This window comes from Osmerus eperlanus, chromosome 5, assembly GCF_963692335.1.
Source record: "Osmerus eperlanus chromosome 5, fOsmEpe2.1, whole genome shotgun sequence".
In the NCBI taxonomy this organism is placed as follows: domain Eukaryota; kingdom Metazoa; phylum Chordata; class Actinopteri; order Osmeriformes; family Osmeridae; genus Osmerus; species Osmerus eperlanus.
The window spans coordinates 19,623,084-19,694,213 of NC_085022.1; the positions used below are offsets into that span (position 1 = coordinate 19,623,084).

The following is a 71,130-nucleotide window of genomic DNA, read 5'->3' on the forward strand; positions in this document are numbered from 1 at the left end:
CCTGGCTATTATTAGCTAAAGCTCACATGCATAACTCATCCCAGTTTCCTCCTAATCTCTCATTCCTTCAACCTAAATCTCCCCTATTCCCTTTTTTTTAGGTCAGCAAAACACACATTCTTAGGAGTAGCAATGGCTATCTGAATGTATGTTTATGAACGCAGGTAACCAGTGAATATCTTTCTGGTCCTGTCTGGTGTAGAATACTATTGAACAAATGCAAAAACTTTCTGACATTCCTTAATCTTCTAAACTACTGTCTCGTGTTTGTGGATTGTTTTTACCGCCACACACACACACACCGGTCCCTGGTGTTGACAAGCCTGTAGTCTATCCTCTTACTTGCAAGTGGGCTTGATGGAAATCTCTGGTCATCTGTTCACGAGCACAACCACGGCTATTTGCACTTCCAGGCTTTGAAAGCTGTTATCAGAGTAGCACTGTGCAGTTTAAGGACCTTGGACAGCACCTCCACAGAGACCACGATGTGGTCGCTGGAGGCTCTTATTGGAGGATAGAGTGAACACTGTGACTTGCCGTGAGGCCATGGCCACGCGTCTCTGTTCAGACGGTCCATGATGTCACCCAGCCCCTCCCCCTGGCCTGCATACATATTATCCACCCAGAGCCATTCTATCTGTATGGAAATTCAGGCTCCACAGCTGGAATCCCACAAAGCGCTGTCATCTATTAATAGTTATTATCTTTTTGGCCTGTTCCCCTAGCATAGCCTGAAAAACAAGCACATTGCATCTTTATGATAATGCCCTCCAATACCGCCCCAAGGCTAGAGAACACAGCCTAGACCTTGGTTATCATTACGATAATTCCCATTTTCACTTCGATAGGCTACTCTTGTTCTGCTATTAGAGCTGACGGCTGGTTGGATGCGGGGAACCTCTGTGAACCAGCCGTATCTCCCACCATACCCCTCGGTGCAGACTCCACTGACTTCATCTGAATACAGTGACAGCGTCTGAGAGCGCCTCACAGACAGGAGAAGAAGAGGGTTGGGAAGAGGGCTCTTTCCTGAGCTACGTCGTCATGATAAATGATCATTAAGCAGGACCTGGTCCTGGGGAATCCAGGTGCCTAATTGAGCATGGCCGTGTTAATGTTTCCTGTCATGTGTGTACAAGTAATGATGTAATACATTGTGCTCATTTACAGAGAATGACAGAGATGTACAGTATCATTGTACAACTGTTGGCAGTGGAAACAACTGAACGCTGCTCCATCCCTTTCCATTTCCATTTCCATTTCCATTTAGTCATTTAGCAGATGCTCTTATCCAGAGCGACTTACAGTAAGTACAGGGACATTCCCCCGAGGCAAGTAGGGTGAAGTGCCTTGCCCAAGGACACAATGTCAGTTGGCATGACCGGGAATTGAACTGGCAACCTTCAGATTACTAGCTCGACTCCCTCACCGCTCAGCCATCTGACTCCCACTGACTTTCCATCACTCTTGTTTTGACCAGACTGTCTCAGAGAAGCGAAACTCTGCAGCTGTTCTTGTGTCGATGTGAGTGTGCCTAAGCGAGGCCTCAGATGTGTGTGTGTGTGTGTGTGTGTCATGGTAATTGTGGAGTGATTGACACGGCATGGCCTGTGCACGGTGCATCCCTCTTCTAGGGTCTCTCCTCAGAGCACCTCATTGTCACACAGCCTTTTAGCACCTTTGTTTGGCTCGTCCCTCTGGACCTTACTGCTCAGTGCTGGCAGATGAGTCCCTGTCTGTGACAAAAGGGTCCCAGTGCCCTTCTTCATTTCAAGCAGTAACGACCCCCACCCCCTCCCACACGCGTGCAAACACGCGCGTGCACGACAACGCACTGCATTTGACACAAACTCACATATCCCTGTGAATTTCTCCGCGCTTCTACCTATAGACCCGGCGCACAGTCGCAGCCGCACACACCTCCTCCTGTGAGGTGAAATGTTCCGTTTAGCGGTGGAGGATCTGGACGGGGGGTCAGTACCCAGGGGAGAGCTTTTAGGAGACAAATAAACATCAGGGCAAGAGAGGAGTGATGTCTTGTTTACACATTAGCAAGCTGGAGTATTTCATGGTGAGTGAGTCTCTGTGCTTTTACTGTAGAGCTCAAGAGATCACCTAAAGAAATTGACTTCTTCTGTGGTTTGGTTTACAGCTCGGTCCTGGCACAGAACAACCGACTTTCATTCTAATCCTAAATCATATCCTGTTTGGAAATGGTGGAGTGGTTGGGAGGAGTCACATTTATGTTTATCTTTGAATTAAACTTGTTTGTCTATATTCATACACACATCCAGGCAGACATCATCACACACACATACAAGTACACTCAGACTGCATCTTTCCAAAAACCCTCTAATGAGGTGATGACCAACCACTTGTTATAATTGCTTTAGTCTCCTTTTAATTTTCAAGCTTATTAATCATATGTAGAGTTATTTAAGAATGCATAAATTAATCTTAGATTAAAAAAGCCTATCAAAGCCTCAAAACAATTAAAGAGTAGGTAAGATTTCCCCTGGGCTGACACTTTTATTTTAATAGAGTGTTCAGGTGATTATCATACTTTGATGCAGTGCTGTGATTAATGCAGACACACTTTTAAATGAGCTTTCCTTTCTTCTACCAAAAGGAAGCACAATCAGGAACCAAGTAATGACCTCATGTATTTCCCTGACTCCTCTTACAATACCCTGTAATATCCATGGCTTCTGGTGGGTGAAATCTTACCATGCTGGAGTTTGTCACGATAACTGAATGGTAAAAATGAGCACTAATTGACCAACTTGTGTGTATATTTGACCTGTGCGTGTCTTCTTGCTGTTGTAGGGCACATGGGTGGAGCTAATGGCAGGCTGGGCACAAATTGAGAGTGTTTGATCCTATCACACAGATTACACTGACTCTGGCAGGTCTCAGCTCTGTGGACAGGGTGTGCCAAGTCCACAGCAGTTTGTACACTGTGCAAGAATCTACTGTTCAAGGACAAGCACTAATTATCCGGTGATATTTTGATCTGCCTATTGAGAAGGTTACTAAGTGAATTTGTATTTTGTCTGCAAATGATCTAATATCACCACTATACCTTTCATTAAAAACAGTGATCCTGAAAAATAACATTGCAAGAATAGTATCTCGTGGGAGAAATAGATCATGGGCCATCACTGATATGTAAATACATTTGGATCTGAATTTAACTTTTGATTTAATTACTTAGCCTATAGGTTTAATAAAGCTGTACTTTGAACAAAATAACTCTAATGTCTTCAACATATTTGGAATAACAAATTGATGGTTATAACATTTTTATAATGTAATAACTAGGCTCTTATATGGACAGCTAGGCAAGCCCACTTGACGCTTTCATCTCCTGTGATGGGACTTTTCAATAGCCTATACACGGCGTTCTCCATTCACCCAACATGAATGACTCCTCGTGCTGACAGATGGGTCCACGAGTTCACTCTGCACCATTTCAGTAAAATGTTATCTCTTCCCCTAGGATTACAGCATTTACTTGGCTATTTTGATTCGCACCATTTTTACGTGATCCCTTTTTTAATTTTTCAAATAGTGCATAGATGCTCGATATGCAAAAATAACCCAGGCCTACATGTATTTTGGGAACAATTGTGCCCGTACAATAAAACATATTTTACTAGTAAAATCAAATGCTTATACTTATTTATTCTAGTCTATTTCATCACATTTATTTGATTATTTGAAAGTCCTACATCTGAATTCCTGAAGAATTCAAAAAAGCAACTGGAAATACATTAAAAGCCTCTTCTTCAGCAACGCTCAATGCCCTGAGAGATGGCTGGGTATTTATTCCTCGGCTCAAATTGACAGATTACTTTCTAAGATTTTAGACACCTAAAGCTCTTTCCTACTCCTAACCATGGATTCGGTGGGTCAAAAGATTTCTATATATCGAAATCATCAAAAATGCATGCAGAGAATTATAACTATTATTTAACAGGAGGACAGATCATCGCGATAGTCAAGTACCGCATGGGGACTATTGGGTTGCATTTCATCAATATTGCAAGGAGCCACAGTTTGTTTTGCATGCCAACTTTAACAGATAAAAACACGGATGCATCTTAACATAGGGCCTAATGATTAAAGGTCGGCCTATAACAAACCAACAAAAGTGTGTAATTAAAATTTAGGCATTCTGTAGGCCTAAATTCAGTGCTGTTTTTGAGCAGCTGGTCGTTGTCAAACGCTTGTGGGTTGATTGCAGGCTGCTGAATAACATAGCCTACTCCGTGGGAATCTAACATCTGATCATCCTGTCCTGCCCTTCACCCCATATTCATCTGAACTTTCATTCACTATATTTGGATCTTGGCGGCCAATATTGTTAGAAGTGCCAAATCCCACTGCACATATTTAGCCTACATTTCAATAACAATACATGTTTTATTGAGTAAATTGTATGGCATAACAGTTGTCTAATATAGCTTAAGGCAGGTTGTTTTCATTATCAGCTTTTGATTGCTGAGCGCATTGATCTTTTATTTTCGTAGTGATATTAATTACTGTTCACCGTGTAAGTTTGTGATCGTTGTTAGTATAGGCTACCGAGATAGACAAGAGAGGCAACAGTCTATTTAATATATATTGGCAATCAAATTAGGCTAACTGTTAATTAACGATTTAATTAGATTTAATCATTACGTTTTCGTTTGACTTTTGTTGTTCTATCAAATCAATACTTTGATGTTGTTAGGTTATATTCTTTTAGGCCTGTCCCGGGGTTAAATCACAGTGACTCCTATTAAATAAGGGTTTTGTTAGATAACAGCCTGCTCACAAAGTCATTCAGAACACATTCGTAGCCTAGGACTACATTAAGGTATCCTAGGCGTTCACTGATATAACAACAAAATAGAAATCTGGCCGCATAGGCCTAGTTGTCTGATTGTGTTGACTATCTGCTCTCAAATCAAAATAGACAAATGTTTATTTTTGTGAAAGATGTGGTTTTTCTTCTAAACAATTCCAACAAGCACGTAGCCTATATATGTTTGTCAACATTTCTGATACCCGAAGGCAAATAGTTAATGTAAATGATATCGGTGAGTGGGAGTGCCTTGCTGTTATTTCTACTGTCACTCGATCGGTCTCCAAAGCATCATGGGGAATGTCATGGAAGGGGCTGCGCTGCATGTGGACACACTATTTACTCACCGCACCACGCGCAGGCACACAGAGCGATACTGTCTAGCAAAGGATGCAAGTTCAATCTACTAAGAGATAGACTAGCTAAGGCAGGTTTTATTTGACAAACATTGCGGACGAATTGCATGGCAATCACAATTTTCTTCTAACCATTGGACTTCACAATTACAGCTTTGTTGTCATAGTTAATCACAGTTTTGCTGTTGGTACAACGGAGTGGTTTCCACGATCCAAAAAAGGTCAGTTTCGGCATTGTTTAATTGTCTTTCAAGGACAAACACTCTAAAATAGGAGCAGTCGTTTTGAATTGTTTTATTTCATTCCGTTCTTGAACAGAATAGTCAAGGAGATTTTGTACCGAATAATAGTTTGATAAATGCGAAATCTCGAATACAGTATGGTGATTCACCATTCAATATAGGTTTATGTAGGCTAAACGTTTTTCTGGTCTAGTTATGCCATGAAAGCCTTTATGAATAAAGGCACAATTGTACATCTTGGTAATTACAATGGAAGGGGATTAGAGGTTCTTTCCTCTCTGTTAAGCTTCTTGCATGGCTAAATTGGCATTTTCCTTCTGCTCCTTAAAGCGTTAACCTCTTTGTTTTAACTCTATGTTGGAATTCCTGAATTAAGATTTCCGATGTCAGCTTTCATCCAGTTAATTAACATATTTTGTAAATGTACCTTGCTATTTGCATTTAGGCTTAAACACTTATCGTGTATGTATCTGCAATTAGTTGGCTAAATGTTTATAGCTTAGCTTAGCTATAGTCAAAGGTGTCAGACAACATTTAACATTTCAATTGCAAATTGCATGATTTGACAGGTCTATTATGTGACTGCTTTCTCTTTGCTGAAAACAGGATTCCAGGAATGGAGTCGATTCCTACTCAAATACCTGCGGGACGAGACTCACCAAGCTCAAAACAAGAACTGCCATACTCTAGCACGAGCAACCTTAAGCCAAACCAAGTTAGTGAGACCATTTTGTATGGAATACCCATCGTGTCATTGGTGATAGATGGCCAGGAGAGACTTTGCCTCGCACAAATTTCTAATACCTTGTTGAAGAACTACAGTTACAACGAGATACACAACCGGCGAGTTGCACTTGGAATCACCTGTGTGCAGTGCACCCCTGTCCAGCTCGAGATCCTGAGGCGGGCAGGGGCCATGCCCATTTCCTCTAGGCGCTGTGGGATGATTACGAAGCGTGAGGCCGAGAGACTTTGCAAATCATTCCTAGGCGCGCACAATCCCCCAAAACTTCCAGAGAATTTTGCGTTTGACGTGTCCCATGAATGCGCTTGGGGAAGTCGAGGTAATTTTATACCGGCAAGATACAATAGCTCAAGGGCTAAATGTATCAAGTGCTCCTATTGTAGTATGTATTTTTCTCCAAATAAGTTTATCTTTCATTCTCATCGCACACCAGAGTCAAAATACACTCAGCCGGACGCTGCAAACTTTAACTCCTGGAGGCGGCACCTCAAACTAACAGATAAAAACTCACCTGATGATGTTGCTCATGCATGGGAGGATGTGAAGGCCATGTTCAATGGGGGTAGTCGCAAGAGGACGTTGCCAATGAGCGGACCAGAGCGTTCTTCTCCATTAAAATCGCATGGACCTTCCAATCTATCCCGCGGAGACTCGCCTGAGATTGCACCAAAAATCCTACGCTGCGAGGACAACCGAGGTATGAGTATGACAAGCTCTCGCAGTTACCCAGTAATTCCAGTTCCCAGCAAAGGTTTTGGAATGCTGCAAAAGATCCCACCTCCGCTCTTTCCACATCCATATGGATTTCCAGCTTTTGGGTTGTGTCAGAAGAAAGACGACATGGGAGAGCAAAATAAACCCAACCTTTCAGGCGTGTTTTGGCCAGGTACCAAGGACAGTACCTATTCCTTTCCCATGTTTTGGCCAACAGGCGGCCTTCCTATACCACCATACCCACAGTCCCATCCCAAACCTCCACCGGAGCTCCTGTGCCCTAGGAAAAATGATTTGGACCTGTCTGACAACAGTGACACCAACACTCCTAAGGACAGTATGATTGACAGTGAGCGATGCTCCAGCACACAGTCCATTCGAAACGAAGAAGTAACCGGGGACGAAGCGAGGCCAATGGAGGGGTTGGCCATTATTCCCCGGAAAATGAGCTATGTCTCTGCTTTCAGACCGGTTATCAAAGACACAGAGAGCATAGCCAAACTTTACGGCAACAGGGGAAATTACAAAGGTGCTCATCATGGCTACCTGTCACCTGATTTTTTAAGTGAAAGCTCAAGTTACCGGTCCGTATCTCCCGGCGTGGACAGTGAAGGTGAGCCAGACGTGGATGTAGAAACAAACAAATCACAAGAGGACGAGGAATGCCTTTCAGTTGCCACTGAAGGCAGTCGGAGTTCTCCTAGTCTGAACATGGCACAGGGTGTTTCATCGAATGACCCAGAATCCAGATCCGTGCCAGAGGCCACTCTTGTTGACCCACAAAGAATGAACTTACATTTAGCACAGTCGTCAGAAAGAGAGACACAAGACAAGGCACGGCCGGAGAGGGCAGCTGCATCCTTTGTTGACGTAAGTTATCCGCATAATGCCAATGATTTAAAATGGCTGTCACATTTGATAGAATACAGACATTTAAGGCCCTACTGTTTAGCATACCTATCATGGTGTATTATGTAGGCTATCTGTGATGGAATGTCATGAAAACTTCCTTCTAACTTTCTTTTCAACCGATGACTGTGGCTTCAATCTAGCAAGGACTATTGATTGTAGGTTTTTTATTTGTAGATGTACACATCGGAGAGGAGTGATCTGCAGCACAAAAGCAGTCCCTATTTTAGGTCTTCTAATTACCTGCCAGGACTGCTCAAATCGAATGGTAGGGGTCCATGCCCTATTTCTTTTCAGATATCCTCTATGGTGATATGATCGTATCTAAAATATGTTTTTGTTATTTAAGATGATAGTGCTAATAAAGAAGAACCATCCTCGACGGTAGATGAGACTGAAACGAAATCTTTAAACGAACAAAGCAATGCATCCGAAGAAAGCCAAAGGGAAACGGATGACGGTGAGTAGGCTACACTACAATAATGGATTTGTAACCGGGCAATACTTAATAATACGTAATTAAGAAGCTGTAATGTTGCTCTGTATATTCAGGCGAGGAAGCGACAGTCAACATTTCCGGAGATCCAGCAGAGAAGGACATGGAAACCCTGGCAAAAGGTGAGAATATAAGTGTAGCCTGTTTTTATTGGACCTAGTTAATAGGCTATTATTATTATTATTAGTAGCCAATTTGACCTAGTAGGCCTAGGCTAGTAGCTAGAAGTTTCTAGATCTTAGTAGGTTATTTTTCAGGTATTTTTGTCAACATTGGGCCTATTATTTTGTATTATAGGCTGTGTTATTATTTGCCTAATTTGGGCTATTATTTAATTCTGATTAGCCTATTAGGCCTAGGTTAAAATGGTAATTTCATATTAGCCTATTAGTCCATAATTGTGTTATTTTACTACGTTTTAGTTTTTTTCATTGTGTGTAATTTCATTCTATTCAGGCATAGGCCTAATATGCTACTGAATCATGTTGCCTGTAATATGCCAGTTTCAGTAGACCTTATCTTCATTGTGATAATAAATGTAAGCTAACAGCCCTTGTTGAGGTTTCAACGGCTACTCCTTAATATTCAATACGGCTAACCTTTTTTCTGTCAGTTAGGCTAGTAGCTCTACCGATAGATAGGTTTTCAATGTAAGCCTCGAAAACAACGTTGCAGAATATATGAGATCTTGTAGCATATAGGCTATATAACCTTTTCCAGTGTGGTTTCTTATGTCCGCCACGGCAGACTAACTCACCTAGCCTAATTAATTGAGACACTGAGATCATCCGACTTTCCAATATGTCACAGTGCCTAGAATAGTCACTAGTAATAGCCCAAATTAATTCTCAGTTATTGGATTAAGCGTTCCTCTGTGAGGTCATGTATCCTATGCTCAAATCGATGAAATCTAATAAATTCTTATTTCAAAAATCAGCCTACTTCAATTTTGCTGATAGAATGTCATAAAAATCATTAAGCATAGGCTACAACAAATGTAGTGTGTCTTTGATTTTTGAATTGATTTAAATGGCTAAGTTAATAAACATTGATAAACAACTTACATTTTAACAAATGTTCTTCAAATTTGTTTCGTTTTAATAGAAGAATTGCAGAAACAACTGCTGGAGCAAGTTGAGATAAGGAAGAAGTTGGAACGAGAATTCCAAAGCTTGAAAGGTATTCTATAATATTCCGGTTATGGGACTTTTATTGTAATATAGGCTACCGTAAGTTACAACCTATACTTTTATGGTGACGAAATCTAGCCTAAATCGAGGGAGAAAAGCATTTTATGAGTGCTTGACGTCGAGCCAAATGAGTTTTGCGCTCGGCCTGCACCTTTTTTTTCTTCCCTTTTAGCCCACAAACAAAGCACATTTAATATGATTAAAATGTATTTATCACCATAGTTGTTGGGTGGCTTACAATTCCTTTTCATAAGCTATTTTGTCATGGTTTTACCATAGACAATAGTCTACAAAAAATATAATATAATAACAAATACTAAAATACAGGCTAATTTCAACTATATTAATTGCTCCTCAGACAATTTTCAAGATCAAATGAAAAGAGAGCTATCGTACAGAGAGGAGATGGTTCAACAGCTTCATATTGTCAGAGGTGAGAATACGAAACACCGAGGCGAAGCAAGAGAAACTGGAGCGCATATCGAACGCCTTTCGATTCCAATGGGGTACATTTAGACGCACGTGTCCCTTTTGATTGATGATAGTCTATGCTCAAAATGTATAGAAATTAAGAAATCACTTTGAGCGACTTAAATAAAGGTGTTTTGTATTCAACACTTCTATGATTAAGAGAAACACAATGCGTTGTCTTGAAATTGGGGCAAAGATAATAATGATCATTATAAATAATGTTTAATATTAACTATAACTAAATAGCTCATGCATCTTGGTTATCCTCTCTCTCTTGCATAGACACATTATGCAGTGAGCTGGACCAAGAGAGAAAAGCTCGCTATGATATTCAACTGAAGTTGAAAGGTAATTTATATGTAGTCAGTTAGAATAGAATCCACATGCATAAATGCAGATTTATGTTCAAGGGCATTATACACAGAATGCTGTTAATCTTGAGAGGTTGACTTGCTGGATGAATAGGTTAGTTAATAGTGTATTTGTAATCCTGATTCTGTAGTTCGTTGTGCATTGTATTACATTTTAGAGCATGGCCTTGATTCAATAAACCCCAAATTATCTCTGTTCTTGGATGTGCCCTTCTGGAAAAATCTTGTTCTGAGGTGTATTGCAATAGGCAGTGTTTAAGCACATGCTTATAAAAAATGAAGTTTTCCACAAAATCCAAAAAACACACACACACACACACACACACACAGAAACACACACACACACACACACAAAGAGACACCATTTTATTTGTCTATTTATCATTTATAATAATTATCTTTCTTCCTAGAAGCTCACGACGCACTACATCATTTTTCATGCAAGATGTTGACCCCCCGTCACTGCAATGGAACCTGCTCCTTCAAATCTCCTCTCTTACCCCCTTAAAGTCCCCTACCCCCCCCCCCCCATCCCCCAACACACACACACACCACTAACCACCCCACCCCACTGAATGGCCACATTAGGAATGATACTTTGGTGCTGAAAAACATGTGCTTTTGTTGTCATCGGCCTCTGTAAGATAACTGTATGTACTTTTCAGTCAGAGCCAAAAATCTTAAGGCTCAATATATAATTTATAAAGTTCTAACATAGTCTGTGGAAACCATGCTTTTTTGTTTCAAAATGGAAATATGACCATCATCTTTAGAAATACTCAATATTTATTTAGTGGCAAAGTGCAATGACTAGATATATGTACCCTGTGATAGTTGGATGTAGTTATTTGAATATTATGTTATTATGTTCAGAATGTTACAGTACATAGTTTACAGTTTTATCAACTGTGTTGTGAATTATCGCTGTTTCGCCGTCTTCATCTGCAACGTTGTATATACTTTTGATGTTATGCACTTTAAACTAGCTCCTGGGATAACTTATATAGCTTATGTGTATTAAAATATGTGGTTTGAAATAAATTTGTTGTAATTTATGAAGGTTTCACAAAATATTTAATACAATGAATGAATGCACTGTAAAGCAAGTGACAATAAGAAAGACAAGATCAAGGGCATCGAGTGGGGTGATTTACTTCTGAGTAATAATTAGATCCAGACAATTCTCCAAACTGTATTTACTATCAGACAATAATAAGAACATCCATTCATTTGTAATTAATAGTAGTTTTATTTGATGGACATGGTGTCAGACTTTAATAGCTAAATGTACATTTGGTTTGATAATATTATTCAATAAAAAAGAAAATTATCAAAGAAATATATCTGTCTGCTGTAGCCCTATACCATCAGGCATATGCCTGTAATGATACATTGACACTCCATTTGAAGAACACATTTGATCATAATTTAACTTTTAGTTTAGTTTTGGAATATCCACCTGCATTTGGAAATTATATATTTGGGATCCACAGGGGCTGCAGTGCTTTCCCCAACGCAAACATGAGTGTCCTCTAGTGTTCAAATCAAGACCCATTTGTAAAACTACATCATATTCTTTAATAAACACTCTACCTGACTGGGTATGGATGCAGTTTCCAGTCCCTAAACTACTGTCAATTCGTCAAATGATAGTTTCACAGCATTTAAAACTGTAGCATAGTCTATAGGTTTCTTCAATTACTAGCATTGATTATGATGTGAGTTTAAAAAGGAAAACGTGGTGCCATTTTATTTGGATGCATTCCAACAATTGCTTATCAATACTTTCTTAGCCTCATTACCAATATGCTTGTCTCATACATTTACATTTAGCAGACGCTCTTATCCAGAGCGACTTACAGTAAGTACAGGGACATTCTCCCCGAGGCAAGTAAGGTGAAGTCCCTTACCCAAGGACACAACGTCATTTGGTTTTCATAGCCAGTAATCGAACCAGCAACCTTTGGATTACTAGCCCAGTTCCCTAACCGCTCAGCCACCTGAATCCTTGTAATAAAGGAATGGATTTAATGGTTGACCTTTTGGTGGGGCTGTTATCTCACAAACCGAGTGTCTAAACTTTGTGGTGTAGACTGCGATGAGACTGCCATCTACTGGATTTATTTAGTTGGGTTGATTCACCTTGCGTATCTTGTTTATGTAGCCTAGTTGTCCACTTTACAACTTCGCAACAAAGCCAACAAGGCAATGAAAAAATAGTCAAAGAATATATGGTATTATTCCTATAGAGGGGATACAATTAACAGGTTTGAGTGTACATTCTTTTCGAGTTGCAGGGTGGAACACTGGTCTGGGATCTGTTATCACTCTAAACCTCAAGTTATTTTCTCGAAATGTTCAAATTTAAGCCGATCCCAGATCCGTGTTTTTCGGAAATTGTAGTCCGAGACTTTTCCTCTCATTCACGCCTGCGCTCAAAATTACAAGATGGCGGAGAGTGCGGAACTGAAGGTAAAAGCTTCGCTAGCCCATAGCTTATTACATTTGACAAAATTTGCATTTTACGCAATAAACGAAATATGTGGATTGCTTATGTTGATATGTGGTGCCTTTTAGTACTTACACGATACAAGCTTTATATATATTTGATGTACCTCGAAACAGTGTGGTAGCTAGCTACCAATGCTATCAAGAGCTAGCATTGTTTTTGTTGCCGATGTTGGGCTTGGTTAGGGGGGCTTGCTTGTCTGCCATCGGTAAGCTATCTTGCTATTAGCTCCCTTGGCTGCTACGCTTACGTGTAATGTTGGATATCTCAAAACTGGATCATGCTTTCAGTTAGACTACTAAACTGGCTACCAGTGAGTGGACAAATTAATAGATTAGGCTCACAATCCATACTAGTACTAGTTTTTTCGATTAGCTAGTCTGCCTTAGCAGCTAACTAGCTAACCCTCGTACAACATAATGCTGTCTTTGGCCTGAAATAGCCAACCTTAGCTAGCTAGCTACCTACCCGCCATGTGAAACAGCGATGCACTGCTAACTAAAATACTGGGGTTTACTCTAATGCCCTATTTTGTTCTACCATTGATACATGTTATATTTGTACAGTTGTGTGTGACAGTACAATCATCGTACGTTTTTTGGCAATGGAAACAATCTTAGTCATAGCTGTACAGTTGCTTGATACACATTAATATGGTTAGCTGAATTGTCCAATCAGAAATGATTTTGGCCCCTACTGTGCGTAATTGCACGTATCATTAATCCATTTCTTTATCACTCAGATTGGGGGATTACAACTTGACAGCTCTTATAATGATATACCAACCTGTAATGCACCTGTTCAGTGCCAGAGCTTGTCATACATTTAAGTTGAAAATGACAAAAAGTCAACCTCATGCTTGAATTTTACTACAGCAAATGGTGATGAGCCTTCGTGTTTCGGAGCTCCAAGTATTACTGGGGTACGCTGGACGGAATAAGCACGGAAGGAAGCACGAACTCTTAACCAAAGCTCTCCATCTACTGAAGGCTGGCTGCAGCCCTGCAGTGCAAATGAAGATCAAGGAACTCTATCGGCGACGCTTCCCCACCAAAATGGTGTCGCCGGTAGACCTAGCACTGCCAAGTGTTCATTCCACCTCCAGCCTGCCTGCAGGCCTGACTCAGCTGGGCTTCGACAGTCACGGTGCCCCCTCACCCCTTCTACCTGTCTCCTTACTGGGTCCCAAGCATGAGCTGGGGCTGCCTCACCTGCCCTCTGCCCTGCATCCTGTGCACCCTGACGTCAAGCTCCAGAGACTGCCTTTCTACGACATGTTGGATGAGCTTATCAAGCCCACAAGTCTGGGTAAGAGCATGCTGCTTGGAATCTGTTTGGCCAACAACTATGCCATCGTGGAGTCACGTGACCATATATTCTAAGACCTGAATTTATGGTCTTGGTCTCCTAAAAAATGGTGCCAGTGTTTAGCGATTCCAAGTCTGAGATGACTCTAGGTTTGCCACCCCTGGGAAATGTAGTGTTCTACCTCTGAGTAGTTGGAAGTATGTGTAATTCATCACATTTGAAACCCTTATTTTGGAGTGGCTCGTAGTGCACGACTTGTGATGTTTGTGTCTTGTGCGTTTCACACAGCCTCAGACAGTAGTCAGCGGTTCCAGGAAACGTGTTATGCTTTTGCTTTGACACCACAACAAGTTCAACAAATCAGCAGCTCGATGTAAGTAGGAGAAGAATGTATTCTGTTCCTTATTGGTTAACCACGAAACCATCATCACAGTTGCTACCACAGTGGATGAGATTTTCTGAAACAGGATGTGAACAATTTCAGTATGTGTCTTTCATCTTTTCTCAGGGATATTTCGGGGACCAAGTGTGACTTTGCAGTCCAAGTTCAGCTAAGGTAATGTCACCTTATATGGTTGATCCCGTTCAGTGGGTTCAAGTTTCAAATGTATCCATCAATACAGAAGTATAATATCTTTGCCTGGTGACTGGTTCCCCCTTGGACCATTTTGAACCTAATGATCATTTTGCAGATTTTGTCTCTCTGAGACGAGCTGTCCCCAAGAGGATCATTTCCCTCCAAATCTGTGTGTGAAAGTGAACGGCAAGCCGTGTACTCTTCCAGTAAGTCTATACAACCTGCCTGCATAATGACCATGCAGCTCAAAACTCAGTGACATACACAAATACCCACACAAATTCAGTACCTTTACAGTGGGCCTCAGAGCTCATCAACAGCATGGGAATGATTGTACAATGTCTGCTGTTCTTCAATCGAAGGGGTATCTTCCTCCAACCAAAAACGGAGTTGAACCAAAAAGGCCCAGTCGTCCTATCAACATCACATCCCTGGTCAGATTGTCCACCACAGTCCCCAACACAATTGTGGTGTCATGGACCTCGGAAATCGGCAGGGTATGGAATAAACCCAACGAATTTGCTGATGATGGTCAAGCCTTTTTGAGCTGTGACCTATTTCATTTCTGCTTTTTTTGCTGCATGGGTAGCATTTGCCTAAACTTTATATTTGTGTTTTGTTTCCATCTCCTCAGAGCTTTTCCATGGCCGTGTATTTGGTGAGACAGCAGTCCTCCACGGTGTTGTTGCAGAGACTACGGGCCAAAGGCATCAGGAACCCAGACCACTCCAGAGCCCTCAGTACGTACTGATGGATTGATACAGGGTGTGATGGAGAAGGTCTGTGTGTGTTTCACCGAGCTCATTATTCTCTTTGTCTGCTTGTTCTTTTCAACAGTCAAAGAGAAGTTGACAGCTGACCCTGACAGCGAGATCGCCACCACCAGTCTAAGAGTCTCTCTGCTGTGCCCGGTACACACATTTCTCCCAATAGTCTTTTAACTGTTCACAAGATATACTTCATCAGTCGTGTGATCAATGCTCATAAATCATCGTGATCAACTTTCAAGTTGTGCAAAGCTCATTCTGTGTGTGTGTTTTCAGCTTGGGAAAATGCGTCTGATGATCCCGTGCCGAGCGTTGACGTGTTCCCACCTCCAGTGCTTTGATGCCACGCTCTACATCCAGATGAACGAGAAGAAGCCCACCTGGGTGTGTCCTGTCTGCGACAAGAAGGCCCCTTACGAGCACCTCATCATCGACGGGTCGGTACCCCCCTGCCCCTCTTCAGAAAGAATTAGGAGATTGATATATGTCTGCTACAAACATGGATTTAATAAGACAAAATATTGTTTCATATCTGGCTAACCAAACCGAGAATGCAGTGTAGTCTGTCTGGGTGAGTGTGCGTAGCTAAGTCTCTTCCCAACTCTGCAGATTGTTCATGGATATCCTGAACAGCTGTTTGGACTGTGATGAGATCCAGTTCAAGGAGGATGGAAACTGGTCCCCTATGAGATCAAAGAAGGAGGTCCAGGAGGTGTCGGCCTCATACAATGGTGTGGACGGTACGGCCCGTCCAGTCTCACCAGGCTGTCACAGCATGCCTTTCTGTCCTAGAGTACAGAGTACACTGTATATTTATTGAAACTCTGTCCTAGATTCCTGTCGAACTGTGATGCCGGAACTAAGGAACCACTCGAGCGACAACAGCAAGAAGGTGGAAGTGATCGACCTGACACTGGACAGCTCCTCAGATGACGACTTGGATGACGAGCCTCCACCAAAAAGGATGTGTCCCTCGTTGTCTCCTGCCTCTCCACCGATGAACAAGGGGTAAGGCCGTCACGGACAGGTCATGTCATTGTCACGTTCTGGGTTGGACTCCCAGCTTGTCATTGTCACTTCCTCTCCCTGACGCAGTGTTCTTCCCATACAGGGTGCTGAATCTACACAGCCAGGCGTCACCGTTAACCAGGGCTCCCAGCATGCCTCCTGTGGAGACAAGCTACATTCCCCCTCCTCCGCCCCTTATCCAGGACTACCGCCACTACTACCACACACCCAGTGACCTGCCAGGTACGGTCTGGCCTCGGCTGCGGCAGCTCTACACATGGCTACTCCAGGATGATCTTGTCTTCATTGCCCAAAGCAAACTAACAGAACCTTTTTTTTTTTCTTTCAGATTTAAATTTCTTCTCCTTCCTCCAGGGTGACAATCATCAGGTAAATGGAACTCCACCCACTACATTTACATTTAGTCATTTAGCAGACGCTCTTATCCAGAGCGACTTACAGTAAGTACAGGGACATTCCCCCGAGGCAAGTAGGGTGAAGTGCCTTGCCCAAGGACACAACGTCATTTGGCACGGCCGGGAATCGAACCAGCAACCTTCTGATTAATAGCCCGACTCCCTAACCGCTCAGCCATCTGACCCCCATTTGACACTACAAGTTAGCGGGTTTAAAAAAACCTAATGTAGGGAAATGAAAAAGCGCTTTAAATCTTTGATGTGACTGTCCCCTCTCTTCCAGCATTACAACATGATGATGGCTGCGGCGGCGGCCGCCTCCGCCTCGGCCACAGACGACCACGACCTGCTGCTCAACCGCTTCCTGCCCTACAGCTCCTCCCAGATATTCCTGGAGCAGCCGGGCACGCCGGGCAGCAGCAACCTAGCAGCCGCCAACGGAGGCAGCAACAGCGGCAGCAGCAGCAGCCTGGTGTCCTCCAGCAGCCTGCGTGACAGAGACAGGGACAGGGACCGGGACAGGGACAGCCACTCTCACTCGGGTGCTTCCAGGTCCAGGGAGGATGCCGCAGCGGCGGCGGCCATTTACGGTTCCATCTCGGACGTCATCTCGCTCGACTGAACACGGGGGACGGGGACGGGGGGGGGACGACACACACGTGGAACTGAGAGATCAGCTTGAGGAAGAACATTTAAACGGAGGTATTTGTAAATAGAAAAGAAGAGGAAGAAGAATAGAGAAAACAATGCTATGTACAGAGAGGAAAATCTATTTTCAATTTTACTTATGTATATAAACTTAGGACGCTGCCTGTCCAGTGAGTAACTTCAGTTGATATTTTTCTGTGGATACTGAAGATTTTTCCACACCTTCATGTGGTCCCTTGATTATATTGTACTTTTTGTACTTCGTTTTTACTCCATTTTGTTCAATGGCATTATTTCTGTCAAAAGATGTCACCTGCAGAGAGATCTGTCCATTTTTTATCATCACTGTTTCAAACATTCATGCTGTGGTCAATATTGTATTTAATTATTTTCAAGGTATTATTTATGATGCTTGTATGTTATGTTGTATGTATGCTGTTTAAAAGCATTCCCTGTGTCCCTAAACTGTTGCCACTAGGAATGCCCAAGGTTCTGTTTCTCTATACTGCGCTCCCATATTTTTCTGCAGAATTTCTCATTGTTCATCAAATCCAGTTTTAGTTACATCAAAGCACTTTCTATAAGATTATCTCAAATATAATCTAATAAGATTGTATTCAGTGAAATCAAATCAAGTCATTACAGTCATTGTTGTAGGACTAGGACTAATTTCAAAACAGAATTGTATTTCTTTTACAAGCTGATATCAGATTACCAATTTAGACTTTTCCTTTCATATGAAATAAAGCATTTTATTCAATTGTGTTTTTCAGAATAGTTTGATACCACTTTCCTTTTGCATTGTGGTCAATTTTTTTCCACAAACCAAATGATTTTTTGTTGGGGTGTGGATAGCCTAGATATTATTTCTTTATAGGTTTGTCATCCAGATTGTCCATTTGTCTGTAGATAAACAAGATAAATACTGCAGGACATATTTGACTTTACTAAATGGTTTATTCACCTAATCTAAATGCCACTGAAAAGTTAGTTGTTCTCAGATTGCATTTATTTCAGGCTTTAGTCCACCTATTTCTAAACAAGATGCAGTTTGATTTAGGGAGTAATATGGTGCCTTTATATTTGAGTTCAGTGCTTATTGTTTGATGCAGAGGTAACTTTAACCAAGAAGGTGTTCACAATGGAGGCATAGAATGCTTAACTTTGCATGCCTGTTCTTTGTTGCTGTTTGTCTCTTGGTGATTCACCTCATAGTTCAGTGGATCTACAACTACCCTACTGTTCCATCATAGTGTCATAAGGGTTGTTGATTTTGCTCAGTGTCTTTGCTAAAGCTCAATGATTTTCTGGTTTATAATTGTGACCGATGAGTGCATCACAATGTGCTTCGCCCCAAAGTTTGTTGCTGTTCAAGTTCTGATGGCCCCTCATATTCTTGTGCGTACAATTAGTATTATTTATTTCATCTATATATATATTTTTTGCATTTGGTTGATTCTTAATTATGCATTGCTGTCATTGTATATGATATTTCTTTTGTAATTATATGATTAATGCTATTTAAAGAGATCATTGTTGCTTGAGATGCATTGTAACAAACATTTTTGTTTCATTTTCTTTGTCTGTTTTACTATCAAATGATGTCAGTAACACAATAGAGGCTTTGAGCATTGTGACCGTCTCTAGGGTCTACTGTGCTGTTTGATAATTGTATGAATAAACAGATATAAGACAATGACCATCTTTCAAGTTTTAAGGTTATTGTGATTTGTACAGTTCAGGTACATGTTTTTTTTGGCCCTGCTTCTCTTGACAATACCTAGCACCTTATCTTAACCTCTAATAAATAGTCTAAACCTGTAATAATTATTATTTGAAACATGTTATTAAATGATGGACTGTTGGCAGAACTTTAACCGAAAACAATGGAATGTACAACGTTTAATTCAATGTAATAAGAAAAACAAAACCTTGCGTATTTGTTACAATATTTCATAAAAGTAGACAACAAATGGTTATGCTAGGGATACGTCAATAAAATACAGAAGATAAAACATACAGTAAATGTATGACAGCTTTCCTAAATGCAATTTTGCAACACTTCTTTTTCTAGATTTGAAATTGTGAACGTACACCACGGACGTGACGTAATTGTGCAGCGCCTTCACTGTTTCTGAATGGAAGGGGAACTGGCAATGCCTGCATTTGATTTTTCAGATATTTTTATTGTTTAATCTGTGAATGGCGCCAAAACAGGACCCTAAACCTAAATTTCAAGAAGGTAAGGAACACCTTCGAGTATTACTGATCATTGTGCATTGTTGGTGCTGCAAGGGTAGGACTTTGAGTCTGATGCTCGTAGCTAGCTCGCTAGCTAGCTAAGCTTTGGCGCGTTCACTGATTGCCGCTGTATAAGGAGGAGCCGCCATGAATTTACAATTAAACAATCATGATAAAACTATGTAAACCCACAACATGAAATGCATTTTGCTGACACATGCTCTGACTGTAGCCGAAGAATATGCACACACAGGCGACTGCTAACTCAGCCAGTTCCATAGCTTAGTAAGGCTCTATGAAGGTATGTTCATATTGTGATCAACCAAACTGGCTCGTCACATGAGCAAACATCCCACGTATTAAGTAGCTAGGCAAGTGTTGACTTGCTACACCGCACGGCGGCCTAGTTAAACTAAACCAATTCAGAGGTATTTGGACGCCATCCTATGTCAAAATGTAACACTGTTTTAGCTCTACATCAATGTGCAGACTCAACGGTGTTGTAAAATTATTATCTGACTTATGTTTAGTGAACTTGTCTGCCTATTCAGGTGAACGGGTGCTGTGTTTTCATGGGCCATTACTTTACGAAGCAAAGGTATGCTGTTTAGTTAATGTTACTTCTGGGTTGATATCTGTATGTTGAGTGTATTGGAAGATGATATGATTTGTTTCAGTGTGTTAGGACAAACATCAAGGAGAAGCAAATCAAGTACTTTATTCATTACAGTGGATGGAATAAGAAGTAAGTAACAAGACATAGATTGCACATTAGATTGTATTCATTGTTTATTCCCTGCACATCGATTTGAGATGGTGTTCTGGCAATTTATACTTTTGGTATTCACAAATTCAACTTGTAATTAGGTTAGTCTAACTAAATCTTTTTATTTTTTAGCTGGGATGAATGGGTTCCTGAAAGCAGAGTACTGAAGTATGTGGACAGCAACCTGCAGAAACAGAAGGAGCTTCAGAAGGCTAATCAGTGAGTACCTTGTGGTTGGTCTGACTGGTCGTCATGGTTTTGAAGAACCATCTTTATCCTGATTATCTTTTTTCATTGTGGTTTTTCTCCATTGTTCTTCAGAGACCATTATGTAGAGGGAAGGATGAGGGGAGTAGCACCAAGCAAGAAGATTCCTCCTCCTCCTCCGCCAAAAGGCATTGATGTGTGAGTTGAGAACTTTCAGCTTCAACACAGTCTCCACTCACAAGACCCTAGTTTTACAAGAGTGTAACTTAAAAAAAACTACGACATTCTGCTCGCTGTAATTATTTTTTACTTTAAAGTCTGAATTATTCCTATTTTAATAGTTACAAATTCTACCTGTCGGTGATCTCCAGTGTAATGTTTTTGTTTTTTCACTCCAGGAAAGCAAAAAAGAACAAACAGAAGAGTAAGTACAATTCAAATGGCACATTCTGTTGAGTTGCCATAGCAGCAGTTTGCGTTGCTAACACTGCAACACTATTGAAATTACTCCAGGGGGCGCATGTCTTTCAGACAACAAGTGCACCAAATCCTGCACCACAGTAATGGTCTTGATAATGATTGTGGTTCTCCTCATGTGTGTCTCTGTTCATCCCTATTGATGTAGCCCCAGGGGCAGGAGAGGGGACCAGTGCAGGTGGTGATTTACCTTATCCCCCCCGAAAGAAGAGGGCACGCGTTGACCCAACTGTGGAAAGTGTATGTCCATTTGATTTTCTGTAGTCAGGGTATTAGCAAAACGGAGTTAGGTCATTTGTATAAGTTTGTTTTGTATTATAAAAAAATAAAAATCTTATTTTGAATCGGTGCTGAATCTGCAACTGTCATGTTTCAGGATGAGACCTTTATAAACCGAGTGGAGGTAAAAGTAAAGATCCCAGAGGAGTTAAAACCATGGCTGGTAGATGACTGGGACCTGATCACCAGGCAGAAACAGGTCAGTGGGCTTCATGTGGAACACATTTAGTCTGACATGACAAGAGAGAGGGAACAAATTAAGGGTATTTCTTCAAACTTAGAAAATCGACACACTTCATAATAATTATTGATTTGTTTTCAGCTTTATCACCTGCCAGCCAAGAAGACTGTGGAGGCTGTCCTAGAAGATTATGCAAGCTACAAAAAATCAAGAGGAAACTCTGACAACAAGTAAAAACATCAGAATGATACCCAATACAAGCGATTTGTCATCTTAAGTCCCTGTGAAAGCCTATAGTAAACCCTCTTCGTATTGTGTCAAAGTCAAGATCTATGTAGATGACATTACCTGTGTCTTTTCAGGGAATATGCTGTGAACGAGGTGGTTGCCGGTGTCCGCGAGTACTTTAATGTCATGCTGGGAACACAACTTCTCTACAAGTTTGAAAGGCCGCAGTACGCAGATATCCTGGCCAACTATCCTGACTCCTCCGTGTCTCAGATCTACGGGGCGCCACACCTGCTCCGGCTCTTCGGTACTTTGTTTTTGTTTTTGTCTGTGTGCCATCTCTCCCCTGTCTGGAGATAGTGACAGTAGTGGAGGCTTGGATAAATACATTCTCCCTGTGTTTGTATTTGGCAGTGAGGATTGGAGCAATGCTGGCCTACACTCCCCTGGATGAGAAGAGCTTGGCATTGCTGCTCAGCTACCTACAAGACTTCCTCAAGTAAGCTCTCACCAACCTCACCCATCTGTAAAGGTTGTATTGTGTCATCAAATCTTGATTAATAGAAATCTGTTCCCTGGTGTTTGGCTGTCAGGTACCTTGTGAAGAATTCCACCACTCTCTTCAGCTCGACTGACTATGAAGTAGCACCACCCGAGTATCACCGCAAAGCTGTTTGATGGGGGTCATCCAACAAGACCAGGTGTTGTCTCTTTAGTCGGCATATGAAGTTCCCATTATAAGGAGGTGACCTTTGTCACTTGTGGAGGACAGATTGTTTGTGGCAACGGATCAAAATGGTGTATATTTAAGCATCAGTGAGATTTCCTTGGACAAAGTTATTTACTTTCTTTTTGAAAGCTGCGAAGGAACTTTTCCTGTATTGGTATGTTCTTGAGTACCACTTTAGTTTATATAATACTTGTTCTGTGTTTACAATGGCCTTTTTAAGGAAGTTTAATCATACAATATGCTTCCAATGCTTTTTTTTTCCGTCATTTTTAATAAAAGTTTTCTCTCGAGTTAGTAGTAATGTTTGGTTTACATTCTCATTTTATGTCCTTCGTGTTTGACTAATGCTGCAATGTTAGTTACTGACAGCTTATGTTAGAATGGGCCTGTTCCAAACAATGAGTAAGGATAGGATGGCAGGGAGATGAGAGGGTATGTGTGATGGGTTTATTAGAACAGGCACACTCTTTTCAAATCCCAGCAAGAGAAAGATGGGCTGGGTTGGGTGGAAAGCCATGTTTGTTTTGGAGTGCCATCACTCTAAAAGGTTTATTAAGAATAGTTCTCTTCAGTTATGCTTGTGTTATTTAAACACACTTGAGTTATTGCTCACACATACATGGAACATATGTTTTTAATTTAAACACTGTCGTTGGAGGAATGTGGGCCCGGTACCAGAGTTCCACCTCAAAGCGTTTATTAATGCAGGCTAATAAGATTTATTTTCAGCCAAGTACTGGATGGGGCCAGGTCCTTGGATTACATAGACACCTGTGTAATCCCCCCCCCCCCCCCCCCCCCCCATGTTTTCTATTTGATGGACTTCTGATCGCCAGGATGATTTGGGTCTGTTTTTCTTCCCATGGTTCCACCAAATAATGTGGTTGTGAAAGTGTCATCCCATTGGTGGTTCCATTTTATATATTTTACTTATGAAACCCAGTGTGCCCACAGTATTTTGGACAGGCCAGAAACTTAATAGACCGTTTACTTTGATGCCTGGCTGCCATCCATTTCGCAACTGTCATCTTTTCCACTTTCCATTTGTTTAACTTCCTAGTCTTGATCATCATTGTGACTCACTTGAAACAAGAGGAATCTTAACAGTTTCACATTCGGTTAATTTGGGGTTTGATCAATGTCAACTGTTCTCAGTGGTTACGGCAAATTCACTGTTTTGTTTAGTAGAATGTCTTTTAATCCCATTTCCAGAGCCCTAACCAGGACCATCTGTGTGTTCGAGGGGTAGTCTTGTTTTCCTCAGCGAGCTTAAAGATCACAGTGATCTGGGGCTGTTTTAATGGCACACCAGAAAGTGACGGTCAAAAGGCTACGCGTCCTCCCTGGAGAATCATTACATTTGTTACATTTAGCAGACGCTCTTATCCAGAGCAACTTACAGTTAGTACAGTGACATTCTCCCCGAGGCAAGTAGGGTGAAGTGCCTTGCCCAAAGACACAACATCATTTTGCATGGCCGGGAATCGAACCAACAACCTTCTGATTAATAGCCCGACTCCCTAACCGCTCAGCCATCTGACCAGTTACCTCACTGAGACCTCTGGCCCTGCCTCTCCCCACCGCTCTACTCAGATCCTGGTTTTACAAGGCTGACCCCACCTCCTCGAAAATTAGAAACACATTACACACAGCATTAGCAGCTGGGTCATCCAGAGGCCTCCTCTCGTGTTTTTCATCAGGGTGGCCTGCATGGACCTTAGAATGACAGAATTGGAGTTCATGTCAGAACAGTACCTATACATCAGTTATATCTCTTGCCTGGTCAGTTTTCCATGTGGATCCAGCATGGTGTGTGACTGCAAGTGAACAGAGAAGCTATGTGCTGATGATCTCATACGTGGTCTCTGCTGTGGGTATGATGACAACACTATTTCGGAAAGTCTAGTATACTTTGATATAGCTGTTTTTCATGCTGACCAGAGAATACACATACTGCTTAATAAAGTACAACCAGTACTATACCATGCTTAGCATTATGTTGTAAACTATTAGACTTACATTATTTGACAAACCGGCTTTACCAAAGCTTTTAATGACTGTTATTTCAACCTCCAGACACTTCTAGAAAGTGTATATTTTGTGCAGCAGCCGATTTCACACTTCTCCGGGGAACAAGGACGTTATTGCCAGTAAAAGAGCAGACATCCTATCCTTGTCTGTCTCCCCCCGGATTTACCAGATAATCACAGTTATCCAAACCAAACTCATGTGAGGGTCATTTGAGACACCACTATTCTTAGAAAAGAAAGATTTTACATTTGAGTCCAACTGTTGAACACGTTCGCTGATAGAGGCCGTTTGTACTTCCTCTTTATGATTCCTACGGAAGAAAGCCAGCTGTTTGGGCTCTCTGGGGTGAAAAACGTTAGGGTTTAATGTGGTTGTGAATGTTTCCCCAGAGTAGAAGTTAGTGGTGTACTAATTACATAGTGGGCTCAGAGCCCTAGCTCTGCACTGATGCCAGAGCAGTGTGTGACTGTTGATCATTAGTATTGGAAAATGCGTTCACCACAAAAGGACTGCGGTCATTCTAACCCATTAAAACATGAAAGAACATACCCCGCTCTTCTGGAGAAGGAATTCGCGAGACATAAACAGCCTGTAAAATGGAAAACTACATCTGTGTCCATTTGTTTTCCTGAAAGACGGCCACATTTGGTAATCCTTACTGAAATTCTTTCCAATAACGGAGTATCGTTGAAAAAAAGAAAAAAGGCCTGTTTCATCCATCTGTTTTCAATGTAATGCAGTAGTGGTTTGGAGCAGAGGATGTCTGCACAGTGGGAGAGTGAGAACTTGTGGAGGCTTCAGAGTATTTTGAGGTCTTGACTTAATTTACAAGTATTGGCTTATTTTCCCTGTGGACGGTTTTTCTCAAGCTCGAAACTGTGGCGCTGTATTTGTGTCCTTGTTTAGTGTTGATCTGAGCATGATGGATCAAAGCAGCATGGGGCCCCTGTCAACACACTTGTGTCCATCAGCAACACCATCAGCCTCAGGCCTCAGGGAGTCAGGTGGCTGAGCGGTGAGGGAATCGGGCTAGTTATCCGAAGGTTGCCAGTTCGATTCCCCGCCGTGCCAACTGACGTTGTGTCCTTGGGCAAGGCACTTCACCGTACTTGCCTCGGGGGAATGTCCCTGTAGTTACTGTAAGTCGCTCTGGATAAGAGCGTCTGCTAAATGACTAAATGTAAATGTACTACAACATCTCACTATGGGCATGAAGGCTCTATTAACCTACCACAATACTGTCATGCTCTCGACTCTGCGGTGTGTATATTATTTATCACTATACTCGTATTTATCAAAGCCCTGTTCAGTTGACCATGACCCAGGCTATATAAATGTAACCCTAAACTGAACACCATCGTAAAGCTTTCAACCGTTGACAAGTTGACTTACCCTGGAAGTGCTGTCTCATGCCGTGGACATAGAGGATGAAGATAACTTCAGGATTGTCAAGGTCAGTGGAACCTTTCGACGTCTAGCATGCCCCACTCTGCAGAGGCTATATGAGAATGCCGCGCCACAAGACTGCTAGCGCAAGGTGGCTCCTAAAGACGCTTCAAGGATACTCTGAAAGAACATCCTCCTTGAAGAGCTGTGGTTTTTGACCTGAAAAGCAGGGAACCTTCAGCTTAGGTCCAATCTGGACGGAAAAGAAAAGTCCAGGAAGGTGCAGTCCACTATGACACCAGAAGAAGCGCCTGTGTTCTGTTGAAGAGACAGCAGTGCAAATCTGCCAAGGAAGGACTTGAGGTTGCATCTCAGAGCTTCACTTTCTCCCTGACCTGTCCAATGTGCCATAGAGAATTCCAGGGTCAGCGTGGTCTGTTCATGCATCTGCGCACTCACCAAAAAAACGAGAGGTGCCATGGTCATCATCAAATACAATGGACGAACAAGAGCTAAATATTCGAATGATCAGCCCAGGTAATAAATAGTCAGTTCTCTGGAGATTATCTCTTTTGATGTGCAGGAGGTATGAGAGTCTGTGAACTGGTGACTGTGAGTATTTGTTGAGCTAACCCCGCTTCACTCTCCCTCCTTCATCTGTCTGAATACGGAGCTAAGAGACCTTCTAACATCGCCTTCAAAAACATCTTTCATCTCGGTCTTGTCGTGAGGTTTTTCACAGCTTTGATCCGACCAGGGAATGATTGCCCCTTTGTGTTCCAGATTTGTCTTTCAATGGAAATGTAGATAGCCCTGATAAGTATCTCGCCTGAAACTCTCACACAAATCAATGGTGGGTGGCAGTATCATGTAACCATTCACACCTCTCAACGAAGACATATATCCTTTGTTCCATGTTGAGTGCATAGGAGAATCCTTTCCTCTGCTAATTATTGCACACGGATAATAAAAAAAACTACAAACAGTATAAATAAATACAATTATTCATTTAATAATTTCATGAATAAAAAGAAACATTTGGACTTAAGTGTATCTGGCCAGACATTAATAATAGACATTGTTTGATACTGTGTTTTAAATGAAATTAACATCAGCCATTCATGTTTTAAACCAGCAGAGGGCAGACTTGACTGAGAAATGAACCAGCACTTTTGGTCTGCAGAAGGTTGAATGATTCTCCGATCCACACGACCTTGTCTTGCACCCCAGTGTTTCCTGCTTGTCCAGTGTTGTTGGGATCTATTCTGACATCCTGCTTCCCCCAGGGTTTGGTGTTGGTGAGTAACATGATGTTGACCACTTGCCAGTGGGTCCTAAGAGAGATGAGGAGTTTAGGAGTGACTTTAGGGGCACACACACACATACACACATACACACATACACAAAACAAAAGATGTTTGAGGTTTTGGGTTACCCCCACAGATTTCCACTAAGAGTCAAAGGTTACAGCTGGGATTTGATGATGACATTAATAACAATTAACATAAAACACATTCATGGTATGAAGGAAATGCCTAAATCTGTGTCATGACAACTCAAATTAATGTAACAGAAGGCCTACCGGTGATATCTAATCAATATCAAGAATAAATTATGTCTACATATATCTTGATTTTATATTTTCTAACTGATGTTTAATCTTAATTTATTGTGTCATAAGATGATACACTTACTGCTGTAAATTGTTTCTGATCTGTTATGATAACAAGGATTATAATTGCTTCTGGTGCTGTATTTAACATGAGTCTTAAATCTGGAGTGACATGGAGTAGACAGTAAAAAATATCTTCCCAGCGGTTAGCCTCCATTACTCTTGTGGTATGTGCATTATTCATTGCTTTGAAATCTCCCATGTTATTAGTGATCCAGATGTTTTCAATAACGGGCGTTAGCTCAGTCTCTGGTTGATTATGTTAATTATGAGGATAGCTTTTAGGGCCACTGGCATGCAGTTTAACCTCTAACCCAACACACTATCTAAGAACTGTGGTTCAACTTTGACATTAGTCTGTTTGAGAGAACAGAAGGAACAGACTGAGGAGGTTCTCCTGTCTAGCTTCACATTCAGCTAACAGCGCCCAACAGCACAGAGGAACTCATTTACCCTCACATATAGAACTCCAGATCAAACAAAAATGTCTGAGACGAAATTAATGATTCATAGACCATCTGCTGGAGATGGTGTTTTGAATATCAATACCTTTCCCGCCGGATGTTTAATCACCTGATACCCTTGTTTTGGAAAAGGGAGCAAAAGGGTTGCTTATAAAGCTCATGTGTTATGATTCACCTCTGTGGGGCTCAGCTGCTAGATCTGCTACACGTCAGGGACATGGGTTGGCGCTAAGGCTGAGACAAGGGCTTTGGCTGGGGCTAGGACTGGGGTTATGGTTGGGCATAGGACTGGGACTGTGCCTGGGGCTAGGACTGGGGGGATAGGGCTAGGACTGGAGCTGTGGCTAGGGCTGTGGCTGGGTGGATCCCTGTGGGCAGCGCTCCGTTTCCTCCCTCTGCTCTATGGATCTGACCTACAAAGGCTCTGCTAACCCTGGAGTCGGCAGGCAGTAGCAGGACAGGAAACAGTTGGCCCTCGAAGGGGTGAAGTGGTGCCTGGGACTTTCCCACATGCTTAAGGATCTTCCCCTCTCACTGTGGTCTGCTGCTGGAGCGTGTCTCTGCACCGCTCCAAGCCGAGGAGGGAGGGGGAGGAGGAGGAGGAGGGGGGGTGGGGGGGGGTTTAAGGAGAGGAGAGGGAGGGGCACAGGCTTACCCATAGAACTTGGAACTAACTTTTCAGTAGGGATTCATTGCCCCTTAGCAGAGAGAACAGCATGAATTATTTGCGCTGGCAGATGTTCACAGACCCAAATATGCATGAATTTGTGGATCTGGCACACTTCCCTCAGCCAAACGTACTGGTTTTCATGATGCGTGCAGGAGCAGTTGTTATTCTGGCTGTTTTACAGAGAACATTAATCTGAGCTGTCATCACCTCCGACCGCTTTGGTGGAAATTATTTCACTCCTTAATAAGGAACTCCGGTGTGTATTACATATGGCGGTAAAGGCAACATTCTTGGTGGGTCTGTCATCATGTAGTTGGTCTCCAGCAGTAGGCATTGTGTATGTCTCGACTGGGTACTGTGCTGTATAACAGAGATGAAGAGATTATGATATCTGACAGTTATGTACATTTTATGGCAAAATGACAGTGAGAGAATTTCATTATTTGATTATAAATGTTTATTTACACTTATTTTTAATTTTTTGGGTTGGTTGGTTGTTTGCAAGTTCTATGTATATTTGGTTTATCCATTTGATACACATCAAAAAGTCTAAACATGACAACAAATCTCACAACACCACTAGTGCCATCATGTTTACTGTTACGATAATCCAAAGAGTTGGATGAAAAAATAGTGTAGGGTTAAGTATTATTTTCTGGATGTTCTGATATCTTACTGTACCCGGACTCTCCATCATTGTCTGTCAACCAATCATTTACATTTACGTCATTTAGCAGACGCTCTTATCCAGAGCAACTTACAGTAAGTACAGGGACAAATCCCCCCCGAGACAAGTAGGGTGAAGTGCCTTGCCCAAGGACAAAACGTCATTTGGCATGGCCAGGAGTCGAACCAGCAACCTTCTGATTAATAGCCCGACTCCCTAACCGCTCAGCCATCGGAGCCCCAGCCATGAAGAGCAGTAGCCCCCGCCCAACAAGGATCAAGCTCTCTTCACTGTGAAGGCTTTATGCCACAACCACACGGAACTAGTATACTACCTAGAATACACTGGCATTGCATTACCATTTGTGATCGAAGGGTATCCAGTCAATAAAAGCAGAGCCAAACAATCTGTCCCTGGAATGTGAAACCCACTTCGTAGACTTTATAATGCGTTCAGTGTGAATGTTGACATTAGGCAGTGCGCTAACGAGACAGCGTCGCCTGTCACAACAGCCTTCGTTCTCGGAAAATGGCACCATGATGGATATATTGAAACTCCTAGCAACGAGCGTCATATAATCAAGCCGTCACTGGGTCTCTAAGATGCAATTATAACAATCGCAGAGGCAGACAACCTGTACCTGTCACGCTCTCTCTAACTGCCGAGGGAGAATGACTTAGGCTGAAAGGCTCTTCTACAGGAGGGCCTTGGCAGCCTGCCACTGAGTGTGTTTCCCCTGAGGGCTCTCACTCATGAATCACAGAAAATGTGAATTACACATATTAAAGAGGGTAAACGTCAGTAATCACAGCACTGGGAGGATGCTCAAGGACTCATCAGGCTCGCTGCCTCTGCTTTTAGAGATGCTCATTTGAAGGAGCCACCTCGTTTAGCAGCTGACAGCCCTCCTGTGACAGGGCAGAGTAGGGAGACTGTGGGCCTGTTGTCAGATTCATCCTGGTAGTATCTTTATCACCTCCGGACAGCATTGAGATCCACATGAGGATTGACCGGCTACCGCAGCATGTTTTTTTTTAATAAGAGGGCTGTTCACTCTGTCTCAACTTTGAACTCTCGGTGAGCAGGTTACTTTGAAAAAAATTGAAAACCAATATCATCCTCTGGGTATTGACATTTCCCTCTCCTGGTAATGGAGGTCCTTTCTTCTCCTGAGAGTATACGACTGGCCACCGTTACATTTGTCATAAGGAATATCTTTTGTTTGTTTGTGTTTGTGTTTGGTCTGTGGAGTTCCGCCATAGTTTTTTTTTTTTTAGCTAGTTCAGCACATTAGGAGGTCTGGGAGCTCTGGTAAAGAAGGAGGGAGGAGAACGAAGGAAGAAGCCCACTCTTTATGTTGTCTTCCCTGTGTGTGTTCCTCCTGTCCTGGAGATGGTGTGGCTGAGAGAATCAGACCACCAGGCCTCCGAGGAGAGAATCAGAGATAAGAGGTCTGGAGCCGCTCCAGATGACTTAGTGCCGAGTTGAGTCTCTGACAGAAAACAGCCCTCAGGGAACCACAAGCACCCATAAATATTTAGGCACCAAAGAGGTTTATGGAGTTTGTTGTAAAAGGATTTATAGTGGACTCCGAGGCCATCCAGCAATGTCAGAGGGCTTGGAGCAATGTTTAGTACATCGCAGACTGCTGTACCCTCCCACATCCCTGGGCCAAGCAGGGAAAATGAACCAAATAAGCACTTCAATGTGAGGAACGCAAACATCATCCACCATTCCAAACAGGTTTCAGAAAACAGGTGTGTGTCAAACCTCTCAACCTTCCCAGATCAAATCATAATTGCTTGCAGAGAAGATTTGCAAACAAGACAACTTTGGAACCAAATATGGACAGAGTATGTAGTCTTTGTTGTTACACGTCATGAGCATACAATTATGTACTCTATAAACTGCAATTGACAGCCAGGAAGAGGGTTGAACTGCTTGTAAGGGATAGATGCAACGTTGTTCTGAAAAGGAGTATCTACGAACCGATTTACTATGAAGGTAGACCAGCTGTGGGGAGCTGGAAGAGCAATGCTCTTTGTCTAGGAAATGTAGCTGCAACACATTCTGTTAGGTTGATTGAGCAGACCTGGGTATAAGTGGAATTTATGAACCTACGCTTAATGCAAACAGAAAGGACCTGTTTCCCAGAAAGATGAACAGAGGCTGTCTATAAACTGTACATTTTTGACTTTCTTATCGGTTCAACTGTACTTGTTCAGCCACCTGCCTTACTCTTCTCACCTCACTGACTACACAACCTTATCAGTCCTACGTGATGTACTGTACTATCTCTTTGCACATTTCTCATCTTAGTCCTCCCTCGAGTCTATCCATCTCTTCTCTTCCACCCCCCTCCTCCCCAGCTCCTGGACAACTGCACCTCTCCTCCTTCCACCCTTCTGGCTGGCCCCTGTCCTTTCCTATCAGTGCACACCTCCTCCACCTCAGCCACCCTCCCCCATCCGGGTCACAGGTCTGCTCGGTCCCATATTGCCGGAGGATCAGGAATCCTCATTATCCTGTTAACTGTACATTTATCTGACAAGGCAGAGGAGAGCGAGCGACCCCGGCATCATTAAGCTTTAATGGAGAGCACAGAAATGAGGGAGAAGCCGTAAAAGCAGGAGCAGAACCAGAGTCTCTCTTTAATGTCTGTGATCGCCCTGACAGGATTATTAATCAGGAACTAAAGGAATTTCAAAACCTTTGCTCTCGGCTTCCTCACTTAGAGTCTTTAGCTAGCACCATTACATAGCAACCCAGGGTCAGGAGGTCTGTAGCTAATTGGTTCTACAGGGTTTTGAATAACAATGAGCCGAGCCCAATTACTGAACTACAGAGAGGCGGAGATGAGAGGAGAGTGAGGGGGGACCCAGTGCACCACGGATGAAGAGAGTGAGAGAAGGAGAGGAGGGGATGGGAGGAGATGAGGGAGGTAGTGTTTCATGTCTGCTTCCTTGATCGTCCTGAGAGCAGGGATATTAATGAGATCTCTAAATGAGCGCCGGCGGAGGTTGGGGCGATGTGCAGCTCGTGGTGGAAAAACAGCCGTGTTCCTGTAGGATAGTACCCCCTCACACACACACACACACACACACACACACACACACACACACACACACACACACACACACACACACACACCCTCACACTTCATTTTTTATTCCATTTGAGTCAAAGATTCGCACAACCCAGCCGTTGCTATTCTTTTCAGATTTTCTCATCTGTTTTGCATCTAGTGTTCAATTATTAGTGATACTTTTTTTCTTTTCTTTTCTTCTTCTCGTATTCTTCCCTTTGCGTCTAATGGGGTGGTGGGGAATCTGAAGAGTCAAGCTTTGAAGTTTAGCTCCCCTATCTGTACTGATCCATCCTCGCTTAGTGACCCCTGCTGCTTTGGTGGAGGTTTTTGCTCTGTTCCATTCACCGTGATATTTAAGAGGGGCCAGAGAGCAGATGGATTACACCGTGTCTGAACAAAATAGTTTTCTCATAGTCCGCTAGTTATGAAAGAGCTGATAAAACAACAGTCTGGGATGAAACCATTATCGAAGAATATGTCCCCCCCCCCCCCCCCTCACCACTTTCAATAAGCCCCGTAGAAGCCGTCATGGCCTTCCCGACACACTAAACTGCCGTTCAAGGGTTGCAAATTGGAAATGTGATTTAAACATTGCCTTGAACGGATGGTTCATATTCACCTAAGCTGTGACAGGCAGGATGATCACTGTACTTCTAGTTGCCCACAGCGCGAGCAGACGTTAATTGCTTGCGGCGCGTGGCTTTACTCTGACCTTTCCATCGTCGCGGAAGCAAACACATTTATATGTAGTAGTGCTTGCCTGCTTGGGCTGTTCGACGTTTTTTGTCAGAGATAGCTACGTCATGTCTGAGTGGGTTGTCCGAGATGAAAAAAAGCTTTCATGGGTAGGCACTTTTAATTGGACAATTTTAACGAGGGAAGGGCTCGAACCGGCTTTTAGTGTGAAGTTTGTAATCTGCTGTTCAAACCTGAACGATTAAAGCATTAAATCCATCTTGCTTGTGTTTCAATGAAGGGCCGACGACACCCTATTGGCGTGTTTTAAATGTGTTGTTGATGTTTGTTTGCTTGCTCGTGTGGATGAGGCAACTGTTGGGTCGTTGACCTATATCACTTGTAGGGTAAAATGTAAACACGCGTACGCACAATTATTCAACTTCAACAGCCTGCTACGATTCGGATTACTTTATAAATCCCGCCATTTAAACAATGGAAGATATCAACCATTCCAAACAGTGCATGGATGGAGTACATAATGTAGGCCGGTTATGAACTCCTGAATCTGCATATTTGCATACAGTAACGGGGCTGCAGCTGCAGTCTCAGTAGAGTTTATCATTCACATTTATTTTGTCTCTCTAATTACCTAATTAATTCTGTTGTTTTGATTGTCGTGTTTACCGTTAGCTTTGTGGAGGCTTAATCCTGTTCTATTTGTCTGTTTGAAGAAGGAGCGGTCTCACTGAATAATTCATGCTGTGTTCCAGCGACAGCGCCTCCGTTTAAATGATGAAGGCATTCATGAATCCTCCACCCCCTTCCTCTCTCTTTCTGTCTTTCTGGTTTTCTCTTCACCCCCCCCCCCTTCCTCTTTTACTCTGTTCACCCACCAACCCCCACGCTCTCTCTCTCTCTCTCTCTCTCTCTCTCTCTCTCTCTCTCTCTCTCTCTCTCTCTCTCTCTCTCTCTCTCTCTCTCTCTCTCTCTCTCTCTCTCTCTCTCTTATTCTGTCTGTGACTGCCTGGGGCGGTGGAAATGGAATGTTAGTAGAGGGAGGAGAGGAAGGTTTCAGGATGCTCACAAGCTCACCTCAAAATGAGGCAAAGAGGGAAAAAACATGCTTCTCTAATGTGTGGAGCCAGGCTCTGATAGGATTGACTCAAAGCCCTGTCTTATCCAACACTGTAATGTGACCTTTCATCTCCTCACAGGAAGTGCCCCACTGCATTTGTGTGTGTGTGTGTGTGTATACATATGTGTGTCTGAGCCAGGAATGCAGACACTTGAGTAGACGGGCTCTCTGGAGTGCTGCTGATGTGTCAAAACGTTGTTCGGTGATTGATATGGGCGGGTCACGTGGTGGCGAGGTGTCCACTTCACACTGCCTAGCTGCGACTTATTTTTGGCAAAGGCTGTTGGGGACACTGGAGGGAGGAGTGCAGGCATCAGCGAAACCAGTCTGTCTGTAATTAAACGCAGAGGGAAACTCATTGGGGATGCCTGGCCTTCGAAGTGCTCCTCCTCGCTCCCAGAGCGCAGCGCTTCAGAAGGAGGGAGGTGTAGAGGGAGGAGGTGCATGTGCGACTCTGCGGGTTGTCTGTTTGTAGTGTTTACTGCGAGAACCCTCAAGGCCTGGCAGCTCTTTCATCAGCTCTGAGAAGGCCTACAGAGCTACAGGCGGCACCACTCCCACTTTGTTCTCTGCTGCTTTCTGCTCTCCTTCCCCTTCAGTACAAACCCTTGCTGGGGAACAGTCCAGCGCCATGCACTGTGTCTTCTGTTAGCTATGTGACTTGGTCTGGCCACAGCCACGAGCATGGCTACCCCCCTCAGGAGATCTTTGTCCTTTAAGCACCCTCTAGCCTAGTTGAATAAAGTTAGCACACTAGGATGTGTCTGTGTGTGTGTGTGTGTGAGTGTGTGTGTGTGTGTGTGCGTGCGTGCACATGTGAACACGTGTGTGTGTTGTCTGTCTCTTTTGATGCCAGTGTACTCGGTGGGTACGTTTGTTAACAGACAAGTGCCACAGACAGAGCCTGGAGGGATTCACATGGTTTTATTTGAATTCTTGAACGTGTTGTTTTCTCTGCATGGCTGTGTGCTTCGGCATTCCATTTGATCTGCCCTAAACATACATCTTTAATCTTAGCTGCAGGCTGTGAGAGTGGGTCACAGCGCTTCAACCGCGACGGAATTATCCAGGTCTGTCACAAGTCCTGCCCCTGGAGGGCCTGCAGGGGGCAGCGTGACGATGAGAGCGTTGCCTCCCAGTCCCATCCACCTGCACAACCGCGCCACCGCAGGCATGTCTTCATTAACACACATCTTTATCAGCACATAGGGAGGGTGGAACAAAAAGAACCCACAACAGCCTCGGAATGAAACATCACGGGCCCGCTGGGTGTTCTACTGTTTGTCATGACACAGAGGACAAGTTATGCTAATTGAGAGTTATTTGCATAATTAGAAGAAAAAAAATGTTATCATTATTATTAGTGGAGAATAGTCAGACAGAGGGTAATTCTGAGTTTCCCAGCAGGGGGCTGTCAGAGAATGTCGAGAAAGGACGCCCTCTCAGTGCTGTTTCCTGGCTTTTGATGCTAGGAACTTAGCTACTCATTTGCTCGGATACTTTGCTCGAGTACCCGGCTGTAATGATCATTACATTTCTGAAAGTGTTTTAAAGCACTATTTCTCTCAGACGATCTGCCGTGGAGTGTGTTGCGTCTTATGTACGGAGATAAATTATGTGTTGTAGGTTTCATTGTTGCTTTTGTCCGGCTCGTCCTGCTGTGTGGTTCAGCTTTCATATGGCGATGATTATTGTGCAGAGGAGGGTTCAGAGACGCTGGAGCACTAGTGTTAGGTGTATTTTATTGAGTTGAGTGTGTAGGGCCAGTGAGAGATGGCTGAGAGGTGATGTGGATGCTTTTATAGAACCACTTACCCACATAGAGCTGTGAGGAGGCAGACCTTTTGTATTTACATTGGCCAGACAAGATCGTCATAGCAGCAGAGCTGAATGGATTAGGAGTCCATTAGACCCTCGCTAGTTTTGCAGGTCATTAGGGTTCAATATCATTCCATGATATCCTGTTGTCCACTCTCCCTCTTGAGTGAAATCCGCTGATACAGACTATCGTGTACGCTGTGTACAGGAAGTTATCTATCCAGAGTGCCAGGGAGATGCTTGAAGACAGTGAGGGATAGTTTATCCCACATTAAGTATGCCTTTCAGAGACTTTACAAGGCCCTGGGGATTAGGATACTGCACTCATCACAGAAGAAAAAGGTAACACTCAAAATAACTGCCAACAGTGAGGTGTAGAGTCCTGTGGAGACTCCTGTGAAGACGGGGGGCCCAGGGAAGGAAACACCGAACACCTGTAAGGAAATGTCTCTGCCCAGCCTGTCCCCGTTGTTCTCCCCCAACATGGCTGACTTTGCCTGTATGAGACGACAGCAGAGAACATTCCCTCGCTTCAAAGGCTTATTTCATCTTTGTGCGTCTGCCCACGGCCAGAACTATGGATTAATATTTCACAACATGTTTCTTTCCCACTCGCCCCCCCCCACCCCCACCCACCCACCCGCCCCCCCCACCCCCACCCGACCCCTCCGCACACACACGTGCGCAAACACACATACGCAGACACATACACACCTCCCTCCTCTGCCTCAACACCTTCTTACACACACACACAAACACACACAAACACACACTTCGTTCCCTGTTCACCACTTACTCTGTTCTCCTCTGCTCTCTCACAGCCTGCTAGCAGAGATGTGTGATATTTTACCATATCTCATGTTTTGCTGCTTCAGTGCTCCCTCAGTCTATTCGCTGGTGCCGTATGTTTTATGAATTAATAAGGAATGATCCTGGACGGTCCAACAAGGCAGTTGAGGAGCCGAGATCAGAATGATGGAATGAGAGAAGGGAAGAGAGAGAGAGAGACGATGCCTTCTGCAGTCGAATTTTAATGAGTACCAAGGGGAATATCCATTTTTTCCCTATTTTTTTTCTCTTCCTTTTTTTTCTCTCCTTCGCTCTCAGGAGCCTTATGGTGCATCGCTCTAAATCACTGTCACACAAAGGATGTTTTTCCCATCATGCCTCTGGTTTGGCTGATAACTGTGTCATCCTGTGGCATCGGCGCCTCACCGGCACACCTGCTCTGCTGTCTTAATTGAACAGATGATCTGCCAATTTGTCATGTTTATCTTCAGCTCTTCCTGGCGTCAGTGCCCTACTCTGCTCAGCCCCCTCAGAACACAGTGCAGATGTTAGCAGCGTTTTTTATGACAGATCTCGTAGTCATTACTGAATAATTCATCGCAGCATTAATGTCTTTAGATAGCATCTCCAGTATCTAGCTTGCGCAGTCCTCTCCCACTCACTATTCCTCCTGCCTCATCTCCTCGCCAGGGAGAACTTATTATTCTCTGCTCTAACACCAAAGTATACGGATAAAAGATAATTGCCTGGCTTGACTCCTCCATTGATATGAAAATGGGATTCAAATGATTCGCTGAGGTTTAAAGGTTAGTTGAAGGTTATTACTGGAGAGGACAGGCGAGGAGAAGAGCCTCTCGCTGTATTGTTCAGTGGCAAGGCTGACGAGGGGATGCTGAAAGGGTCAATTTGCAGAGCATGCTGCACAGGCCTCTCATGAATAAACTGAAAGGCTCTCAAGAGATCTTAACATGGGAGAAGTCAATTATTTATAAGCAAATGATGTCTGCCTTTTTCTGTACATAAACAGGGTTTGTTATTAATAAGATAGAGACCTTGGCTTTACTTTCCACAGTTCTTTCCTACGATAATCATGCCATGCCGTTCCATACATTGAGATGGGGGATTACAAGCAGCTATTATGATCAAGAAGGGGGGGGGCTGTCTCAACAATTTGAATAAATCTGATCCCTCGCATGCCTGTAAACTTGCTACGGTTCGAAGGTCTTTGGAAAGAGACTTACTAAATCATCAAGTGCTGATCTGTCCTCCAGGTTAACAGCCTCTGTGGTCGGCCTGTCACGTCTCCCAGCAGACTGTATTACCATGGCAACTGGGGTATGTATGTATGCAGGTGGTGTGCTTTAAGAAGGGAGTCGTGGGGAGAGGGCTGACAGGCGGAGACAGCAGCAATAGACGCCCTCAGTCTCTGTGCGGAGAGACCTAGTCTGATACATCACCATGGTGATGCCCTGGAGCAAGAGGCCGCAGACAGCCATTGACACGGTATCTCTCCTCAAAGGGATTTCCTGCTCTGTACCGTTTTGGTATTTTGTTTTTCACCAGTGTTAGAAATCTAAATAAATATTGCCTTTTTAGTTTACTAATGACTTAGTTCTGCATTTCTTATCATTACTATCCCCGATCCCTGTATCTCATCCTGGTTTGTTTGTTGTAAGTTCTTTTATTTTGTTAAATAATTATAAATGTGCACATATTCATATTACAGGTGCAGCATTTACAACATTTCAAGAAACAGCTTTTAGTGTTGTAAAACAATATGTTCCCCGATGGTTCACAATTAGTATGCAAACAGTTGAAGTAGACATCTGATCTACTGTGTAGGTGAACTCCTGCTGGTGAACACATCAAAGACCTGTAAGATGAGAGGTGGAAATAATCACACTCCAGGGACAAAGCCACAGAACACACCTCCCTGACACCTGCAGCCCTCCCTCCCTCCCTCCCTCCCTCCTAGTCTCTCCCTCCCTAGTCTCTCCCTCCCTCCTAGTCTCTCCCTCCTTCCTAGTCTCTCCCCCCTCAACTCCCTCCCTCCCTCCCTCCTAGTCTCTCCCTCCCTCCTAGTCTCTCCCTCCTTCCTAGTCTCTCCCCCCTCAACTCCCTCCCTCCCTCCTAGTCTCTCCCTCCCTCCTAGTCTCTCCCTCCTTCCTAGTCTCTCCCCCCTCAACTCCCTCCTTCCCTCCCTCTTCCTCTTATTCTTTTGGTTCTGGAAAGAACAGCCACCTCACCCCAGCATCCAGATGGAACAAGTCACTCTGTCTCGGTAAGATGACTCCAGCCCCTCAGGTTCCTAAAGAAATAACTTTATGTCAGTTCTTGACGACTAAATGTGTCTGAACACAAATTCCTCCAAAGTCCACCAGACTCCACACTTAACCTCGCACCCAATCATCCTACCTTTTCTACCTCAATTTCCAAAGGCAACAAACAACAACATTTAAACTACTAGTTTTGAACTATGAAGAGTGAAAATGGACCAGAATTTCAAGCATGTAGCAGCCTTCCTCGGTCTAGTTTTTGCTCCTCTAGTGATGTGGCCAGTCCCTGCCCCCCAGGTCTCTGCTGCTGTTTGTCTAGACCAGAGCACCACAGGGGGTGGCACAGGCAGTATAGCAGCACACAGACATCAAGGCTCAAGGCCCGTTGTACCCTGACAATCCTCCACCATCCTGTGTCAGACTCCTGCTTATCATTAGATTAGATAGGGCGTAGAGTACAGGACTGTTACGCGTGCTGAGATGAGCTCCGTCTCTGGTTAAGGTTGGGTGGAGGGTTAGGGTTAGGGTTAGGCGTAGAGTACAGGACTGTTACGCGTGCTGAGATGAGCTCCGTCTCTGGTTAAGGTTGGGTGGAGGAAAAGTGCGGTGCTGAGCTGACAGGGATGACAGGCGCCCCTCCTCTGTACTGTGATGTGTGTCTGTACTGTCTGCTGCCTCCGGGTTTCACTGAGTATCACTCTCTTCCCCTCTCACTCTCCTCTCCAGCGCTGTGCCAAGAAATTGGATGCTGTTCCTAAAGCTAAGCACTTCAGGATGAAGGTTTTTTTTTTTTTTTTTTTTTGTGGCTCCAACTGCTTGTGTGATTACAGACCGATCGATACCTCTTGGTTTCCCTGGCCAACTCGACCCACTGGCACAGGAAATGATGCGATCCATGAGACTGTGACATTGACAGGCCCCAGAGAGGCGACAGTTTCACTTACCAGAAAACCGCTCTCCATTAGCTCTGTCTGCTGGGCTAGACAGCTCTGCTGTGTCATTGTTCTGCTAGCGAGGCTGTGACACTTGTATTATAGAGCTGGCAAATGCTTTCATTATCAGCTCCTTGCTTCCTTATCAGAATTTTCATCACATTTGATTGGCAGCTCCTCCAGAATAAACACAGAGAAAATGCAATCTCCTGTGACCCTAAATGACACAGCCTCCACCCCTTCCTAATGCCCCCCACTGTTCTGGTGCCAAAGTCATCAACACCATCCTGGATGCCCTCTGTCATTGTGCAGGGGTCAAAGGGTTAACCCTCTTGGTCTTTCTCACAGCTCTGGGGCTTTGAGCCCAGACCGGATGCTGAGTCTTGCTCTGGATGGATTGTCTCTAAAACCTTCCAGAGTGGAGCAACTCTTTCAGTGCAGACAATGTTTACAGCTGAGCCAGCGTCTCCAAAGTCCTGGCACTTGTATTGACCCCCCTACTCCTCCCTTGCTATTTCCTCGTTTGAAACAATATAGCCTGCCTGTTGTTATTGATTCTAGAGACCTGGGCCTTTGTAAGTGCTCCTTTGAGTCTGCAGTTATATTAAGCAATTGTTCCAACAGCAGATGACAGGGCTGGGAAGGCCTTGGCTGCTTCCAATAGACCAGCTATTACCCACATGTTAATTGATTGGGCGGCAGGAGGAGGGAGGAAGTTAGAAGCCAAAACAAGACTCAAGCCAAGCTGAAGTAAACACTGGCCTTGATGATCAATATATTAATCACTGATTTGCTCGACAACTTGACAAATGTGTCTGTATAACGTTGCATGAATATCTCAAGCTATTAAAGCTAAGACTGTATCATTTTTGTCAAACCTGCAGTCAAAATTCCCAAAATATTTGTATTTCATTTTGGCCTCTACGAATTGTACTGCATTGTATATTGCACATGTACAGTATATACATGTATTTTAAATATAAGGGTGTGTGCAGCTCTGAGGTAGCATGGCACAGCCACCAGTAGAAGGGCAGTATTGCATGGAGAGCTGTTTTATGGAAGCCACCCGTAGTAAATGCTCCATTCATCCTGTCTGTCTGCTCTGGTCTCCATTTCCCCTCCTGTCATACGCATGATTAAGACCAGCTTGGAGCATTTATCACAAGGCCAGCTAGACAGGGGAGGAGGGGCTTCGAGGGGGGGGGGGGGGAGCCCACCTTGCTTTTTTATTTTTCTTTAATCCACATATCTCCCTGGGCTGTTTTAGCCCACAATATTATTAACAAGATACCTCTAATCTTTTGCCACATTGCAGAACTTACACAGATTCCAGTGACAGTGTTTTCCATTCGTATGCATAATGCATTTAAGATTTTTATTCGTGAGTAATCATGTTGTTTTCAGTGAATTGTTTTTTTTGTTTTTTTGTAAGTGAATAATCCTATTATCTTCCACGTCCAACCCCCAGTTGCAAACATTGCTGCAGTTGCATTTCTGTTAAGAGGTAATTTGCTAATGGCATGGCCCTTATTAGAAAGCAATTATTAATAATTACCAGTGGGTGATAAAGGAGCTGATTTAGTTCTTCAGGCACGCTGTTTTCTAGGAGAGCATATGTGTGTGTGTGTGTGTGTTCATGTGTATGTCTGTGTGTGGGTTCAGACTGTCTGTCCTGTCTCTCACAGAGATGATTGCCCCCCACCCCCCCCTCACCTTTACCTCCTCTGGCTGGCTGCCAAGCAGAGACGTTGTCATTATCAGTGTACCAGAGGGGTGGGTAAATGTCATTATTGCAGCCGCTGAATTCCTCCAGGGAATCAGCAGCTAGCCGTTTAATTTCTCTAACAGCCTGAGAAGTATTTGTTGCATCACAGAGCCAGTTCATAGCAAACATCCATCGCCGCTATGCAATTAACGACATAGATCATTTACATAGCCACAGAGCTCATTTTCATAATGTTCCCTTTATTATCAGAGGAAGAAATTAACCCTGGAATTTATTTACACACCCACTGCAAACGGAAACACTGTGCTAATTGGCTGTTAGATGATTAATAAGCATACAGGAGATGCTAATGAATGGTGCGCTCACTGTTTCAGTGGGGCTCCAGCACTGGGTTGGTGTTTTGGCGGCATTAATTAGACACATAATTATGTACTTGTTGCTTACGCGCAAATACCATCAAACATTAAAAAGAATTGTAGTGGTAAGAGTTTGCGCTGGGTCTGACTGAGATGTCAGGTGGCTGAGCGGTTAGGGAGTCGGGCTAGTAATCTGAAGGTTACCGGTTCGATACCCGGCTGTGACAAATGACGTTGTGTCCTTGGGAAAGGCACTTCACCCTACTTGCCTCGGGGGAATGTCCCTGTACTTACTGTAAGTCGCTTTGGATAAGAGCGTCTGCTAAATGTAAATGTAAGGGTGTTTTCTTTGTCATTTCGAACACTCTGGCATAAACATCCCTGGAGGGTGGCCTAACTCCTCTTATCTCTGACTGAAAAACAGTTCTGTACGATAGACACAGGAGGACGGAAGTACTTTTTCTTCTCCTTTATAACTAGTAACCAGACAGCCCAAGTTTGAGCCATTCTGTTTTTGTGGAAAATGTAAACCATGTTTTCATTCTCCATCTGCTCTCTGTGAAATCTCAACTCGATAGTCTGTAGTGGAGGCTCCTTTGAGAGGACTGCTTATGAATATTTGATGCAAATCCTCCTTTTTACCACTGACACGGCTCAGAGAGGGAAGCTCATTGATCTGGTGTTATAATCACAGATTAAAAGAACTCTCCCCAAACAATTCTGTGATTAAAGCCCTGTTTATACGCCTCGGTCATGACCAGCCTCGATCTATGTGGGCCTGGAGGAGAGAGAGTCTCACTGGGGCAGAAAGAGCTCAGTAACACAGACTGCCTTTTATGTGGATCCCATTGGCCATTGTGAACACGAGCATCTCTACGTTGGTGTTTCAACTCATTAGCTTTCAAAGTTGGCCCTGAGTCCAACATGCCGATAATGACATATCCTCAAGGAGACGAAATGATGCTAAACATAATTTCCAGGATATTCCTCTCTCTTTTTCGTACTTCACTTTTTGGCTCCCTGGTTTTATGGCGGTTTGTGTTGGGCAGACAGATGGCCTACTAAAGAAACAGTTCTGTAAACCAGCCTCTCTCTGAAAAGTCCTCTGAGCAGGTGGCTAACAGTCACACATTAGAATATGTTGGATTGCATAGACACAACATTGTCATCTGGAGACGTCCCACCTGCTTAAAGAGGTCTCAAAGCATATACACTTTGGTGTGCAACACAGAAACTCTAGAGAGAGAGAGAGAGAGAGACGCTTCAGCTTTCTCCAATCCTCAACCGACACGAGCGAAAAGCCACAGAACTGCCAACACTGTTTCGATGGGCCCTGGGCTCACCCATCCAAACTCGATCTGCCGTTTTAAACGATTGGCGAATTTCATCTTAATTATATTCAAGATAAGTAAAACCTAGAGGTCATTATCATCTCGTCCTGTGTGCCAATTGTGGATATGTCTGGCACTGCAGCATGTTCCGTCTCCTTTCTGTACCAATATTGTCTCCGGAACAGACAGAGTGGTGCGTGCTCAGGTTCCCTATGATGTGCTCAGACCGAGTCTGCTAAGATGATGGTGTGCTTGGAGACAGTTTCACCTAATATCTACCACGAGCACATGAGATGCATACCAATTACCTAGATTACTGCCTCTCGGATGGAGTAGCTCTTCCAGATGAAGCATTCTTCTGTTGTGATTGGGAGACCCAAAGACATTCCGAGCTAAAGGGTCGGTAAACGAATGAGCTGAATAACAAAGACCTGATGTAACGACGGCAGGACATGCTGATCCAGACCCACACTGCTCCTCTCAGGTGGCTGGCCTAGATAGGTAAAGACGCGTCGAGCTCACTGGGCTAAATCCAGGCCCAGACTGCAGCTACATCCAGATTAAACAGAGTTTTGGTTCACATTTAGCTTTGTGGCTAGCACGGTTGGGTAGACTCTGGTACATACCGATAAAAAAAGATTTCTGAGGAAGTCCACATTGATTCAAATACCTTTAACAGGAGGCCAGCATTTTCTTAAGATTTGGTCCTGGGTTGGCTAGTTTGCTTTCCTATACAGCAAGCGTCTGTCGTTCAGCTCAGTAGAATGCATGTTCACCCAACCCTAGCTCAAGGTGTGTGATTATTATGGTAATTTATGGCGCTGTTTTTATGCTGGTCACACAACAGCTTGACAGGAAGATGTAGTAGTTTGCTCTGCGATCATGAGGATGGCAAGGAGAGAGGAAGGCTGAAGCCATCTTTAGTAATTAAATTATCCTTAATGGCTAATTGGATCAATTTGGAAGGCAGAGACTGTCAAGGATAAAAGTAATCATCAAAGCAATTGCATTTTTTTTCTTTTCTCAGACATGTCTTGTAAAAAGGCAAGGTGTGATCTAGAAGGTTAATGTAATTACGGTCCAATTCTTACACTTACTTCTCACAATACAGCTAATTAATCTTGGAGATCTTTAGACAATAATGAAGCATGACAGGACCACCCTCCTGAATTCGCTGGCAGTGTTTGAAGCTACAGTATCACTCAATTTCCTTGCATAGCCAGCCTTGTTCCTCAGCCACAGCAGCGTCCATGCTAGGCGGCTACACATTCTTTGCTGCTACATAGTTCAGGAAGGAGAAGCACGACAAATCAGAATCAGAATTCGGTTTATTCGCCATGTATGTTATACAAACACGGAATTTACTGTGGCAGGGAGGTGCAAAACACTAAACATATACGAATCTTAAATTAAGTAAAAGTACAAAAGTTGAACTGCCCTACTATTAAAACAGGTTTATTTTGTCCTCACGACACGATAACGTTTTAGTATTATTGTCATGTTTTGCCCCAATAAAGTGTTGATTTACATTTCATATCAGATGAGCTCTCTGGGCCCAGTGAGGTGTAAAGCAGAGTAATGAGAGACTGGCTACGCTTATGAACAGAGCATTCATATTCATTAGCAGCAGGCATTAACATACGAAGGCCGTGGCAGGTCTGTGATGCATGTTTTATGAATGCAGTTAATGGCACACTGACAGCACCGCGGGCCATGAAGAGCCGCCACAATCCAACAGATGAAAGCCACGGAGCAGTGGGCCGATTATTGATTCTCCCCTGTGTCCTATTGATCTCTGGCGTTTTCATCTGGCGGAGGCTGGCTAATCTGCTCTGTATCTAAGAGATGCCCACAGTGCAGTCCATTGACTCTGCTATCAATAGCTACAAAGCTGGATATCATTAAATTCTCATCACTTTGTCTCACATGCCGTAGACTACTCAGTGCCCTGCATGACCTCTGCACAGCCAGGCTTGTTTGAACTTGATTGACTCCTGCTGCTGGTCAACATTTTAATAGCTCTTTCCATAACAAATACTGTCTGTGAGAAATAGCAGTGCAGTACAGATATAGTATATATCGAACACTGCCCCAGAGTATGGGTGTCTGGACCTTGCACTATCCTATACAGCTGATCTATAGAGCACATATAGGTCATAGTCAATGGAAAATCCACTCTGCCTTTGTCAGCAAACATTGGATGGACCTCCTTTAGATTGGAAATGGATTTCAGCTTGATTTAAAGACTAGTTGCCCTTATAATGATGATGGTGGCCCATAGGGGATGATGACAAAAAATTGCGAATATTGTAAAATATCTAGACTACAGTACTTGTGTTTATGACATGAAAGGTCTTTGCACTGCAGTCTCTCAGAGGCGACAGTGTGACGTGCTGTCAGTCAGTCAGTAGAAGGCACCCTGAGGGGGGGAGTCGCCCGTGTCAGGCTGCAACTAAAGAGGACGCAGGAGAGAGCCGTCAGCAGGGCAGCTCCAATGAGGGGCATATTTCACCCCTGACAGGCTGGGAGGAGCGGCCCTCCCCCAGAGAGTGGGGCACTGCTGGGACAAGGACGGGTGACGCAGGGATCGATGGTGCTTAAGGTGCAGGGGTGACAAGGACAGGTGCGGGGGAGAATGCTGCGCTGCGCTCCATTAGAGACAGGAGGCTACCCGCTGAGAGCAGACAGCATGATAAACAGCCTCGGGTCTGATAATAGTGTGTCTGATCAATAGCCTGTCCGCCCACAGCTACCCATGGGACAGAGGAGGAGGAGGGCTAGCCACTGACCCTGAGGTCATGGGGTATGTGTGTGTGTGTGTGTGCCTGGGCAGACTCTTTGACAGATCTGCTCTCTCTCAACCTATCACCCAAACCCCATCTCTGGTAGACTAATAGAATCTGCCATGCATATCCAATTAGTATCTGTATGTCCTTCACTTTAGCTCGCATGGTTTATTTAAATGAACACATTGAAGATGATATGCACACCCCCACACTCTTTTCTGGAATGCATTGTGTTTATTGATGCATATTAACACCATGCTGTCTGAGCAAAATGTGTTGATATTGGTCTTGGTGTATGGGAACATGGTGTGTGTGTAAGTCTGTGTGTAGTGTATGTGCAGCCCTGACAACTTCTGGGCCTTTGGTGGAGGAGTTGACTCTTTAACTATTTAGGGCAACACATCTCAGCAAGGTTACATTAACTACCATGAAATTGCTTCGTTTTTTTAAATTAATGTAATGGTTTTGTTTGGCTCATTTTACTGCAGTCTTTTTATTTATTTTAACAAACAAAGCAACCTCTGACAAAGATAGTCCAGTAATAGCAAGATGTTGATGTGGAAATTCGTCAATTTATAGAGTTAAAAGAAGCAAGTTCCTCTTTGTGGTTGGAATAAGAAGGAAGCCATGTCACTTCAGCAGGCGTTCTGCACTTCAGCTTTGCTTCATGGGGGAGGAGGAGTGGTGTGTGTGTGTGTGTGTGTGTGTGTGTCTGTGTGTGTGTGTGTGTGTGTGTGTGTGTGTGTGTGTGTGTGAAGAAGGAAGGTAGGGAGGTGTCACAAAAAACACAGAACCAGTCATGTTGTTAGTCACTGAGTCAATACCATGTCTGCTCCAGAGGTGTTTTGTGCCAACCTTATCTCAGAGCAACAGTTGTGGCTTCAATGCTGGAGATGGCATCCTGACTTGGGGAGCGAGACTCTGTATCTAGAGTCAACCTCACAAACCAGAAACCGCAAGCAGCGGCAGATGCCTCTGTAGCCCAGCGCGCTGTGACTTCAAACACTGACAAGCTGGAATAACATTTTGCTTTGGGTGGCTTGTCTTGACGGCTCCCAGCTGCTGGAAAGCTGATGTGAGGGAGACAAGATTTATTACAGGCCTTGTTGCGTTTGGATAAAACCAAACCACATCGTGCGGAAAGTGTGGTGTCCTGGAATGTGCAATGATCTCCCATGGATGCTGGATAGAAACACCAGATCAATTGATTGGAAAGTCCATTTCAATCTAACTAGATACTGTGTTATGGGGGTTGTTCCTGAATAGTTTTGAAACAACGGAAAGTACCTGGTGAGTTAGTAACGGGTGAGTGCAGATATAGGCCTGCAGTGAAGATGAGAAGCTATGATTACACCTCCTCTGCTCACAACACCTTAAGAAGAAGAACACTCAACCCACAAAGCATCCGCTCACACCATCCCTGTGACCTGTTTCACTCTGACTCAAGTGACAAGTTATTTCATAACAGGAAGTGTGAAGTGACAATGAACCGACGGAATGGCCACCCGCAGACCCCCTCACTGAGGAACCCTGTGTACTGATGGCCACCCGCAGACCCCCTCGCTGAGGAACCCTGTGTACTGATGGCCACCCGCAGACCCCCTCGCTGAGGAACCCTGTGTACTGATGGCCACCCGCAGACCCCCTCGCTGAGGAACCCTGTGTACTGATGGCCACCCGCAGACCCCCTCACTGAGGAACCCTGTGTACTGATGGCCACCCGCAGACCCCCTCACTGAGGAACCCTGTGTACTGATGGCCACCCGCAGACCCCCTCGCTGAGGAACCCTGTGTACTGATGGCCACCCGCAGACCCCCTCACTGAGGAACCCTGTGTACTATATGGATGGTATGACAGCCAGCAGATTGACAATCCAAACAAAACAGACACGCAGATGTTGGACAGTGGCTGCATGGTCTGGGGGTGTATGGATTGATGTGTTCTTCCACGTGCAGTCCCCCCCCAAAAAAACTGTCGTTTCGCTAGGAAAAGACAAGTGGCAGTTTGTTCTGAACACTAAAGGTGGTTGTGCTTGCTCTATATACATGTACTGTAGTTCAGGAAGCTGGGATGTGTGCATTGTTAAAGGTTGGGCAGGTTAACTTGCTTACAAGCACCCTGTTTTCACACCTGTGAGTCAGGGAACTGAAAGCGAGACAGGGAGCGGAAGAACTAGACCGCAACACCAACAGGAAGTGGTGTGGAAACTCACTTAACAGACGTTGTGTCTGTCTTGTCACCAGCACTGGAGAAAGGATGTGTGTGTGTGTGTGTGTGTGCGCGCCTGTCTGTGTGTGTGTGTGTCTGGTGTGCTGCATCAGCTGTATCTGCATGTGGTGAGGCAACCATCCGCTCCACTCAGCTGCAAACACTCCAGCCAAGCAAATCTATCACAGATGCAACGGCTGCACACAACCTGCTCTGAGCCACAGGAAATCATGTGATGCAGAAACCCTACCTCCGCACCGAGGGCTATTTTGGGACCTATCAGTTTCATCTCTTCACACCTTCATGTCTACGGATGAAACAATACAGGTTGGGGACAATGAAGGTTGTAAAACTCATTACAGACTTTGTTTTAAACTCTGTATTATAAAGCAGTTTAACGTTCTTGTGTGTAATGAATGAACACTGTAAAACATGGTGGTTGTATGTACAGTCGTGGCCATAAGTTTTGGCAATGACAAATGTGTTTTGCAAAGTTTGCTGGTTCAGTATTTGAGGAAAATGTTTTCATAGTTCATGTTTCTATAGAATACTGGAATCACAATAAGGCACATTTCATATTTTTTAAAGCTTTTTTGGGGCGAAGATTTTCAATATATACAAATAGTCCCCTCTTTTACAGCAGTCAATCTGCTCTTAAAATCCAATCAGAATGATAGAGTGATTTCACCTGGCTAGAACTGGTTCCCACTTTCCCCTGTGTTGATGATATGACACTAAAATTATGTTAGCAGTCATTTTATGCCAAGGCCCAGCAAGCTTTGCAAACACAAAATGTATGTCGCTCCCAATACTTTTGGCCACGGCTGTACTTCAGATGCTGTTTATTCTGTTTGGAAAATGCCAATGCCTTCTACCAGGAGAAACAGCTGGAAGCTAGATGAGACCACCCACCTTGATGTTGGGCTGGCAGAGTGTGGTCTAGATTAAATGGACCCTCTGACCATATATGTTTGCTTTCATGAACCACAGAAGAGGGAGATACATCTGCAGAACATTTCAGACTGCATTTGGAGTCTGCTGTGGCAGCGGGAAATTACGGATTCGCACAATGAGAAGGAGTGCGGTTAAAAGTACAGGCTGCCCTTGTAAATGCAGTTCTGTGTGAGGATAAGATGAGCACCTGCTTTCCCCTCCTCGCTCTTCCTTTTTTCTTATACTCTCTGTCTGTCTGTCTGTCTCTCTCTCTCTCTCTCTCTCTCTCTCTCTCTCTCTCTCTCTCTCTCTCTCTCTCTCTCTCTCTCTCTCTCTCTCTCTCTCTCTCTCTCTCTCTCTCTCTCTCTCTTTCTCTCCCGGTGTCACTGTGCCCTGATGTAGTTCAAGGCCACTCAACACCACATTGTACTCTGCATGTTTTCAGAGGCAGAGGAGAGCTTGTCTTTGTAGTCGGTAATAAGGCCATTTCAAACTCACCTGCGGCCAGACCACTGAGGATGAATCACCAGGTCTATCTCTGGGACAGGCTAAATGAAGTAAAGAAATTCATTATGAGAGCTGATGTTTACGCTGTGTGTGTGGTTTTTCTTCCTCCCCCCTTGTTACATTACTATGATTTATAACAGAAAGCCAGGCCCCCTTCGCTAAAAATAACAAAGAAGGCCGTGCAGCCGTGCTGGTGCTGTGATTGTATTGATTTTGATAGCCAGTCACAGTGTTTGTGCTGCTCGGGGCGTATTTTATCGAGAGCAGTAAAATAACAAAGATGGGCTGGAAGTTCTCCATGTACACCAATCAGAATGTATAAATTGCTCCATTACCTTTATTTCCCTTGGTTACTCTGGGAACATTAGCAATTATTCTCTCATGGGCTTCGCTCATAAAACTAATAATCTGGTGATTTACTGCCTGGTGGCATAGAGCACCCAGTCTAGCCTGCTATAATCCATTCATCTTGCCACCTATTAGTTTTATTTTGGAGGGACAAATTGCTTTCCAAGAGAAAATGGGTCAATAGGTGTCCTCTATTGGAGTGCTAACAATGTGTCTCTCTCTCTCTTTCTCTCTCCACAGAGTAGTACAGGCTGATTATCATTCTATTTGCGTGCTGCGAGGTTGCTTCAATGATGTACTTTATTATCTTTTTTGGGGCCGCATGACAAAATTACGAATGGGTTGCATCCAAAAGTTAGATTCTCAATCTATTTCAGATGGCTGCATAACATTGTAAACTGTCAGCACAAAAACACAGTTTCTCTGTCTGTATGAGAACATATAGGCTACAAGAGGATGTGGCTGGGGTGTGTGTGTGCTATATTAGTGGGTAGGACTGTGTGTGTTTGTGTGGGTGTGTTTGTTTGTTATTGTGTGTAGCCAAACGGAGTCAACATTGTCCTATTGCTTTTCTGGTGTCTGATCATGGAGATGGATGGGGGAGCCTGCGAGTTGTGAGGACTTGTATTGCATTGTGGCTCCAGCCCACTGTCCCATTAGCCCATCCCTGGGGAGGGAAGAACCTGGAAGCTGGGAAGACAGCTTTAGATTAGCTCATAAATCACTACCCTAGGGACAAGCGAAAAAACGGTGACATCATCACTCTGAGACATGGTGCCCTGCAATCTGGCTGACTTTGCAGTCCGCCAACAGTCCCTCTCAGATGAGATAGGAGTTGGCAGGCTGTTTTCTAAAAACACTAGTGGGCCTATTTCACGTCATCACATATTTTCGGTGAGAAAATATCTTCTCACGGGAGAGATCTTGCGTGCACTGAAATTGTTAGTTTCAGTGACATTAAAATGAATCCGTAAAACAATACAAACTATTCAGTTTAATGGCATTCTAACCTCCATCTATGTACGAGCAAATAAAAACTGTAGTCACAGTTTAATTTTAAATTACAAAATTGTTTTGTCGAAGTTTCCTTGAACCGATAGCTTGGTAAAATGTCCAGTACTCTCTGCTGTTTCTCCATATTGAAAATAAATAGCATCTAAGTATCAGAGAGTAGTGTCTGTTAAGAGTTTGGTGACCGTTTCAACACTCCTTCTCACACACACACTGAGAAGTCTGTGGTCGAGGAGCTGTCTGAGTCAGGCCAGCCCACACCACCACATCCCTCTTTGGGTGGGATGACAGAGAGACACAGGGACGGAGGAAAGGCCTATGCTGCCGGTGTCTCGTGACGTGACATGGCCTGTGTGTCTGGGGAGACCATGCCGTGCACTCAGGACCGTGGAGGACACAGGGCTGGGAAAACACCAAGGGTGTTTTTAGTTATCTCACGCTGACATTTAGTCATTTAGCAGACGCTCTTATCCAGAACGACTTACAGTAAGTACAGGGACATTCCCCCCGAGGCAAGTAGGGTGAAGTGCCTTGCCCAAGGACACAACGTCAGTTTGCATGACCAGGAATCGAACAACCTTCTGATTAATAGCCTGACTCCCTAACCACTCAGCCATCTGACCCCCAGTTTAACCACAATTCACCTCAGATGTGCCCTGCTTCCGGCTTGGGAGAAACTCCCACTCGCACATTTACATTTAGCATACGCTCTTATCCAGAGCGACTTACAGTAAGTACAGGGACATTCCCCCTGAGGCAAGTAGGGTGAAGTGCCTTGCCCAAGGACACAACGTCAGTTGCATGACCAGGAATTGAACCGACAACCTTCTGATTAATAGCCCGATTCCCTCACTGCTCAGCCATCTAACCCCCTTGGGGTTACATACACATGGTACTCCTCCAGACAGCAGACATAACCACTGTTGTCATCGCTAGGAGAAGATTTTAACCCTAATGCAACTTCCTGTCCACTGGCATCCATGCAAAGGCAACTAGTCCACACAGATAACAACGAACAGAAATGCTTTGGGGTGAATGTGTTACGTGAAATCAAAGCAGACAGACTTAATTCTAGTTGCTTGCTTTGGGGACTCAGGCCGCTGAATGGAGCGTGCTGCTTCCCTGGGTAGGCCGGGTCCTCTGCTGGAGCTTGTTAGAGCACTGAGGCCGGATGTGTTTGTCACGTGAGCGACTCACCCTGGTCCCTGGTCCACTGGCCTCTGTCCCCATCAGGCTCTTTTGATGTCATCTCCCAGACTAAAGCCTCCATTTACACAGGATTCACAAGTGAGATAAGAGGCTCCAAGGCTTGCTTATCTTGAACATCAGGGGCGAGGGGTGGAGAGAGAAAGGGAAAAGAGAGAAACAAAAGCCAACTTCTCTTTTTCCTCCTTCCTCCTCCATGTCCTGGAGGCCTGCTGCCTCGTCAGACTGCAGCAACAAATTTGTGTGATGACACCACAGGGAGACTGAGACTCGGTGACAGAGGTGCTGAGGCGTTCCAACCGTAACCCTGATAAGTGGCTGAGGGAAGTTAACTAACTGAGGGAAGTGGCTGAGCGGTTAGGGAATTGGGCTAGTAATCTGAAGGTTGCCTGTTCGATTCCCGGCCGTGCCAAATGACGTTGTGTCCTTGGGCAAGGCACTTCACCTTACTTCCCTCGGGGGGAATGTCCCTGTACTTACTGCAAGTCGCTCTGGATAAGAGCGTCTGCTAAATGACTAAATGTAAATGTATCTCCTGTGATGAGTGCGTATACTGGAAGGTGTGAGGACTAAGACAGTACACACACTATGTGCCTTTAGTTAGTTTATTCATTATCTGAACTGTAACTGAACTGTCTCTGTCAATGAGAAGATACATTCATATCCATGGCACAGCTTGCTGCTTGGTCAACAGTGGCGCTGTAGTTGGGTCTAGGAGCATGGGAATAGGTAACAACGCCTTAATGAGGGGAAATGACGTGGACATTTTTGAATTGTCTCTCTCTGACTACTTAGCCCGAGGAGCCATTATAATGATGTGCAAGCTGGATCGGTAACACAGCCTGAGACGTAGCACGCAACCACAGCCGTCCTGCCCCGGGCACCCCCCCGCCACCACCCTCCAAAATACTGCACTTGGCTCAGCCAATCCCCTGGCTCCACAAACCCTGGGTCGAGCGGTTTGCCCGACCACAGCACAGGAGGTCAGAGAGAGGGAGAAACATCACACAAAAGCCACAATTACAGCCCTCAAACATGAAAAGTCTCTTTTTATTTTTGACAAACGTCCCATGTTTAATAGCCGGGTCTACTCGCTGGATAAACAAACAGGGAGGCATGCTATGCAGAAGCAGCCTGCAGCCGTGGTCTTGTGGTGAGCTGGATTACAGGCTGCCCCAGGGCCGTGGTCTGGATGGCACACATAGAGCTGCACTCAGCTTCTGAGACCGCCAATTGAGCTTTCATTCTCTCTCTAACAGCTCAATGGCAACTTGCACCATTTCCAGATGTCTGGACTGTGTAGTCTTGGAGGGGATGACTGAAACCTACTATAGAGAGAGTGACAGACTCTCTTGACGGTGCTGTGTCTGTGGTGAGTGTACCGGTCTGTGGAGCTAGGTCTGGGAGGGAGAGAACAGAACTCGCTAAACTATATTTCGAGTACCACATAACCTCCTACCCCTCCCCCCTCTGTGTGTGTGTGTGTGTGTGTGCACTTGTGCGTTTGTGAGTGTGATTCTGCAGCTGCTGCACCTGTCTGCGGCGCTCTGCCTTGTTCTCCAGAAGCCCCTCCCCTCCCCGAGCCTGCTAATGAGAGGAGGTTTAATTAGTGCCAGCCGATCCCTCTGCTAACTGTACTCGGCTTCATTAACCGCTGTCAACAGGCGAACGTTGCACATAAACACAGCTCATTACCAGTTTCTTTTTCTCTCCCTCTCCCTCTCTCTCTCTGCATAATGAGTGAGCTACAGTAAGGATGGATGGGTAGGGTTAAGGTCATTTTTCAGACCCTTCTGAGAATGTGACGCAGGGAGCTTGGTAAGCATATGAAGGTAGAGTTTATAAAACCGGGGCTTGTTATTCACTTGCATTTCAAACATTCGGAAGAAAAATTAATGAGTAAAGCGATAAGAGTTCATTCGAAATTAAATCAATGTGTTCAGGGCCCGGAGCAAATATGTTGAGGTCATTTTTAAGACTGATTCATAGCAAATAAGTCTTAATCGTGAGACAATTACATTTAATCAATCATACATTTAAATGGATTGTGAATGAAACCACATGAAGTCTATCTAGAATATTGATTCGTTCTTAGAGCCATAAATCTAAAACATATCATTATTAACTTTATAGCCTGCATCAAAATACATTGATTGACCCCAAAATCAATTTTCCCTAATAAGGATTTTTGATAGCAGAGTCTAGTTTTATGCATCTCAAATAATATCTGGCATGTCTGTGATTAACACAGCTCCAGTAAATTCAATCTTGGCAGAGAAAGGCCTGATTTATAGCACTATGGGGGGTGCTCTGTCATGACATCATTTTCCTTTCTGGGGAGCCTTATCACATGTAAATATGACCATTTGCCTCCCCAATTATCCTCCAGCCCTGATCTGTTTGGCTGGCAGGATGTCACTGTTTGGATGGTGATAGAGAGATAAACCTCAGCTTTGTTAATCCCCTGGCAGGCACAAGTTGTCAATCTGTGGTTTTCCCTAATCAAGAAATCTGTTGGAGCGATCCAGTGGATTGTGCAGAGTAGACGTCATCAAAGCCTTTCATGTTCAGTGGCTGCAGGGGGAGGAGGGAGCTAGCAGGTACACTGTTCTCTTTGTTTACCCTGTCTTTTACCAATCTGGTGCACAGATGGCCAACAATAATTTTTCTGTGTGCTCAGGGCCGCTGGCAAACCACCAGCTTTGAGAGATTGGTGTAATCCTTTATTATTTATGATTGTCTGGGATTTTTGGATCACGATTGAACACAATCTGTTGAATAACTGAGAGGAGACACAAGCAGGGGTGTGAAATGAAGTCCAAACAAAGAGGCTGGAAATGGAGAAGTCAGCATTAATGTGATGTTCAGTGTTTAAGAACAGCTCCCGAATCCAGCAGAGTTTAATCCCATTAACACAGACTAAATATCCATTTGTTTTAAGCCTGCCAGTGGCACTGTTTATGCTAATAGCTCGATTGCTCTAGGCGGTTTTAGGAGACTTTTGGAGGGCACCGCCTAATAATTAGATTTTAAAAGAGAGCCAATTTATATCCTCATTTGAAATAAAAATAAGAGGCTTAGCCTCTCATAGGAGCTGCATTAATTTGTTGATTTGGTCTTGCTTTCTCTCTCCCAGGGTGGATCTCTCCATTATCCCATTCAGGCCTCTGTCCTCAGTCCTCTCAATAACATTGTTCTAATTTAGACAAGCTAAATTTGTACATAAAACAAGTACTTACTGTCCAACAAACAGATGTCTGTTTCCTGCATGGGTTGTCAGTAGTTGGCTCATGGCAGGCCTGGTGTTGGTTCAGGTCAGTCCACATGTCCGTCTCATCCTTTGATGTCGTAGCTAGCAGAGCTCTTCAGCTCAGCCTCTGCTCTGCTAACATCCAGCGAGTGTTCCAGATGGAAGGACTTTCTGATCTGCTGTCAGAGTCCAAATTGGCTTTTCCTATCACTGAAAACTTCCTCTGCCCTCTGTTGTTCTCCTACCTACACCGGGGGGTGAGATGGCTGAGCGGTTAGGGAATCAGAAGGTTGTCGGTTCGATTCCTGACTGTGCCAAAAAATGACGTTGTGTCCTTGGGCAAGGCACTTCCCCCTACTTGCCTCGGGGGAATGTCCCTGTACTTACTGTAAGTTGCTCTGGATAAGAGTGTCTGCTAAATGACTAAATGTAATGTAATGTACACCATCGAGTGCTCTCACGTCCACCGTTACTGTACCGGTCTTTGTCAACTTACTACGAGAGTCATGTAGGCAACATGCAGGTATAATATGATTGTTTGGTGTGGAAGGGTTGAGCTACCCTACTGTGCCAGAGAATTGGAAATTTTCCTTAAATGAGTTTTGAATTGATATTACTTTACAACATCCTGTGGCCTCAAAGCATGACTAATAGCTCAACAGGGAGGCAGACAGAAACAACATTTAGGCTTGCAGGTCAGGAAATGGAAATCCATCCTCTTTACACTTAATTGTTTAATCTGTGCATCTGTAAATAAATGCCAAACAGGTTAATGATTTATGCAAACACCAGCTCTAGACAAAGATAAGTCCTGTTTGACATTTTGCATTGCGGAAAATTAATGGGTATTTTTTCAGTTTTATTTATAGATCCAATTGGAGAGAGAAACAGGAAAGTGCTGGTGGTACACTTGTTTACCTGTGGAGCCACTGGGGCACCCCAATTCCAGAAACATTTTGACTGTACGTTTACATAAACTTTGAGCTAATTAGTTGAATGGAGTATTGATTTTTGACCTTTTTTTCTGTCACATTAAGCCGTTGTACCAGGATATGGGCCAAGACCAGGCTTGTGTATTGCAGCACCTCACCTCACGCGTTGTTACAAATGTTAAGACATGGTAGGTATGCCTGTGGACTATAACAAAATTAACAACCATGGTCAATATTTTGCATCTTACTCTGAGATAAATGGCAATAAACGTAATTTTTGTGCTGTACACAATGGAGCATTCGGATTGTAGATGTCTGTTTTTTTTTGCACTATTTGTTCCCATGACAACCTAGACAGTCATGTGAAGTCATTCCTATATCATGTGAATGTAATCATGAACGTAACTAAATTAAGCAGAAAATAGCGTTAATCACATCAACAATTTAACAAACTGGATTAGAGTGACTAAAAAGCCAGAGGGGAAGCTGCAGTTTTTCTCAATCCATTTGCAACCCTTGATCCCCTGATCATGAATGTTACCATTTTCAGTTTCATCCTGCAGGATTTAATGCATCCAATCAAACAGAGCCCTAATTTTTTTTGCTACTTTGGTCTGGTCAGTTCAGTGGTCTAGGAACAGGCTTGGAGACACCTGGACTACATAGAGGCGGGGAGGGGGGGGGGGGGTTGTTGTCTGCTATATTCAACAAACACACTCCATACTAGCTAAAGCAGAGTCTCCACATAACTCACTGTGCTTAGCCTTGTTTGTCTTCATGACAACAGTTGACACAGGAGTGATGTGGCCTCGTGGAATTGCGAAGCCAAGAGCCTCTTGAACATTATCTGGCTTTGACACTCTCCCCCTGATTATGCAGTGTGGAGGGTGTGAGAGAGAAACTAAGAGCAGGAAGGGTCACTGTGTACTGCAGCAGCCCCTCCGGAACTAGGTTGCTGAAATAGGGGGGATAAGATCCTGGCAGCCCTCCAGCTAGGCTCAGAGTGGTGGACATAGGGCAATCAAATAGCCAGATAGCAGGCTGCTTTATGAGGTGGGTGTGTAGAAAGGGAAGTGTTACTGCATAGGCTCTGAGGGCCATGCTAGTTCAGCACACTGTCCTGGCCCAGGCTGATCACACAGCAGGAATTTCGTGTGTGAGTCTTTGTGTTCCAGGTCCTTAGTGTACTTCAACACCACTGACTGTCGTCCTTGTTGTCGTTGTGGCGAGTCATGTGTCACATCCATGCCAGCCTGTGTTAGTGAACAAAGGTTATGCAGTCAAATTGGCAGAAATAATATCTTGTCCCCTATATTAAATAATTTAAATGTATTACAACACAGAATGTATTTCCTTCTACCTTTCAACCTAATGCAGACTAAGGATATGGTAATACCTCAATTTGATCATTATATTCAGATGATTAGTAGGCTTTGATGACACAGAATCAAAGATCACAGTGACAATTTTCTCTGTGTCCACATGTAGAATGTTGAATGGAGTTCAGCTGGGGGTTCCTGCCAAAGACATGTTTTTGTTTAGCAACAGTCCTCACGTCTGCATTTGTCCCTTTTGATAAGGCTTTTCGTCCTGTTTGCATTGATTACAGGCTGATGATGAGTCATCCTGATACAGTACGGGCAATTCATGCTTCCAGTTGTGGCTTAGGTACACTAGGCCCTTTGTTGGATGGAATGTAGTGTGGGTGTGTGTGTGCGTGCGGGTGGGTGTGTGCGTGTGTGGGTGTGTGGGCATGGGACCCTTATTTTCCGCTTCATAATCTGGAACCTGAAGCTGGATGTGACAGAAAAACAACCCAGTTATTTATTAACTGGACCTCACATTAATGAGCCAATACCGAGCAGCACTGCGGTTGTGATAAATCGCTTTCTCAGTATCATCGATCTGTGCCTCGTTCTCATAAAACCAGGAAGAAGACAGACACGAGAAAGAGAGAGAGAGAGAGAGAGACACAGAGAGACAGCGTTTTCACACGCAACATCGTGTCATCGTATCATAATGTGGCATTTCTTGAGATTGTTACTCCTTAAACATGAGAAGACAGCTGCTGCTCGGTTCGAAATGGAAAGAGTGAGAAGGACAATCCCTGTTCAACGAGGAATTAAAGCCACCTTTGCAAATAGGCCAGTGTGTAATGCCTTGGAATGGGTGTCTCTCTGTGGTTGGGGTTTCTGTATAAGTAAACAGTACGGAGGTCTGAGTGGGCGGGGGCCTCTCTCATTGGGGTTGGTCCCAGGTTTTTGTTGTCTTTAATCCAAGCACTCTCTATTGAAAGGCATGAGGGGGTGCCTGGGTGAGATTATCCAACCCTTGTGTGTGCTTGAGGTTCTCACAGGCTCTCTCTCTGGACCACGGTTATCCCACATCCTCAAACAAGATTTGTCAGTAAGTGTTGGCCAATGTCGGATTCTAACGTCAGCGTTTATGCGCCTGATACGCACAGAGACCAATTTTTCCATGATTGTCCACTAATTCAAACAGCTGTGTTTTAGAGAGCTTTAGGGGGTTTTGATTACCTTAAAAGGCTAGCTCACACTACTATACTCTGTAAAAACCTACTTTCACTTTTCATATACTCTAATACAATTCTTCCCACGGTGTAAGCTTTTTGAGATAATAATATTATTACATAGGGTAGAATTGCATCTTATTTCCCCAAATCATTACCTTTACACATTCTGATGTTTCAAATAGAAATAAACAATATTATTCTGCTTGCTATCAGATGGAAAACTGCAGGTTGCAAAGCGGTAGTGTTTGCATGCTTCCCCTTTCCTTTGTTTAATGTAGGCTCTCGTTACCACGTGGTTGTAACAGATTGTTTGATCTGGAGAGAAAAGCCATTCGAAGCTAATTAAGCAGCCATTCCAGGCACTATTCACAGGCAGAGGACCGAGGAGCACAGGCATTTGTCAGCGCTTGACCCCGCGTGGTATTGATTGACAACATTGCTTCTTGAATGACAGGCTTGACATAATCTGACCAATTGTAGGCGAGTTAGTAAGTGTACTGCACATTCATTGGACGAGAAGCTGTAAAACCGCAAAGGAATCCCACGTGGGTCGGAGCGAATCTAGCAACATGCGATAGGCTGTAGCTGACTCGAGCTCTGACATGGCCGATCTTCATGGGGATCAGACAAGAGCAATCATCTTATTCCCTCCAGCTCACTATTATCCAGATGTTGATAGATATTCACACGGAAATATTCTGTAAATTATGCGGTGCACCTTTGCATACATATGGGGATTACTATTTGGCAGTTGTTAATAGGAATGTCCTTGACAGAGAGTCTCTTTGAGCAAAAGTACCTCCAATAATCATGCCATAACCCACATTTAAAATAGTCAAGTTATTTTACACATTTTTATTGGTTTTAACGAATTTATTTTGTTAAATGATGTGAAAAGAAAAGCCCGTACATAACCATACCTCAAAATGAAAGGATATAAGGAATAGACAGTATAATAATACATCTAAAAAATTTTTTTGAAAAATAAAGGGAGACCTTAAAAAATAGGCTATGAGTGTAAGGTAGTTTTAGCTCAACATTCTCGTCGGCAAAAATGTCGAATTATGTTGACTGTAAGGATGAGAATGATGTCATAGGGTTAGCTTGATTTGTCCTAAAGCGAACGCTTAAACTGGAATCAAGTGGAGGCATAACTACAATGTGTGGTACAAAGAAACGGGCAGCGGGACGTTCTCTAAAACAAAGAAGACAGAATCATTCATGAAATAAATAGCTGCCCAAACTATTAACGAGTGTTCGTGGTTAGTTGTGTATTGGCTCAATTGAGGGAAAAGCTCGTATCGTGTGCAGATTTTGTCCACCGGGTGTCCCAGGGTTTCAAAACGTATTTATCCTTGTATCATGAGCAAAAGCCCCACGTGGGGACATCGTTCTCTGATAGGTAGATGTAGCCGTATTCAATTGGAGTAATGCGATTGGACAGATAGAGGCGCTTTCACGGCAGTTCAGCCATCCCTCATGCTGTAGACTGTCTGTGTGTGGCACGGGGTAGATGGACAACAGGGAAATGTGAGATTGTCGAAGGAGTACCATATTACGCTTTTAAAGAATTTCAAACCTCTTAAAATCGAAAGAAAGATTTGAAAACATATTTTCGGATTACTACGCTTTTCACGCAAGCATTTTTTCTTAACAAGATTTCATTCTGGGAGGTTTGTAGCGAAGACAAAAGTAACCAGCCTGGTAAAACTAGCAAAACCAGACCAATTCGCCGAATTGGTGCGCGGTTGCGCTTCGGCGAGAAGATGTTTGTAGTGGTCAGCGAACATTCTCGCCATCCGGACTACAGTGGGAAGGATTAAAACACGTATTGTCCCTGGATCACACAAGTAGCCCACTTTCGAATATTGTGGAAGCATACACAGGTATGACGGTCGCTGAATATGCCAACAGTGTGATGTTGTTCACCTTCAGCCTTGCTAGCTAACAGTTAGCTAGCTAACGTTAGCAGAGCGCGAGCAGAACGCAGCATGACCCCTCTCAATGCTAAACATGGGTGGATGGACAAATCATACTTCTCAGTGTCGATAGTGTCGCTGCCTCCCACAAAAAAAAAGGTCATGGCTGCAAAGGTCTAGCTTGCAAAACCCATATTTACATATCTCTCTAGCGTTGATTGTTCACATTAGCACAACATTTGTTTAATTCTCTGTTTTTCAACCAAAAGATTATCCGCGTCATCAAGAATTGGACCAGGGGATTTTGTCGAGCTCGTCTTCACCGACCCTAGGCTTTGTGTCCGGCTGTTGTGATACTGGCGTGTCAGTGACTTTCTAATCACAGGACCGAAACGCCCGCTTCTTCGATAAACAAAGGATAGGTTTCAACATGTATCCTCAGGGCCGCCATCCAGTAAGTTGCTACTACATCTTATTTATTTAAAAGGCTAATTAGCCGACACAGATTGCATATTTTGCTTGTTAAAATGCACACGCTACACGAGTTCGGCTCATCAAACCACTTCCATCTCTGTGGTGTAGCCTACTGATCTAAGATGCGCATTTTGTTGATTTTTTTGGTGAGAACAATGTTCTTGTTCAGACACCAAATATGTCAACACCTGCTTTGAATTGTGTTCGTCGGTCTGACACATCCAGAGCCTTTAATCCATGTAAAATAATGCTGTGCCGAGGTTTATGTTTACGACTGCTACGCACCTTGAGCAAAAAAAATCCTGATTTATAAAATCGTATGTTATCTTACTGCAGTGGACATTTTATTTCCAAGGTCGCATAAATGTATACAGTAATAAATATTAAAACAATTTCATAATGTGGTGCACATAGGCCAGCCAAGACTTTCTCCGAAGTGAATTGCGAAGAATATTTATATACCTATTATCAGTGATGGGCTAATCTGATTTTCTGCCCAATTACAGGCACCGCACCAGCCAGGGCAACCCGGGTTCAAATTCACAGTAGCAGAGTCTTGCGATAGGATAAAAGATGAGTTTCAGTTCCTTCAAGCCCAGTACCACAGGTAAATACAACATCATCAAGGAAATCAAGTGTTGTATTCAGTGTTGACATTAGCAAGACAAAAAGGTGCAATTGTTACCCATGGCACATTGTATTCAAGTGGTTGAAAGTGAGAGATGCCTGGGAAGTGACACCTTGTCTTGTGCTTTAGTCTTAAGGTGGAGTACGACAAATTGGCCAATGAGAAGACAGAGATGCAGCGTCACTATGTCATGGTAAGATTATGTTTTTATTAAGAGACCAATTATGCCTCTAATTATGCTTCCGAGACCTGTTAGTGCTCTGCTTGGGGATGGTGTGACATAAAAGATTGTGTTTTCCTGCATGGTTGAAGGTGTGGGTGAGTGTCAGGTACCCACCTGAGAGCCCCTCCTCTTTGGGGACCTTGGTTTAGCTAACCACCTTATAAAAGGCTTCTGACAGGCAGGCAGGCAGGCAGGCAGCAGTGGGCTACAGGGCTACAGGGCTGAGGCTCCATTATAGACCGCCCCTGATCTACAGGGGTCAATGACTGCAGCGCTGCCCTCTGTGTGTGCTGATCTGATTATTCTCCTAGGAGACACTGTGCTCTGACATATGCATGGCCATAAATTAGGTGTGGGCTGACAGAGGTGGGCCAGAGCACTGTGTGGGAAAATGCACCACGGCAAACAAAATGGAGGCTGTGTTACCAGCTTCCTGCTGCTCAGTGGAAGTCTATAGAACGGGTAGTCTGTGATTTACTTGCTGTAACATGCATCTGATTAATACATAAAAAATACACAGGGGGGGAAACAAATCAGACATGATGAAATCATGGGAGCCTCCCTGTACAAGTGTATTCTGTTATCCTGGGTAAACAGGACTTAAACCAATACGCTGAGACTTAAGTTAAACATTCTTTTCACAGACAAAAAAAACATGTCATCCTGACAGGGAAGAGGTTAGGTAAACATGTAGGGAAGTATCCCACAGCCAGCACTGTCGGCTGGGAGGTGTCAGGTTACGCCAGGCCTCTGTTGCTCTGATCTCAGACAGAATGGCTCTCTTGTTTGAGAGTAATTTTCGAAGAAGCTAATGGACTGAATAATGCATTGACCTCATCAAACATGCGCTGACTGGGTAGCCATTTCTGCCCCAACCGCTGCTTGCAGTCTCTCCGGGTTAGGTTTCAGCCAGGCAGACTGACCTGGGCTGAAATATCAACAGAGTCAAGCAACCCAGTTAAGCTGATCAAACATATTTCTGAGACTTGAAGGTTGTAGATCAATAACTCTTCCTGTTGTCCAAAAAATAGACAACATATCCTTGTCATCAAGTAAAAAAATGCCCCGTCAGAAGAGATGGTAATGGTTATGTAACCAAGGTGATTTAAATGGTCCTATTATTTCAGTAGAAATCAATTAATTGAATGGCGTAACTAAACAAGTTTCTTCTTCTACATTACAGTATTATGAAATGTCCTATGGTCTGAACATCGAGATGCATAAACAGGTATGTACCCTCCCTGTGTGACCCTGGTGCCCCTCCACAGCACCCGGCCCAGGCTCACGCCAGACTGACGAGCGAGGCTGCAAGAGCAGATGCCACTCTCTCTCTCTTAGCTTGTGAACTGAACTGTGTATTGATTAAAGGAGCCGTAAACAGAAGGGGTCACTGAACAGGCCTTGGGAGTGATTTTGTGCAAACGTGCACGCGCACACACACACACAAACGCATTCCTTTTGTATAAGCTTTGAAGGCATCTAGTCAGACCACTGTGATAAGATTAAAGGTGGGACTTTGGAAATGGAGGCCTTTGACATGATGATGAAAGGGAGAGATATGCTGATCTCGAAGCCTTAAGCATTATTTACAGTTGGGTTTATCGGCTCCGGCACATGACGTGAGGGGAATTTCTCCAAGGGTAGAAATCTCTGTGAGATCACTGATCAGTCTTAATCACATCCCTTGGATGTGATTCCGAATCGTTAATGAAGAGAATCCGCTGTGTCCTGCGGTTTGGAGCACGTGTGAGGCTGGTGTCTGTCCCTCGTCCCCCCCGGCGAGGTTAATGACTGTGGAGCTGGTGGATTGGAGTGGAGGGGGTGATCCATCAATGTCTGGGCCCAGCCAGGGTGTCACACACGACACGTCTGTCAAGAGGTGGGGCTCTTCTGATAGCTTCTGTCAGGCACTTATCTCCAGCCAGGGGAGAGTGAAAAGGGGAGTGGGAGGGGATGAAAGAGGGAGCTGGGGGGAGGGGCGTTCGGTAGGTAGGCAGGGAGACAGACAGGCCGGCCAGCCCTGTGTAAACAGGTTAATCGACTGATCCATTTTAGTGCCTGACTTTTATCAGGAGCCTCAACAGAGCTGATGGAAGCGTGTGAATAATTCATTGGCGGAGCCCTAACCTGCTTTAAAAAAAAAAAAGTGTTTGTGAGCAAACATTGCCACGCCTCCTCCCACCTCCAACCAGAAGGCGGAGACAGGGAGGGGTTAACAGGTGGGGTTGGGATGGATTATTGGATGCACATAGGCATATTATTTTCCAGAAAGGGGATTTATTTTTTTAGTGATGAAATCCATTCCTCCAACTGTGGTTCCCCCCCCCCCCCCCCCATTACTGTGTGGAGGGATTTTCCGAGTGCACAGGAGCAGGGCTCAGATAGGCTGACGAGGTTGTATTTACTGATCCCCTCCCCCACGCTATATCAATAATGAGGAGGGACGGGAAGCTCATTTCTGCAGTCGGATGTCAATAAAGCAATTACAGTGTTTCCAGCTTATTGTCTGAGCTGCTCAAAGGGAGGGTACAGTTTAGCACGGTGTTTTTTTGGGGAGCTTACCTGTATTCTTTTGACCCGTCGCCGCACAAACACAGACTCCGACTGAGTCCACGCAGAGACTGTGTGTGCACAAGCTGAGGGTGGCGCAAGGAGCTTGTTGAATTATCTAAATACGGGGGCCTCAAGAAATGATTTGCTAAGGAGCTAACCATTTTTCTTGTGGGAGGCCAAAACAAACTTGGGGCCTGTCTGTGGAGCGAGCTTGCACTGCCCTCACAAAAGAGGAGTGTGGTGATGTGTGGTTGGTAGGCTCTGCTACACCTCCCCCACCTGCCCCATATCCTTCTGCATCAGCTAGCCGTGATGACTGGAATATATCAATGCAATCATTCATTTGGTGGGTGCAGTCTCGCTGTTAGTCTTGCAACAGTAGTTTTTTTTCATGGTGTTGCATTATAATTTTACATGGGTTTTGACTTGAAAAACGGGCTAGTCCAAGAAAAAAAGCTTGGTCTTTGAAAAAACTCCTGTTACTTCAGTAAATTGTCTCGTCTACTGGAAATGCTAAGGTTAAACCATTCAAATGATCCATGCATTCATTTAGAGGGATGCCTGCCGGCTGGCATTCTCAGAGTGGATCGATGCAGGTAAATTCAGATGTCAATTAACAATTTAGCCCGGACTGGCATCTTTATTTAGCAGACACCTGCAGTATCTTGTAGGCTAGACTAGACCCTAGCCTGGAGTGTCACTCCCGTTGTCACGAGGACTGTGGAGAGGGACGCTGTGAGAACACCGTCACCTCGGAGGCATCGTCATCCTGACGAGGTCAAGTTTTGTTTGTGGACTGATCATGTGACTGGAGCCACCAGTTGTTTTCTCTGCATTTAATGCTCATCAGTGGCTCACTCCTTTCCTCCCCTCCATTGCTGATAGCAACAGACAATGGCTTTCCAGAACGGCGCTGACAGGCCAGCCTGAGAGTGCTCTTAAAGCGGGTGCTAAACAGGTCCGAGTACCTGTAATTGTGTAGCCGAGCGCGAAGCTGGCCTCTCGAGAGCCGGGGCTGTCATTTGATTAAAGTGACAACAGCCTCGTTTTAATCTACTGTCTCCGCTCTGAACCTCCCTGCTGCCCCTCTCTCTGTCTCTCTCGCTCTCTCTCAGCTCACCGGAGTGAGGAGTTTTATGGACGTTTTCCACGTATATTTGCATGTTTTGAACTGTGACCAGGGACGGGTGGAAAGAAAAAAAGACAGTTGTTGAACGCGTCACCTCATGACCTCCCCAAGCCAGCTGTCACCATGACACTAAGTCCCAGAGGAATGTACTCTGTGCGGTCGAGGCCTTTTAACAAATCCTGTCAAATGTTCGACTGCTATTGACATGGCTTATCTCAACAAACAAGGATTACGCAAGCCAGCAGCTTTTTAACCATTTCCAAGGGCCATCTAGAGCTCTTATCGGAGCACTCACAGTATAGCATTAATGTTCGTGCTTGTTACACATCTTCATCCGTCCTTTCATCTCGTTATGAGATATAGAGCTTTGGGTCTGTTTGGTTTATGGCAGAAGACTAGGGACTTTTGTCTATTTCCAACAGCGGTGGATGTATTAAGTCTAGAGTTGATAAGTACCTTGCCAGTGATACATCACATAATATCAGTAGCTCCAGGCTCCTGCCAAGTGCTCTGTTGTTGAAGCTCTGTCCAGCTCAGTCCCAGAGCTGTGATGGCTATCTGGCTGCTGCAGGCTGGGTCTGGAGGGGTCTGTTCTGTTGGGCGTCACCCCCCCCCCCCCCCCCCATCTCCATGGCTGTGTTCAGGGAAGCCGTATATCCTGCTGCCAGAAGCGCCTGGCATTTGCGCCATGTGTGATAAATATGTGCCGGCCCTGCAGAGTACACTGGGCATAGCGTTCCGATGAAGAATCGGAGAGAATCACTGTGATGTGTTTGTGTTCCGCAGTGGCCTTGCGTTGAACTGCGGCTCATAAATTCCACCAATGATGTAGCTTTGGCAGTTTTTTTTTTTTTTTTTTTTTTCTTCAGCTTCCAAGTGAAGCTTCCGACAGGGGGCTAGGCCTGCAGGTGTTGGAGGGTGACCCTCCTCTCTCCCTGCCCCTCCTACCCATGCTCCCTGTACCCCCCATTCAGCTGCAGTGTTCATCTGATCGACAGCCTGAAAATTCAATATAATGACCGGCCTCCAAGCACGTAATATGATTTTAAAGCCTGTTACGGTCAAGCAGAGGTGCGATTTGCATAATGATCCCAGCAAGATAGGCTTGCTGCTGTTGCCATGGCAGTGAGGAGACAGACAGAAGAATGGAGGTTGGGCCCTTTGCTGGTGTTGATGGGAGCCCTGAGGGGCAGGAGTGGGTGGAGGAGGAGGAGGAGGGGGAGGGAGGGAGGGCTTGAAAAAAAGACTAGGGCTACAGGAAACGGGCTTTAAACAGAAGACCACCACAATACGGTTACAGTGCTATTGATCCCAGACCAGTGATGTGCGACCCAAAGCCCATCATGGCCTGCCTATACAGTTAGCTTAATCAATAGTAGCACTTGTAATTACACCCACGGCATCATTTTTCAGACAGCTCATGTAAATAAACAGACTGTGCAGTCTGGCGTGGGTCTGAGTTATTTCCTGAAGAGGGGGCCCCGTGGTTTGACTCTGAGGTTAACTGCAGCAGACAGTGGAGTTTGAGATAAGAGGAAGCAGGGAGGAAAGGATGCTCTTAACACAGCAACACTCTGCTCTGCTCTGCTCATATCCGCTCAGTCTGGAGAGCACTCTCCACACAGCTGTGCTCCGTCCCCCTGGGCTCTCCTAATGTTTTAACTATTTCAAATGTCAATATCATGCTGTTTAGAGGATGTCGAGTCAAGCAGTTCTGATTGCCGCAGTAATTGACATAATCGGTGTAAACATTAAAGGGGGGGAGGGGGGGGGGTTGAATGAAGTAACTCTGTTGAAGATCTAAATGTGGTTTTCTGTTTCTGTGTTGTTGTTTTTTCCAGACGGAAATTGCCAAACGGCTTAACGCAATTTTAGCTCAAATTATGCCTTTTCTGTCACAAGAGGTGAGTTTTTCAAGTGATCAACATTTCAATGTCACACACATGCCAAAGGTGGCGGTTATGGTAGTCATATTATGTAATCTAAAGTTACACCCCCCAAAAAATGTAAGGTTAGTTTTTAATGAATAATTGTGCATGCCAAGTGTTGGCCTCTTAAAGGCAGTAATGCAGTGAATATCCCGTGTGTATTAGTCAGTTAAATGTGTCCTTCATTAAGACGTGTTTGTTCCCCCAGCACCAGCAGCAGGTGGCTCAGGCTGTTGAGCGTGCTAAGCAGGTGACTATGACAGAGCTGAATGCCATCATCGGGGTACGTGGACTTCCCAATCTGCCTCTGACCGTGTGTATACCTCCTTTTATACCTTTTACACCTCCATGGCCACTGGAAGACCCGCACGCACACGCACGCACACGTACGCACACGTACGCACACGTACGCACACGTACGCACACGTACGCACACGTACGCACACGTACGCACACGTACGCACACGTACGCACACGTACGCACAAATGATTGAAAACATTCTGCTCAGGGGCGTTATGCCATTCAAGGTTGGGGCTCCACCAAATGAAATGGTTTGATAAATGAAAGTCACCAAACCAAATTTAGCTCCTTTTCAAGAGAGGTGGCAGCAGTGTAGGAGATGCTGTAGTGCTGGAGCACTTTAAGATTTGCTTCAAATGTAAAGTGCGTTACAAATAAAATCTATTATTATTATTAGTGTAGACGAGAGGGAGTGAGCGAGTGTAATCTTCAACAGCCATAACAGCACCAGAAATTGACAAATATCTCTAAATAAATAGACAATATTTACCCCCATATAAAGTGGGAGATTACTTATGATATATATATATATATATATATATATATATATTCAACCATTTATATATTCAACCATTTATATATTCAACCATATATATATATATATATATATATATATATATATATATGCATATGTATATGCAGTCCTGGGGAAGGACCCCGATGCCCCATGTTCTAACTGTGCCCACCAGAGTTTTGGCTCGCATGACTCCCCTGATTCTGTTTGTTTCCATGACTTAGACCACATACAGTTAACAATTACCTAGAGAATACAGAACACCGTCAGCCCCCCACAAAGTGCAGGTTTTCCCTGGTCATGGATTCATTTTACTGTTTAAAGATTGTGTTATTGTTATACTGTGTCATGTTGTCTGAAGAGCTAGGGTTTAGGGCGGGTCAGGTCAGGCCTGTTGGCTCATGTTCTTGTCTCGGTGGCATCGTCACTGTCTGGTTGTGTAATTATAAAGCCAGAGATCTCTGGAGATCCCCCCCTGCTGTATGTGTTGCTTTAATTGGCTATTGTTTTAACAAGGAGGCTCATCCCTTACTGCCGAGCTGGATAGCTGTGGGAATTGAAGGCAGGGGAGAGGGGGTAGAGGTGAACAACACTGTATACCTGGACAGTATTCACCAGCACACACACACTCACGTAGTCAGTAATCAGCCCTTACTGCCGTAGCTCATTTCTGTAGCAGCACACAGCATGCAGTCTTGTTCAGACCTCATCTACCATCTGCTCTTCATTGATCACCAACACCAGCCCTTTTAGTCCCACTGTATAAATGATTAGACTTCCCCGCAATCAAAGCTCACGTTATCAGCGATCTTGTTATGACACAAGTTCACCCTGCTCTGACCTTAGCTGCCTTCTCATTGAGCTCTCTTACATGCACAGGAGGTATGTTGCACTGCCTGTCGGAGGGCCCATATTGAAATTCAATGACCGCCCCCCGTGACCTTATGCTCCTGGGTAATGGCTTCCAGAAATGGCTCTGATTCGATTGTCTGAGGTGATGTAGTGTTATTAGATTTTAGCCTACAGAGCAATGCCTTGATTACACCTTAACCATGTAAGCAGGGCTGTCGCATGGAATTTACCTGTGTCGTGTTGTTATTGGGCGAAATAATTGATTTATTATTAGTTGGGAATTCTTCTTTAACCTTTGAACAGCTCAAATCAGTTACCAGTATCAGTAACCACTCTCATTATCTGGCCACTGTCAGCGGTTATTGGAATGTAGGTAAATGTCCAAGGTTGGGGGGGGGGGGGGGGGTATAACAGCACAGTGATTCCCAGTATATGGCCCAATTTGGCTGTATCCCTTGTTCTGAAACATTGAGTACATTTGTTTGCACACCCCGGTGTGGGGTTGTGGAGGAGGGGGGGGGGGGGTGCGAATGCGTAGTAACCATTAGTAATTCATGAAGGAGTGGCTCTGTAGACATGCCAAAGGCCTCATGCATATTATAGAGCAAGGTGGGGTGAAGGGAGCGTGCCAGCGAGCAGGAAGCCAGCAGCATGTCTTATTGATGGGACGGGAGGGCCGGTAATAGGATGCATCTAGGCCAGCTGCTGCTGGTGAGGGGCTGCCGCCCGGACACCTCACATTAGACCGCTCTCTCATTGGTGGAGAGCCAGGGCTGTGGGGCTAGCCAGCGACCTGCTAGCACGGACCTGGGTGCATGGCTCTTAACCAGCCTTGTTTGTCAGTTGGAATATCCTGTCAGGAGAATGATGCGTTTGGAGTATCCTCTCCCGTTGTTGAGTTCATTTAGCTAGCATTAGCATTTAGCTGTTGACTGCCTTTTTATTTTATTTTTGGCTGATGGGGCTATAGGGAAATAAGTCCTGTGCTAAACGTAATTACTACCCATGGAAGTGTAGTCCTAGCTTTTCAGTGGGTTGCCATTTTTACAGTGATGATTACACTTGGAGCATCTAGCTCATTAGTGTCTGTCATGCATGTGGCCTGATCTGTGGTTGTTACACATAGGTCTGAACCTGTCACTCTCCTCCCTCCCTCCCTCTCTCCCTCTCTCCCTCTCTCCCTCTCTCCC

The 71,130-nt window shown here is 44.3% G+C and overlaps 4 protein-coding genes across 6 annotated transcripts in view; all 4 read left to right on the top strand.

Moving 5' to 3' along the window:
* Positions 1-5,181: 5,181 nt before the first annotated feature.
* On the top strand, positions 5,182-11,461 carry skor1b (SKI family transcriptional corepressor 1b). Its single transcript, XM_062460722.1, has 8 exons — positions 5,182-5,426; positions 6,054-7,776; positions 7,993-8,083; positions 8,165-8,275; positions 8,368-8,433; positions 9,416-9,490; positions 9,860-9,934; positions 10,754-11,461. Exons 2-8 carry the CDS (start codon positions 6,064-6,066, stop codon positions 10,849-10,851), a joined length of 2,229 nt encoding a protein of 742 aa, XP_062316706.1. The 5' UTR covers positions 5,182-5,426; positions 6,054-6,063; the 3' UTR covers positions 10,852-11,461.
* Positions 11,462-12,785: 1,324 nt separating this feature from the next.
* pias1b (protein inhibitor of activated STAT, 1b) lies at positions 12,786-19,114 on the top strand. Of its 3 annotated transcripts, none has more exons than XM_062462414.1 (14): positions 12,786-12,815; positions 13,728-14,160; positions 14,449-14,533; positions 14,669-14,716; positions 14,853-14,943; positions 15,100-15,234; positions 15,372-15,477; positions 15,575-15,648; positions 15,781-15,941; positions 16,114-16,244; positions 16,338-16,512; positions 16,616-16,755; positions 16,862-16,902; positions 17,212-19,114. In XM_062462414.1, exons 1-14 carry the CDS (start codon positions 12,792-12,794, stop codon positions 17,548-17,550), a joined length of 1,983 nt encoding a protein of 660 aa, XP_062318398.1. In that variant the 5' UTR covers positions 12,786-12,791; the 3' UTR covers positions 17,551-19,114. The 3 variants fall into 3 exon arrangements, with proteins under 3 accessions (XP_062318398.1, XP_062318399.1, XP_062318400.1); XM_062462415.1 differs by having other exon boundaries at positions 16,114-16,235; XM_062462416.1 differs by lacking the exon at positions 12,786-12,815 and adding an exon at positions 12,834-13,060.
* A 563-nt stretch (positions 19,115-19,677) lies between these two features.
* On the top strand, positions 19,678-22,954 carry morf4l1 (mortality factor 4 like 1). The gene is made up of 12 exons (XM_062460723.1): positions 19,678-19,818; positions 20,369-20,415; positions 20,495-20,562; positions 20,716-20,802; positions 20,905-20,988; positions 21,189-21,214; positions 21,416-21,507; positions 21,644-21,745; positions 21,869-21,957; positions 22,090-22,262; positions 22,370-22,454; positions 22,549-22,954. Exons 1-12 carry the CDS (start codon positions 19,779-19,781, stop codon positions 22,631-22,633), a joined length of 978 nt encoding a protein of 325 aa, XP_062316707.1. The 5' UTR covers positions 19,678-19,778; the 3' UTR covers positions 22,634-22,954.
* A 37,878-nt stretch (positions 22,955-60,832) lies between these two features.
* tle3a (TLE family member 3, transcriptional corepressor a) overlaps positions 60,833-71,130 on the top strand; it is a 20,900-nt gene continuing 10,602 nt past the window's right edge. The window contains 7 exon segments of the mRNA XM_062462417.1: positions 60,833-61,305; positions 61,608-61,792; positions 62,319-62,419; positions 62,570-62,633; positions 63,847-63,891; positions 68,187-68,249; positions 68,482-68,586. Of these exon segments, the coding sequence (XP_062318401.1) occupies positions 61,769-61,792; positions 62,319-62,419; positions 62,570-62,633; positions 63,847-63,891; positions 68,187-68,249; positions 68,482-68,586 (402 nt within the window). The 5' untranslated portion in view covers positions 60,833-61,305; positions 61,608-61,768.

What these genes read in the sequence shown, in the direction of transcription:
- skor1b (XM_062460722.1), top strand. Translation starts at nt 6,064, where the DNA reads ATGGAGTCGATTCCTACTCAAATACCTGCGGGACGAGACTCACCAAGC. An exon ending in CATGGAAACCCTGGCAAAAG is followed by an intron (nt 8,434 to 9,415) that starts GTGAGAATATAA and finishes TCGTTTTAATAG; the next exon opens with AAGAATTGCAGAAACAACTG. An exon ending in AGAATTCCAAAGCTTGAAAG is followed by an intron (nt 9,491 to 9,859) that starts GTATTCTATAAT and finishes ATTGCTCCTCAG; the next exon opens with ACAATTTTCAAGATCAAATG.
- pias1b (XM_062462414.1), top strand. Translation starts at nt 12,792, where the DNA reads ATGGCGGAGAGTGCGGAACTGAAG. An exon ending in CTCATACAATGGTGTGGACG is followed by an intron (nt 16,245 to 16,337) that starts GTACGGCCCGTC and finishes ACTCTGTCCTAG; the next exon opens with ATTCCTGTCGAACTGTGATG. An exon ending in CACACCCAGTGACCTGCCAG is followed by an intron (nt 16,756 to 16,861) that starts GTACGGTCTGGC and finishes TTTTTCTTTCAG; the next exon opens with ATTTAAATTTCTTCTCCTTC.
- morf4l1 (XM_062460723.1), top strand. Translation starts at nt 19,779, where the DNA reads ATGGCGCCAAAACAGGACCCTAAACCTAAATTTCAAGAAG. An exon ending in TACAGTGGATGGAATAAGAA is followed by an intron (nt 20,563 to 20,715) that starts GTAAGTAACAAG and finishes TTTATTTTTTAG; the next exon opens with CTGGGATGAATGGGTTCCTG. An exon ending in ACACCTGCTCCGGCTCTTCG is followed by an intron (nt 22,263 to 22,369) that starts GTACTTTGTTTT and finishes TGTATTTGGCAG; the next exon opens with TGAGGATTGGAGCAATGCTG.